The sequence below is a fragment of the Antennarius striatus genome, chromosome 18, assembly GCF_040054535.1.
Source record: "Antennarius striatus isolate MH-2024 chromosome 18, ASM4005453v1, whole genome shotgun sequence".
NCBI lineage: Eukaryota > Metazoa > Chordata > Actinopteri > Lophiiformes > Antennariidae > Antennarius > Antennarius striatus.
This window is the reverse complement of record NC_090793.1, coordinates 12,044,461-12,105,408: the sequence shown is the minus strand read 5'-3', so window position 1 is coordinate 12,105,408 and position 60,948 is coordinate 12,044,461. Positions and strand designations below refer to the sequence as shown.

General features: G+C 38.3%; 2 protein-coding genes across 3 annotated transcripts; one reads left to right on the top strand and one right to left on the bottom strand.

The window, feature by feature from the left end:
- Positions 1 to 545: 545 nt before the first annotated feature.
- pth1r (parathyroid hormone 1 receptor) lies at positions 546 to 48,155 on the top strand. Of its 2 annotated transcripts, XM_068341633.1 has the most exons (13): positions 546 to 1,700; positions 23,538 to 23,640; positions 30,084 to 30,194; positions 30,398 to 30,519; positions 34,044 to 34,138; positions 36,049 to 36,235; positions 38,979 to 39,132; positions 39,542 to 39,602; positions 43,800 to 43,866; positions 44,010 to 44,104; positions 44,523 to 44,664; positions 44,875 to 44,916; positions 44,989 to 48,155. In XM_068341633.1, the coding sequence occupies exons 1-13, from the start codon at positions 1,632 to 1,634 to the stop codon at positions 45,349 to 45,351; spliced, it is 1,611 nt and encodes a 536-aa protein (XP_068197734.1). In that variant the 5' UTR covers positions 546 to 1,631; the 3' UTR covers positions 45,352 to 48,155. The 2 variants fall into 2 exon arrangements, with proteins under 2 accessions (XP_068197734.1, XP_068197733.1); XM_068341632.1 differs by having other exon boundaries at positions 44,875 to 48,155.
- A 352-nt stretch (positions 48,156 to 48,507) lies between these two features.
- tmie (transmembrane inner ear) lies at positions 48,508 to 59,313 on the bottom strand. Its single transcript, XM_068341647.1, has 4 exons — positions 59,179 to 59,313; positions 56,072 to 56,189; positions 55,743 to 55,892; positions 48,508 to 48,788 (listed from the first exon to the last, which is right to left on the bottom strand). The coding sequence occupies exons 1-4, from the start codon at positions 59,287 to 59,289 to the stop codon at positions 48,508 to 48,510; spliced, it is 660 nt and encodes a 219-aa protein (XP_068197748.1). The 5' UTR covers positions 59,290 to 59,313.
- Between the last annotated feature and the right edge of the window lie 1,635 nt (positions 59,314 to 60,948).

Here is a 60,948-nt window from a genome sequence, read left to right as displayed (position 1 = left end):
CATCACATGACCCCTTACAACTCTCATTGGGTGGGTGGGTGGGGGGATGTTATAAGTAAAAAGATTTCTTTCGACTGCTGTGAAAAACAGAGGCCATGCATTTAACACAGCAAGAGAAAAAAAAAAATCATACGGTTTCTAAAAGAAAGTTCTTCAAAACTGGTGTAAAAGAGCAGATGGTGTCTGAGATAAAAACAGACTTCTTCTGCATTATGTCTAGGTAATCCAATCCTACTAGATGCAACTTTTTGAGAGACTGCAGGGAGAAAAAGCGGTTTTGGCAAAGGTCTGGAGATCTGTTGAATGTAGAGTTTGTTTGAGGGGTGAGAAAATATGTCATTTCGGAGTCGTGGTTTATTCCAACGTAAGAGAGTGCGCACCAATGAGAGGCTGTTACGCTCCACCCTACCTGCCTCCTTTCCGCAGCACACACACCCCCCCCCCCCCTTACACACACACACACACACACACACACCCTTTCCATCCACATACTCATTACTGAACACGACCTGCCGTGCGCCACATCTGGAGGCACTTCACAACACGAGAAACTTCAACTTTTGCATTTTCTCCGCGCAGAAACACTGGGGCGTGTGCGCACGGTCCGTCCGTCAGCGCCAGCAGGCTCTCTCCTGGTAGTAAGTAGGTTCTTGGAGTCAATTTGGCGTCTCTCTCTTTTTCCTCTGGGCTTTTTCTTTTACATCACCGCTGGTAAACAGAGACCGATTGCGAGTTCCATACATTAGTTAGTGGTGTAGAACTGCCACGCTAGTTTTTTCTTTTTCTTTTTTTTTTAATGCTCAGCGTTGAGCGTTTTATTTCTATTTCCATGCCATGTTTCCATTTTGCGTTAAAAGCCGTAATGCTAAATCTCATAAATCTAAAAGAAACGCGGCAGGGCAATCATTGAGTTGATTCACGCCAATCAGGTTGACAAATATATGAAAAGCTTTGTTTCACTCTGACATAAGGTCATTTTATTTATTATATACTGAGGACCGCACGCTTCCACGCCGTTGGTGGATGGCGACACTGATGGTGATGAGTCGGGGGGGGGGGGTGTCCAATTGTGAAATTCAACAGCGACTGGTGATGGAGTGATACATTGCGGTTTTATTTTGTCCCAGCACTGATTTAAAGTTTGGAAGAAAAGATTGGAATAGACCAGAAGGCGAACAGCTCCATACTGAAGTGTTTAAGTTAGTCTGAGGGGAAATTTAAAAGACCTAAAAATACAGCCTAGGTTTCTCCTCTACAAAGAATCATTTGAACTTCCCACCGCAGAGCGAGAGCGACATAAATAGTTCTGACATGTGGATGTAATTTCAGAGGAGGAAAAAAAAAAAAGACAGATGCGGAGAAATAAAACGAGTGGGCTGAGCCAGAGCATGTAGTAGATTATAGGAAATTAAATCTAGGACAGAACCAGGCGATTATGGAGTTATGATTTCAGAAGCCGCCATAAGCACCGACAGGCCAGATGGAATAAAAAGACACATCTCGCTCCACTTTGAGCAAAGTTAAGTAGCTTAAATAATTTCATCTGAGCATCATCGACGTCTGTTAGAGCCCCCCCACCCCCCACCACCCTCCCCAAGGACTCTTGGAGGTAGAGCTGCCTCAGGTCAGGGATGGGATCCGCTCTGCTGCTCCGCAATATGGACTTCCTTCTCATCGTACTACTCAGCGGTTTATGCTTGGTAAGTCACCTCTCACACAAATTCATTTATGTACATGATCAGATGTTATTGCAACGCTTACGTAACGCATTTAGTCTGTTCACAAGAGTGACATGTGGCCCAGCGGTGCCTCTCCTGTCCAAAGATCAGTGACAGTCAAGCGCATGAGCGGCTTTTTGCTTCTGCAAGTCTTCGCACAGGGAAAAAGTTGAAAACACAAATGAATTTGGGGCTTGAGTTTGTCATCTGAAAATCAAGCCCCATAACATACTCTCAACTTTTGATTTCTGCCAAATGTGCTCTTTGAATCACTTGTAATATACAGTAATGACTAAGGCTGTGAGTGTTATAGGCTAAAGTCAGATGTCCTTCAGAATAAAAGACAAGAAAGCGTCAAATTCATGGCTTCCACACCACCTCTCTGAAGCATGTTGGAGATTTTAAGCTGTCATACAAGGACAGATTGAACTGACTAGAGAGATGGGATATTAAAACAAGGGTTGTGATAACTGATTAAACTCTTGTGGTCTTACAGCATCATCAAATCATCAAAATACAGTAACAGCATGGGTGGAAATCAGCCTGTTCATTTTGTTTCACAGCTTTAGAAATCACTCAGCTGCATGAAAAAGAAAACAATTCCTGCAGACAGAAGTTAATATTTAATTCATAACAGCACCTGGGTGGATTCTACGTCTTAACATCACAGCTGTAAGGATTTAGTTTTTGTATGTAATTTAGAGTTTTGCTCTCAAATATTGTCATGATTGTATTCAGTATTAGTCTGCTGCACACACACACGCACACACACACACACGCACACACACACACACACACACACACACACACACACACACACACACACGCACTTTGTGCGAGCAAACCAACACACCAAGTTGGTTCTGTGTGTTTTGGCTGAGGCTGTTGTGCATTCAACAGGCAGTCCGCCCAGGCTCTGAGGTATAGTGCATTTTCCCAGTGATGTGGTTCATCACTGTACCGCAGTGGACCTCGAGGCTCATTGGTTTAGATGGCAGAGGAAAACAATTATAAAATAGCAGTGTATTTATAGCTGATTCAACATTCAGTCGTTAAAAGGCTCTGTCTGTGAATAATGTTTACTCATATTTAAGTTTGGTGTTTGCTTAGTCTTCCTCTCCACAAAAAGGTAATTTGTTTCCAAACTGTGACCAAACGGTGGGCAGATTTCACTGAAAACCAAAGCTAAGAGTGGAAAGTCGGTGTCTAATTCTGAAAGGAGCAAAATTAAACTTTTTAATTGAGTCATACTGTGTAGCTTTTTACCAGCTCAGCTTATGACAGATGATATCCTGGTATCATAAATATAAAAATTCATCAGAGTAACTCGATGGGTCGTTTGTTATCTCACATTGTTATCTAACTGAAATTCTCTTTTACCAGAACAGGCAAGGCATCTCTCCATTGTGTTTTGCAGTCATACTTTACTGACAGCTTACACACGGAACGACCTCACGGAGTCTTCTTTCACAGTGACTAGCTGCATCACTTACTCACTTATTAAGTGGAAGCAGTACTTTTAGGATCCTCAGTGGCCATTTAATTTCTACCATATGACTGTTTTTCTCTGTGATGACTAGCATGTGGTCTCATTGGAACGACTAGTAATATAATCTTTCTATCATAATTTAGCGTGGACCTAAGATATGACTGCAAGCACTATCATGTTTTGTGGCGTAAGAGGCAACATTTTTGTAAAGACTTTGTTTGAGGGTAAAGTGATCATGCAGAGAGGGGCTTTGAATCTTTGAATGAAACTGAAGTGGTCGGAGGCAACCTGAGATTTGAAAAAAAGTTTCTTAGTGTATTCTTGCTGAATAGTAAAATGCCAAAGGTTCACAGTAAACAGCACATCATCCTAACGTTGGCAATACCTTACAACTTTATGTGGTGAAAAGGGTTCACTCAGGTGATTCCATATGTTGTAAAGCTGACATGTTGGTGGAACTTTTCTTTTCAAATTGACATGTCTGAAGTAGATAAGAAATCCATTGGAGGGTGGGCCGTTTGGCACAACAGCAAAGATGAACGAAAAGACTGCACTTCACCAATAGATGTTAAAGTGTGGTGAACGTAGAGACTAATATCATGCAGAAAACCCAGTTACAGACTGGGCAGTTTGCTGGAATCATAATGATTTGTTGCTTTAGTGAGTGTCTGGCCTCGTGGACTATGTCTGTGGCGTGGGGCAGCTTAGCTTTAGCTCGTCCATCAGTGCTTTCGATAGAGGTTAGTTATTTCTTGATTAACTTAGTTTAGCCAGAAAAGCAGTCTATTTGACAGTCCATTTTGTCATTATTTTTATAGTTTTGGAGCAGTTGCCCAATTTTTTTTTACTGGCATGACTTTTATATTTTTACAGAAAAAATATATTATTTTAGGGAAATTACATGTTTTAAAACACTAGGTATGCATTAAGGCTATATTGACATTTTTGGTATAGGCTTAGGTTACTGAAAATACTGAGGTGCAGAGATAGTCACCCCATTTAGAGAAACCATTGTGTTGGAAATATATTTGTCAGATGATTCATGAAAAACTGCTTGAATTCTTAGAAATGATGTTCATTATTATAGTGTAGAAACAATTATTAAGTGTTTTAAAACAAAAGTTAAATCAGAGAAACACACTGTGCTTGACTTTCAAAGTAGCTATATCTCTGACAAACCGCCGTCAGTGGAATGTAACACAGATTGGATGTGAGATAATCTCATTTTACACTAGAACTCCCAAGGCAGTCATTTTGACTGCGTTCAAAATTTTCAATGTCATAACTTGGTTTTAAAAAACGTATGAACCAATAAATATGTGTATATTTTATTCTGACGTTGTTTGATTATTAAAATTTCAAAACACAAAAAGATCTGAGTATTACTACCTGGAATTACCATAGGCAGTCATTTTGACTGCTTGAACATTATTTGTATATAATTTGGATTATCATTAAAATATTCAAGAATTAATTGGTGGAATAGGTAAAAACACATCAGGACACTAAATGAAAAATATAATGATTCAGTTTTTTATTTATTTAAATGACACAGCATAGCTTTTCTGCCATTATACATCCAAATTCGAACTTTGAAATAAAAACAAATGTATCCTGCTTCAAAATAGGTTGGTGTCATCATTAGACCTTAACAATGAAAATTATTAACTATTATGAACAATCCAAAATGCTGTGTTGGCTACCAGCCAGCTGGAGACACTGATGTTACGATGCCAAGATAATTTGCGTATGGCTCCACTCACAGTCAACACAGGTAACCTGTACCTTCTCTATGCAACTCCCACTACCTTATGACATTTGACACAAAGCGGCGAGCGGCGCTCGCTATTTCCGTTAGGCTATTTCCGCTAGCGAGCGGTGCTAGTGAAAATAGCGCCGCTATTTCCGCATGCCGACGGAATTTAGCCGAAGCATGCTGACGGAAATAGCCGAAGTGACCTGAACGCTCCCGATCATTAAATATGCACTCGGGTCATCACCTCCTTTCGTCCAAAGAAAAACAAAATATTGTTTTTTTACAAGCTGAACCCGCAAATTGGTGTATGACAAGGTGAGGACGATCGATCAAAAGAATCCAGTGTTTTATAGTAGAGTTTGTGTTAAAGTCTACTATGGTGGATGCTGAGAGGGGGGAGGAGTGGTGACAGACCGATCAGAAGGTCAATGAAAGATATTATCAATACTTGTTTGTAGTCTTAGACTTTTGTTCCCTATGACCGGCAGGAATAACCAGCGATGCATGTAAATGTGTATTCACCTCGCTTGATATTTTTCATGCCTTTTTAAATTGAAATGAAAAATCATGTTATTGAATTAAATAAAATAAAATAAACTATGGCATACCAATGGTGTTGGTGGTGGTCAAAGTTAAAAGGTCTTCTAGTCTAAGTAAAACTTACAAGTAACCATTGAGTAATATTTTGTATGACTGTATCTTCACAAAATTTTCAGTTGTTGAATCTCACATTTATACCTGCATAAAGTAGGACAGAAATAAAGATAGTTCAGCTTGAACTATTGACTTTAGTGTATTTTTTTAGGTAAACTGAACACAAGATTTTGCCCTCAGAATGCAGGAAAACAACCCCATTTTCTAAAAAATTCTCCGGGAGTTCCCCGGACCCCCCCACGCCCCCCCCCCCCCACAATGAGCATTGGTCGTCCGCCCGTGCGCCACTGTCTTGGACACAGAGTGTGGCTTTTTGTGGCTTGCTCAATTCTTTTACACTGAGCCACAGTGTCTTAGTCACACTAGCTCCTAGTGCAAGCCCAGCTTATACTGAATATTTCCTCCCCATTTCATCAAGCACATCTACTCCAAACCTTGGTTCTGTTGTGGTACTGTACATAACAGTCTCCAGTTTAGCCTTGTGGCCACTTTTGATATTGACAGCTGTGTGGATTGTGATTAGGATGGAGACATTTCTCCTTGGTTAGCATTGATAGACTTGTTAGGGTTGGACTGTCACATTTCAGCACCTCTTTGTTGTGCAGGGCCCTTTGCTCCTCTACAGATGGAGGAAGCTCTTGTCTACTCTTATTTACTGAACCAACTAGGCTGTTTTTCTGGCCCTTTAGTGCCTTGGAAAGTTCAGGAGAAGTAAAGAAGCTATCAGTTGTGATATTCCCCCCCCTCAACCCAAGTTACCTGTGTTGAATAGGGGAAATGTCAGTGTTTGAGAGCCATAAGCAAAACAACTTGACGTTGTAACAACAGTGTCTCCAGTTGGCTGGCAGCCATCACAGCATTACTTAATTTTTATTGTTAAGGTCTAATGATACCAACCTATTTTGAAGCAGGATACAATTAGGGACAGCCAATTAATTTCACTAATTATAGTGAACTGCTGATTTATTTGGGATATAGGCTTTGATACTGAAATACATTTTTACATGCTGTTGTAACTGATCTTGAGTGTGACACGATGATATATATCCAGTTTGTGAGGTTATGTGTGTCAGAAGGAGAACAAAGAGCATCTTCTTAATTTATTGTATATACTGGCCAATTAGGGGCAAAGAAATTTCAGTCAGTTTCATTGCCTTTTAATTTCACTTATTCTTCTGTTCCATGCAGACTTCTGATTTCCTCAGGAAGAGATGATACAATTAACCCTTCTCTGACCCTGCTATAATAGACCAAAAACATTGAAACTGATCTAATGATTTTAATTATAGTGCAATAGTAACTTTGTCCTCATTATCGCACATATCTTTTTCAGTGTTTGATTATTTTTCACACACATGCGTGCACACACATGTGTATGCATGCACACACCCACCCACACACACCCCCCCACACACCCCACACACACACACACACACACACACACACACACACACACACACACACACACACACACACACACACACACACACACACACACGAACACACACACACACACACACACATACACACACACACGCCTATGATGATCTTGTTTTTTGTTTTTGTTTCTTCATCATGACTTTAGTTTCTATTATAAACACTAATAAAGCAAGATTGGTTTTAACAGTACTAGAAGTGTTTGTGCTCATAAACATAAGCTATTGCTGCTCTAAACCATCACTGACCATATGAGGCAACTTCAAACAATCCAGAAAACATTGGCCTGTCTTTTCAATGTCAGAAAATAAATTTAAAAGCTGTTGGTAAAGAACATTCACATGTCACACACAGAATGTTTAAGCTGTGCTTCATGCCATTTACTCAGGGAGTTTTGACAGGACCTTGATGCTGATTCCCTGCTTTATCAGGCCTTGTTAGGACACATGCTGTAGTGCAAACAAAGCCCTGCCATGAGCAATTTGCTCACCTCAGTGTTCATATCATGTAACCTGACAGCCTTACTTATTTCTCTTTTTAGCTTCCTGATACTAAAGCCTTGATTTGGCTTGCAATTTTAAAATTCTTGTGTCTAATGTGCAGTAAGAACTAATTAGTGGGACTTAAGTATAAATACCAAACATACTCCGTGAAAAGTAAAGATGTCTATTTCAAACACAAAGGATTGACTATAGTTAATATAGTAAATTACTATACAGTATAATAAATCACAAATGTGCAATTAAGAAGAAAAGTAGTTATTTTTTCTTTCAAGGATTTATACTACGGACAAAGAACAATACTGACAACAATGAAGAATACAAAATGTAATGTTTTGTTACACACAAAATACATTGACATATAATATAATATTTGTAAACTCAATATAAATATATATATATATATTATATATATATTATATATATATATAATATAAATGTTAATAAATAAACAAGATGTGATTGATTGTTACCATAGACAAAAATACAGAATCACACAAAGTAATGGACAAATGTTGCGTCTTTTGCAACATGCCTTGGGAAAATCTGTGAAGACTAATTTGTGCCATATGCCAGAATTTATTTATACTCTTGTAAACTGTTGCTTTCTGTCCAAATCTGCTTTAGTTCATGTCACACTAGTTTTACTCTTGCATTTTGTTTGAATGACAATACATTTCAAACGTCCTCAAAAGAGTACTTCTGAATTAGCTTCATTATAACTACAAATATTTCTTCAGCATGAACATAATTTGGAATGGAAAACTAAAAGAAAAACCGAAGTAAAGTAGAGAAGAGTCAGTTCTACGTAGTGGAAATGCGGCTACATGTTTAGAGTGAGGAAAACATCATGTAATGCCTAAAATACCTGGTTTGGTTAATGCAAAAATGACTGGAAACTTTCCTGATGTGTTTCTAAACTATCTGCTTTTGTCGCAGCTGGAAACTGTTCTTGAAGATGGTTAGAAAGTGTCCAAATATGTGGACAGTCGCTGCAAGGACTGATCTTGTTGGTGGGTTAGTAGACATCATGCTGACCACTCCTTCTCAATTTAAGTCAATCTGTTCATTCATATATGATCTGTGATGTGACATGTATTTCAAAAAATGTTAATGTCACATAATACTAATACTACTAACGATAATACTGTTATTACTTTAGCCAGTATTAGTGGTTTGAATGAAAAGGGCTGGCATTTTATTGTGGCGACAGGGTTACTGAACTGTAAAATTTATTTTGTGATGAAGGGCTCAGTTTTTGACATCATTTGTGTGAGTGTGTGTTTGTGTGTGGTATGTGAAGGATTGTCTTTGTTATATGGTGACCTTTGCAGCTTTTACTGGAGACAAGAAGCAGTAGGAGGTTGAAATAGCAATTTATATTTCAAGATGACCGCATTTTAGTAACAGTCCTCTGGTAGTGCATCTTTATGCTTGGCTTAACCCAAGTCATCTGCCCTTGCTGCATCATGTAGGCTTTTACACTATTGACACAGGTTAATGTCTTATCAGGTTCCATGTTGGTTTACCTATCAGTGGCCACTACTCATGTCCCTGTTCAAGATCCCTGTCCTTACAGGCTGATGAGCATCCAACTGTTTGTAGTCGGTTTGATTAGGTATATATCCACATGAGATTGCATACATGTTAAATCAAGGCCTTATATATTGCTTTATTCTTGCGGCTATGATCTTTCCATATCAGCACAATTTATATCCTCCCACCAGTGGCATATATGGGGGAGGGGGGGGGGGGACATCACCAAAGGGAGAAGTGCTGTCTTTCAATTAAATTAACTGTGAAATAAAAACACTCATGACATGACATTATTTCTGACAAGAAAATAAGTTAATGTTTTGTTTAATCTTACTGACAGCTATAAAATATTTACTTTTATCCTGTGGCCACATATCATACTGCCTCTGATGGACTCGGTATAATTTCATAGTAATTAACATAGTATTATTATTGTCTATTATTGTGATGATATGAGATGCTCTCATTATCATTTAATGACTGTATGTGTCATTCAATTGATTGATGTCTTATTTACAGGATAAATGACAGTGATTTATATACTTATACTAATTGTTCAGCATATGTGACTACACCACCAACAACAAAATTGATCCGTCCATCTTCTTGTAGATGAGATGCGGTCATGGTTGTTGCTAGAGCTCATTCCAGCCTGCAACGAGTCAGGGTACACCTCGGATGTGTCGCCAGCTCACCGCGGGGTCACATAAAGGATGAACTACCACTTACACACACAGTCACACCAAGGGACAATTTGGAGTAATCAATCCACCTAAGCTGCATGTTTTAGAGGTGGGAGGAAGCTGGAGAACATGGAGAGAACCTACGCAGACACGGGTAACAAATACCACACAAAAAGGAATCAAACCTGGAAGCCTGGCTATTGTATCAGCTACAGTACTTTCATTGTCATTTATTCATTATGATGCTTTAGACAGAATGAGGGATTTGGCTTTAATTTAACTGCATAATCCATTTTGAACTGGTGTCAGTGTTGACAGTAGGTTCATATGTGTATACTTTTGTATTGGATCAGATGTTTGTTTGACATCACTCCTCTAGGCTGCAAATTTTATTTGATTCACTGTGTGACATATAGAATGAGATTAAATATCCCAAAGGAAGAATTAGTAATACCAATTAAATGTAGAATGTAATGGTGGAGACTGAAAGATCTTAAAATTTGACCCTCATTAACCCCTGAGAACCCACACCCATTTATCCTTAAAGGAAAATCATGTGGTTTATTCACCATACTTGGTGCTTTTACTTTTGGTCCCCAGGTTAATGAATATTGTTAGATTGAACAATAGACCCAGAAAGCTTTTCAAAGTTGTGGATGTACGTAATGATTTTAAGTATTGGAAACCTGCATCTCTGTGAAGATCAACAAACATAGCTCTCACTTCTAGAGTAACATATCCAGTCATCTAGTGACAGACACAAATAACATATTTACACTCATCTTTGAAATGTGTTGTGTAATTGTGTCTAAATGGAAATTGGAGTGTGTATTCCAGTGCATAGGTGAAGTTCATTCAGCCAGACGAAAGAATTTATACGTTCTTTTTTTTTCTTTCTTTTTTTTTTTTTTTGCAGCGTGCACCATGGATCTATGCAGGGCATGTATGTGTAGCTGCTGTACTTGGCTTTTTGCTGTAGACTGTGAGTAGCTTTCTGTCGTCACTGGTTAGTTAACATGTTTGCCTGAATTTCTCTGGGATCAGAATGGAACTCGGCTCAAAGAGTCAACTTGTAGCAGGAAAATACCCTTCACACGCAGATCCCTATGCTCTGTATTTACTGAAACAGCAGAGTTTTAGTGGCTTCCCGAAAGAACTCCCCGATTCTGATTTCTTTAACTCTCCCCCAGATGTATGTACTTGTATGCTCCATAGTTAGCTCTCATTTGTATTGACTCACCCATTTCTCCGCTGTTAGAAGGCCTGTGAATCAGACTCATAATGCGCGTTAATAGGAGAGTCTTCAGTTTCACCAGCATGGTAAGGTTATACCATGGCTGTGTTTGACTCAGGAAAGGGCTTGTTTTCTTGACTCCCCATGACCTCTTCATTTTTTCTTCACTTTTCCACTCAAAGAATATTTGTGTATATGCAACCCAATGCCACTTTTACACCTCAGTAAAAAAGAGACACACTTCTAAATGATATGAATCTATCATATGAATGGGTGGCAGCAAAAAAAAAAATACAGCAAAAAGCAAAATTGCTTTTTCCCTTTTTTATGTCAATACATTTTAATCATGGTGACTTAATGATGCATTTAAATTTTCTCATCTGTAGTTTATGATTCTGTGATTCATGTATTTTGCAAGTTGGAAGTTGCATGAAAATTTGGCTTGTAGATTTTCCATAAATTTGATGATAAATGTAACAAATGAGCTGGTCCTTCTTAGAGAAAGTCCAAATGCAATGCTTCGCTGGACAACATCTGGAAGTGTCACTCATCTACCATGCTTCAAACCATTTATTTTTCTCTTTGTCGGCACGAATGGAATGACTTTATTTTGTAGACAGATAAGTCCAGCGGGATGCCCCAGACTTCCTGTATGTGATGATGGTTATCACAAAGATATTGCAATTGTAGGAATGTGTCAAACATTTGACACATTTCAGAACGATAAGCTGTCTCTCTTCTAACATCTGTTGTGAAGCTTGTCTGTGTTTTTCTTCATCTTTTATACTTCATTGTGGAGAATGGCTCACAATAATACCAACCTCTCAAATGCTCAACTCAAACACTTGCATTCAGCAATAGATGGACACACTGGTTCATTCAGTTCCAGCTAAATGCCATCAGATTGGAGTTTTCATGAATTTTGGTAGCTTCTTAACTACAGTATATCTTCGTCTTCTTCTCCTTTTGGCTTTTCCCTTCAGGGGTCGCCACAGCGAATCAGTTGCCTCCATCTATCCCTATCTTCTGCATCCTCTTCTCTCACACCAACTTCCTTCAATAATAATACTACTACTACTACTAATAATAATAATAAATTTATTATTATTATTAATATGATTACTGAGGGTTTGCTTTTTTAAGTAGACACCCTAGCTATTGTATTGCATGCGGTTTCCTGCTGAAGTCACTGAAATGAAAAATGAAATGGAAAAATTATGACAAAACAGTTTTTTCAAATCATTCAAAATGTCAGCAGAGCACTGATTGACTTCACATGCTTTGTTGAGTTTTCCTTCAGTAACGTGCTGTATCAATATTGCTGTGAAACTTTCTTGCACATAATGTACTTGGAATTCCAGAGTACTTCAGTTGAGTTGACATGTGAAAATTCCCAGCTATGTGGATACCTTTACCAATGACCAACAGTTCATCCTAGCCCTACCCCCACTGCTGTTGAAGGGATTGAGTTTCAAGTATACAGAAGCTCCCAGATTTATTTTTCCAACTTGAGTGACAAAAGACTCCATGACACTTAACATGTGAGCCAATGAGAGCACAAATCCTGAATATCATACCAGTCGTCACATACCCCCAGTTATGTATATTTTTGTCCAGTTTTGGAGGGATCTTGCTTAACTGACATTTACCAGTGTTATTTTAATTGTGTATCAAGTGTCAAATTCCAGGTGTTGTTGCAGATTTTTATTTTTGCTTGTATTCCTTCTTCAAATTCAGGTATTTTGGTCACAGGACAAAGTTCATTGTTGTTGTTTTTTTGACAGACTTGTGACATTTGTGTATCTTTACATGTTCAAGGAATATGAATAAATAAACAAATAAGATATTAGTTTATTAATTAGCAAATTTTGAGCATGACATTATGGTTCATTATTTGATTTGGGTCCATTTTGTTCAAGGCTTATTTTGATTTTTGTTGTACTGAGCTACAAAGGTTTAAAGCTTGACAAGTAACTAAAAGCATGTTAGTAACTTTGTTCATTGCAACAAATCTTCGGACATGTGTACATGTGTGGAAAAAGTGCACTATCGTGTATGGTTTTCCAAATTTAACCAACTCTCTCATGACTCAGAAAATAGAACACCTGTTGTTAGTAGCTGATTTCTACAATTCATTTCAGTTGGATTGTAAAAGGACTTTGCTGTTTTTGTAATGCACACATTGGCTTAAATAAGTGGGATATTTCAATACTCATCTCTGCTTGTGGATAACAATTCAAAGCTATAACAACATTCACTGGAATTTTGCATCAAATGATTCTAGACGAATTGTGGGTAATGTAACTCCCATGTTTTCAAAAAAGAGGTTTGAACAGAATACAAATGACAATATGTTCAGGTATGCTGTAATAAACTCTTTCTATGTCATTATGTCATATGACATTAAAATTAATGGAAAATATAGTATTGTCAGTACATGTGTGGCTTCACCAAACGTTGCAGGTTAATCATGATTCTTATGAGAAGCACATGGAATTTTCTTCAAACAACTATAGGCTGTGATGATGTGATAAACTCCATCCAATTTCCATCCAATTTCCAACCCGCTTAATCCGCTAACGCAGGTCGCGGGGTAGCCAGTGCCTATCCTGGCAGTCTCAGGGCGTGAGGCGGGGGACACTCCGGGCACGACGCCAGTGTACCGCGGAGCCACATACAAACAAACAAACAACCATTCACGCACACACACACTCCTATGGTCAATTTGGGACCGGCCAATCAACCTGAAGCGCATGCTTTTGGAGGTGGGAGGAAGCCGGAGAACCCGGAGAGAACCCACGCAGACACGGGGAGAGCATGCGAACTCCGCACAGAGCGGGACTCGAACCCGGGTCCGCCGTGTTGTGAGGCAGCAGCGCTAACCGCTGCGCCACCGTGCCGCCGATGTGATAAACTGCTGCTTTTTATTTTTTTGCTGAATGTATTCACTATTATAACGAACATTATAGAGTACAGTGTTTAATTAGCAAGTTCTCCTTTAAGGATTAAAACATTCTGGTGATGCTGCTTATTTTACCTTCAAACTATTTTATAAATGAGATACGAAAGAAGTACATTTTTAAGGACTTACTGAAAATCTTCTGTTGAGGAAAAGCCCAAAACCTTTGTACTGTTTCATTCTATAATTGGTCATATGTTAGTTCTTTTTACTAACCAAGTTCAAAATGATCACTTAAACTGATCCCATTTGTTTGCATGATATTGGCTCATGCCTGCATGCTGTTTGCCTTGAAATATATATCTGCCTTTTAGCCATAAGTTCGAGTCATTTTAGGTTAAATAAACACATGGTTCAAAAGCTTCAGTACCAGCGACCTTGTAACAAATAGAAAGTGGAAAGCTTGCATCAACAGACCGGTTGCAGGCCTTTTGCTTGGACTACACCCTGGATGCCGTAGTCCATGTTTTAGTCTATGTCATTTTGTATTTCCCTCATTCGTTAAACAACACATACATCTTTGCCCTTAAAATTAATGAATTACTGTTTGTCTTGGATATGTGTGTGTGTGTGTGTGTGTGTGTGTGTGTGTGTGTGTGTGTGTGTGTGTGTGTGTGTGTGTGTGTGTGTGTGTGTGTGTGTGTGTGTGTGTGTGTGTGTGTGTGTGTGTGTGATTTGAACTTTTTAAGAGGAAGCAATCCTTTGTGCAGAATTTGACAATTAATATGAAGACCATATTGGACACATTCACTAAAACAGCCTGTTTTAAATTATACCAAAGTTTTTATGAATAGCTTGTGTTTCGAGTTAACTTGTATCATGTGAATGTAATTTATGTAAACCCTTCGACCCTAAGTGCTTCAGGGAAGATCCTACATATGCAAATTTATATTTGCATTGAAGGTCTTTTAATGTGGGCCTTATTGTGTCTAATCAGCCTCCACAGTGAGAAATAATAACCAACATTGCACTAAAATACATTGCCATGATCGGTTTAAAGCTAATTTGGCCACATCTCAGAATAACTATTAGTTCGTTATTTATTTAATTAGGGAACTGTTGTATTATTTTGGGTGAAGGTGAGTGTTAGGGTTTAATATTTTGATTATAAATTCTGTTGGTGCTAGACTGGCTCCCATTAGGAGCTTGTCAATCAAGGTGACCACTTACAAAAGCTTTGCTCTCAGCATCCCCTCCAATAATCAAATTAAAGGGGGTGATGTTCACAGGCAATGAGAAACACCTTGGGAGACCAAGAATTGTTTAATTTATCTATAATTTAGAGGTTTTATTGGGAAAATCACACAAGAGTCTTGTGCAAAGACTGATTGTTCTAAGCAGTGTCCTGTTTTGCTCAGCGGTGGAAAAGGGTTGATTGGAATGAGTATGTCTACTTCTGTCACCTTTTTTGCACTTAGTGAAGCATTCACTTAAATGTTTGACATCCACATCACTGATTGTTCTGCTCTACTCTGCTCAGCTTGGTAATGGAATGCATTGTGCTTGTAGGAGAATTGATTGTCATTATTTTGTGTGGCTAAAAGGACAAGTTCTTTGCTTTTGACTTCCACCTGCTGCACACGAATCACATGTTTGCCTTGTGTTGTCTCTAAAACAGGTACACCAGCATAGTTTTCCAGGTCACTGGCATTTAAAATTATGTGGCAAAAAACACATAACTTCCTCAAGCTGAAGTTAATGCTATTTAGTTTTATTATGCTATTCTATGTGCTTAAAATCTCAATTATGTAATCATGTATTCATCTTAGAAAATGTCCAAAACCTACTTCTTTTCCCCAAAGTGATTCCCTTTCTTCAGTACATCCATAACAAAGGAGAATTCCTGTCACTGTTCCTCTTTGGAAAGCTGACATAAATGCACCTAAATATTTTAGCATAAATGATTGAATTATGAATTATCTGTCAGTCAATGAATTACTTGAGGGGAGCTATATGAATGAAGTAATTGTTACAATACATAAAAAATGAGCTAAATACAGTTCTGGAATTTCTGTCAAGCAATATTTTCAGATGTTAAGTGTTAATGTTTGGGTTTGACTAATTCCATGAGTTAGATGCATTAATAATCGATATCTTTGAATTGGCGATATGCTCTGTAAATTACAGCAATGGCATGACTAACACGACAGAATTGATAGTAATAGTAACAGTAATTTACTGTAATTTAATGTATAACACTTTAATAGAAATTGGTCCAAAATAAATAGGCATTATATTGATCTATTAGTCTTTATGAATGAAAATGAGGGCACAATATTACAACCGTTGCTGACTCTCAGGCTTTGACTCAGTCGCCGGAGCGAAGAAAAAAAAAGTGCCTCGAGCAAACAGACTGCTCTGCATGCCAAGTGTGTGTGCTGTTGCCTCGATGGTCATTGACACTCACATCCATTAAGATGAATGATATTGTGCCTGTGAGGAAATTTCAGCTTTGTGATGTTAAGCATAGCAGAATACAATTTTGAAACTTCCTCATGATAATGATAGTGATGTCAAATCATTGAGTACTGTGTTAATATCTAGCAAATTATGTGCTTCAGCTATTAATTATATGGGAAAGTGTGGTGAAACTGAAAATGCCTCCATCAGTCAGTAGGAGCAGAACCTTTGGATGTGTTCCACCTGATCCATGACTTGACCTGTCATGCCTCACCATCATTCATTTATGAATCCTTTGGTGTAAAAATGAATTACCTCTGGACATTTTAAGGCTTATCTCTTTATTTTTCTTGCAGCAGTGTGTATTTTGGTGACAGTCTAATTTAAAAATGAATGAGTTCATTACAACATACCTGCCGTGAATACTAATAAATATTATAGTGCCCTATTTTCTGATTTTTTTTTTGTCAAGTGTTTGCAGGTATATAATACAGTTAACCCACAAAAATGAGACTTCAGTCTTTATTGCAGCTCTTTGGAAAAACTACATAATCCATTTGTCATGGATTAGGTCTGTCTCTACATGTAGTGTGAATGAATAATCTATTTAGTTTGGAGGATGTTGATACTGTCACTAGTATTCAAGCACTGGTATATTACAGCATTTTATCCTCAACCTCTCATTTAGAGGATTATTGCAGATGTTGCAATCTGAAGAAAGCTCTTATAGATTATAAATACACTTTACTATCTATATTTTTAGCCTATAAATCTCATAGTTCGTGCTTTGTAAATGACTATTGTAACCCACTTTTGTGCTTGAACTGCCATACATGTCAGGAGCTTTCACTTCAGGACATGCATTAAATTATCACAAAATGTCGAATGCATTTGAGTGCCACAGAGTCATTAGTAAACTGCAATTTTTTAAGGAACATATAGTTGCATTTGAATTGCTTTGTTGGATGACTGGCTCACGCTATGTGTATCAATTAAATTACATAAAGCAAAAATGGTCCTTGTTAATTTTAGAGAACAACATAATCACAGCATTCCTCTGCATGAGATGTGAGCTGTCTCTTCAGAGCACACACAATGTTTCCATCAAGGACAAAAGTGCTGTTCTTCAGGCTTACGACCAGAGCAGGGTATAATTAGGAACTAAATGCTGCTTTAAGTCAGAATGTGGTTTGTGAACATTTCCAAAGGACAACCAGTCTTGTGGTTTGAGGTTTTTATCATCAAATGCAAATTGCAACGTTGAAGAGGAGTGGCATTGACTCATTTATAATATCCAGGAACCTCATCCACTGAAACGTTCACACTGTGCAATATGTCAAAAGTAACATATTCATGTTTTTTTTCCAGATAGTGGACGGGCCAACAAAAACAAGATTTGGTTTTATTCAGAGATATAATTTTTCTAGACCCCTTTCCATTTTGTGGAGGAAAAAAAAACATACTGGAATGTCCAAAAACTCTTGGGATCAGATTTTGAAAACATGCCAACAAAAAGGAAGTGAATGTTAGCCTATGGTGTAAAGAATGGCAAATGACCAAAACAAGTACATAAAACAAACATTCAGCTGTATTCCCATAATAGAGGTGCTTTACAGAGACCAGAGTAAATATTATCTGTGTATTATTTATCATCCATGTGATGAAGTGTGATCTACAGAGGAAAGTCTCACTTTCTACGACCATTTCTATGAAAAAAAAACTTCTTCTTTTTTCTGTAAAGACAATACTAACACAATCCCGATGCATCTCAATTTTATTAGGATATTTGAGAACAATAGTGTTTTCAGACGGGAATAGTGCTGCATATGTAACATAATCAAATGTAAAATTATATATCTGATAAGTCAATTATTTTCTTGAAATACAAAAACATATTTTATTGTATTGAGACAAATGAAATCTCCCTACCTACTGTATATATTTGAATAAGCTCACTTGAAAAAGTCTCACACTGTTACGCTTTCACACTGTCACCAACTCCACCCACTACCTGTCAATCAATCACGGCGCATCTGCCAGAAGGAATCACTTGAACAATATGGCGTAAGGCATCTGCTACGTTAGGAGAAGAAATAATTATACATGGACTTCCCAGTTAACATCATTTTAGAGTGTCATAACTGTTCCAGCAATTTTCATGTTTTTGAGCAGAGTCCAAACAGCAGGAAAGAGACAGAAAACAGCAACAAATTCTGAGTGAAACTAAGACTGAAAGAGAGGAAAGGATAGCGTCACAACAAAAAGAAGTACTACTTTGGCCAGAGCCAATGAATGTCAAGCACAAAAGGAAAATTGCCAAGAAAAAGAAAAAAGGATATACCAAAAGTACATACATATACATTCAGTGGGTTAAAGCCTATTAACCTGTAAGCATTTTACCATTTTTATTTATCTATTTTGCTCCATAGAACAAGGTATCTATTTATTCTTTTCTTATGTTTGGTATGAAGTCTGACATTATTGTTTTATCGTGGAATTTCCACGGGTTCCCGCTAGTACAAATTTACTTTTATTACTGCTGCATGAGGACTGCTTGTTTCACTGGGTTCATGCGTCAGGAATTTTGTGTTTGGCCTTATTTGTATACATGCGTTTTGTTTCAATGGAGGTGGAGAATCTGTCTAAATCCCACTGTTGTAATGGTTGTTAGCCAACGATTACTCAATTGTGAGACTCTTTTGTCTTCTAGTGCCACACTCTCACTTTAAATTGGACATGTCATTTATCACACTGCATAAACAGGTTTCAGTTGGAAGTAAACATGTCCTTTCAGTGACCACGTCTTTGTTTATGCTGCAGATTTTCCCCTCACTTAAAAACTTCTATCTCCAACTTTATTGTGGGTTTTTTTTTCATGATAAAACTTCCAATCAGTTAATTAAATTATTGGTATTTCTTGACTAAAGATGATTGTGCATGTCAAAAATGACCAATCAGGAGCAACACTGCTTCTATCGTTATGGAGATGCATTGTCTCTGTTTGCAAATAAACTGCTATCGTCTGCTATTGTCTGCTAAAAAGTCTATCATCTCGTAGTATGATGTGTAACGGCTGTAATTCTCTATTTCTTTGCGCTCCTCAGTCATTAGCTATCACGCAGTCAGTGTTACTACTACTGAGATCAGTGGGATTTCCTGGAACATATAATTCACTGTTGGAACGTTACAGATAGTTACACGCCATTGAACTCATTGGTCTTTTTGTGGTTCATTCTTTTTGGATATTCAGACTTTTTGTTTCGGACTTTCTAATGAAAATGTGCCTCCCAGGATCCAGCATTTGACTCTCTTATTCACTGCAGGGCATTTCAGGAAATGACTTTGGTCAACCACAACTTTCCTGAAAAAAAAAGAAAAAAAAAGAAAAAGTACACGTCTGTCCACGATCAAGACTCTTGGTAATGTCCCAGAAACCCAATGTCTCCACGCAATGTATGCATGGCATCTATCCACATGAATCATTTTTGATGTGAGTTCCTATTTATTTTTTACCCTTTTGCAACAAAATATTCCGAAATCAACAAAGCAACACTGCAGATATTCATCAGTGGTTGCAGAAAACGTAAAATGTTATAACCAAATATAACCATTAAGTTACAACAATAATTTAGCAATGAACTGCTGTAATTAGAAAAGGCTACGGGGTAAAGAATGGCAAATGACCAAAACAAGTACGTAAAGCAAATATTTAACTGTATTCCTATAATAAGGTTCTTTAAAGAAAAAAGTGTTAATATTATCTGTGTATTATTTATCATCCATTTGATTACGTAAGTGTAGTGTGGAGTGGATTCATCATCTAAAAAATCTTTTTCTCAGTGACAAATCATGTAAAATAGAGATGATATAAAATTGAAAATACAGACAAAAGAATTCATAAAATGACCTTGTTTGGAAAATAAAGTTTGATTTTTTTTCTTGTTTTCCTTTGATTGTATAAGTGTACTTTAAGGAATTTACAAAAAGACTACTGTGAATTGAATGAAACACAGTAAATGAGAAGAATGTCCATGTTTATCCCTGTGAGACTTGTGTTTATTTCGGAGGTTGCAAAGTAGAGGTGTTGATTTTAGAAATAATCATAGGACACACTTATTACCTAGGACTGTCTTCTTAAAATGGTAAGTGATAATCCTATGGAAAGGGGATTGAAGGAGACATTTTTCTCATGGTTGAGGGACAAAATAAACCCTGGTTAAACCAGACATGTATGAGTTCTCCATTCATGTCAAAGAATATAGATGACATTCTTTTCTACCTTCACGGTAATGACAACACTGATACTAATGATAGAATAGTTACCATTCAGATCCACTGTGTCTTGTTTCCAGTTTCAGCAGTTTTAGAAACACCAGCCAGTTATTGAGATGAAAATAGTGAAAATGTTTTAGGAGTATTCAGTGGAATAGTCTATATTGGCAGAGTAAGTAGAGTAAACAGGTAGTATCTATCCTTGTTAGCCTGTGGTTAAATGTTGTTCCATCTGTGGTTGTTTGCTGTGCAAAGCTATAAACATCTTCATTCTGTAGCTGTATTCAGCTCTCAAACTGGACATCCTTATTTCATGACTGAAAGGAATGACAACATTGAGGGGGGTTATAACTATGTAGTATATATATATGGTCTATTATTTGCAGCAAATCAGCTTATATACAGTTGATGTTCATGATACTGAAAGGATGCAATTTGCATTAGAAACAATGTTCTTGCATACTTTTATTCTCATATAAAATATTGAACTTCTTATTTCAAATTAGCTAAAAGTCTCAGAGATGGTTGAAAAGAAACTAAATATACAAAAACATTGCTTTGTGAAAAGGCGTTTGTTCTTGTGTCTTTTGCTACTGCATTTCATTTACTGCAAGCACAAATGTCAGGCTTTTTTACTTACTTGTCTTTTTACATCCCGCTTCAAAGCGGTGACGTATTGTAATTGTCAGCGTTTGTGTGTTCATCCATTAGTCCGTCTATCCGTCCGTTAATCCACCAAATATCTTTGCAACCGTTGCAGATAGAAAGATGAAACAGAAAGCACATTACTCGGGCGGCAAAGGGGATGAAAATGAGTTGATGACAATGAACTTCAGAAAACTAGGTCAAGGTCAAATTTTAACTTTTGTACATTATAAGTCTGTTGTGGTGAAGAAGGAGCTGAGTCGCAAGACGAAGCTCTCGATTTACTAGTCAATCTACGTTCCTACTTTCACCTATGGTCATGAGCTTTGGGTCATGACCAAAAAGACAAGATCCCAGATACAAGCGGGTGAAATGAGTTTCCTCCGTAGAGGGGTTGGGCGCACCCGTGACCCGGCCCCGGATAAGCGGTTAAGGATGGATGGATGGATATTTAGAATTTCTTTTACCTTGTGTTGTAATTTATGTATTGTATCACAATCCAAATCTCTTACAGGGAACAATTAAGATTACTACTTTTCCTTAAGTTAAGTTTAATAATTTGCTGCTTCCCAAATGACTTGTTTTTGTTTGGACAGTATGTCCACAGTCTGGTTCATTTACCTCCATAATTTTAATTTGTGTGTGAAACTGATAAATATGACTGCATTCATAGATTGAGCTGCTCTGAGAACATCTGTCTTTAATTTGATCTGTTTGCTCTGCACCACTGAAGCAAATAAAAACAAGAATTTTTTAGCTGTACCTCCAGCTAAGGCACATTATGTGTGGCATACATAGTAGTTTGTGTTTCATTGTGTGGATATGTTCCGTTTTGCTCAGAGGACCATAAAGCCCAGTGCTTTAGGGGTAACACTGGACTTGAATTCCTGTGTTTTCATTTCCACTTTTCATGTTATGCTCTCTTAGAAGTAAGAGAACATGACATATTCAACTTTTTGGCCTAGACAAACTAAGATTATTGCTTTTCCTACCACTCTCTGTTTGTGCTATTGTATTTGTCACTCTTTCTTTAATGCATGTTTAATAATTTGCCGCTTAGTTTGTCAAGGCCAAAAAGTGTCGTTGTCAGTACAATAACACAAACATAGAGTGGTAGGAAAAGTAGTAACCTTAGTTTGTCAAAGCCCAAAGGTGATTTGGCAGGGCTCAAAAGTGATCCACGAACAATGGAAAGCCAGTCATTGTGACTTATTAGAATGAAAAATGTTCCCTTGACTTGAAAACTCACAGCTGATGTACCACACTACTGTAAAACAAAAAAACTAAGAAAATATAAAGTATAAAAAATGTGTTGGTAACAAAACGTTGTTTTTGATCATTATATACCTATGCCTGGATTGATTAGTGACCGCGTACAACCAGAGGAACGAGGAACGTCTGGTACTAGAAGTGAAACTCCTAGTAGAGAGAGGCAGAGGTAGAGGTTTTTCCTTTTTTTTTTTACTTCATGGCTGTCAAGACAGTTTAGCTGTCCTACGTTTCTCTTGAACAGTCGCATTTTGACTTGTTTCCAAAATACAAACGAATCTGACCCTTAAAATATAGAACACTCTGTCTACATTCCATATCACCCACTGCTTTCGTTATTTTGAAGGATTATTCCACAGGAGTCTAAATTTAGACCGTGATTTCAGGTTTTTGACCAGTGGTTGCAGGTTGTGAAGCAGCTGCAGCCTGTAGATAGCCAAGGTAGTTTTTTCAAGATTAAGTTTATGGTCAGCAGAGTGGCAAATAAATAAAAATTAAATACCTGCCTTAAATCATTCTTTCAAGGGTTGTGGCAGTAAAAATATTGATAAATTAAGAATGAATCACCTAATGTCTAGTTCCAGACTGAGGAAGAAATATTATACACATAAATATATATCTATATATGTATGTATATATACATACACATACACGTGTGTGTGTGTGTTTGTGTGCATGCGTGCGTGCTTGTGTGTGTGTGTCTGTGTGTGTTTATGTGTGTGTATGTATATGTATAAACAGGTTGTTGTTTTTTCCCAGTGTCATTCCTAGCTGAAAATCTGATTACTCAGTAGCATACTTAAAGACTTCACCAGTTTTGGTTCATTGTCAACCTGTCTCAGAATTCCATTTTTGACCAGATTAAAAAATGACACATTGCTAAAAAATGTTTACAGATGGAGCTCCACGTGTATGACATATATAAGATACCTTTAAGTTACCCTTTAGTGTTTCCTTATATTATCTCATTATTGTACCTTTGCAGGTTTGTGCAGATGATGTGCTCACAAAAGAGGAGCAAATTGGCCTTCTGTTTAGAGCCAAGCGGAAGTGTGAGGGGAACATCAAGTCAAAGCACAGGATTCCTGGTAAGCAGACAAACACTGTTAGGAGAGCTGTTAGAAATAGTGATGATTTGAGATGAAGCTTGCTTTTTATTTTTTAATATGCACAATATGAAACTCGTATGAAACTGAAAGCCTACGGATCTCAATTTCTGCACTACAATATCATAAGAATGATAATAATAATATCATAATTAGTGTATCATAGTAAAATAAAAACACTCCAGTATTTCCAAATGGTGACAATGGTGACAGTGTCAGCACTGCCCTGTTGATGCTTTCTGTTTTCCTCGAGTAACAACTGCCAACAACACTAGGCACAAGTTTGACTAGCTTAACTTTAATCTTGGTTAATCGTGTTAGGAGTTAGTATTTGATGGTTAACTGAAGACTAAGTATAGCTGAGGCTCAGCAGTGTCATTATTTTATAGCTAAATGGTCGTAAAAAAGTGGGATTCACTTTCAGTGGGTCGCAAATGCCATAGCAAACCTTGCACTACATTTTTTAAATTGTTAGTGTGGATCAAGCTGGTGCCATGACTGTTGCTGAAGGCAATTATGGTCCTGGAAAAAGAAATCACAGATTCCTATCCTTATCTTTCTGCTGAGCATTTGTGCTCCAAGGACATCTGAAAGCATTCAAGGGGTAGTCATCATAGTTGGTTGTCATCATACCACGGTTTAAGAATAGAATGACAGAGCCATTGTGGTGCTTTTATTTTTCAGGTATATCACCCCATTAAATATCTGTGTTGGACAGAAAGCAGAAAAAAATATCCAAAAAAGTATTCATTTATTTTAGTCCAAAATGCTTTGATTTATCAACAAATCAACAATAGCAGGGTTTTTTCTTTGAACATATCACTTTTTTAAAACAATCTTTGTTAAAGGCCCACTGCGTTCGACGAAGCTGTAACGGTTTGGTCCTGGTGAATAAAGCATCGGGGTTCCCCACATGACAACGGGAGGTCCGTCACGATCAAAGAATATAAACCACTATGTTTGATGTGTGTGTGTGTGTATATATATATATATATATATATATATATATATATATATATATATATATATATATATATATATATATATATATATATATATATATATATATACATACACACACAAATACATATTTATAATGTATATGTATACGTGTACTGTGTATATATATACACAAACACACACACACACAATGGTTTATATATACAGTATATCAGATAAAGTATCTGATATCAGTTTCTGTTACTTTCTTTTTAAATAATATTTTCATTGATTGCTGACAACAATCGATCTGGCTAATCATCTGGTGATTGTGCTTAGCATAATGCAGCATTTATATAGCCCAGTTTGTGTGTATTTGATGATGTGCGTCATCGAATCAGGTGCAATGAATTCTCAGTTGGAGTATAAACTGGCACATATTGAAACGAGTTCAATATAAAGTTTTGTTGCGCTCCTAATTGAGAATGAGGCTGCAGTGCAAGATGGAAAGAAAAATACATTCTTAAAAGTCAGTCAGTCAGTCATTTTCATATTACCATCGCTACATCTGCCACAGCGGGTCACGGGGAGCTGGAGCCTATCCCAGTGGCATAGGGCGTGAGGCGGGGGACACTCCGGGCACGGCGACAGTGCACCGCGGAGCCACACACAAAGACATACAACTGCTCACACACACACTCACTCCTACGGGCAATTTGGGACCGGCCAATCAACCTGAAGCGCATGCTTTTGGAGGTGGGAGGAAGCCAGAGAACCCAGAGAGAACCCACGCAGACACGAGGAGAACATGCAAACTCCGCACAGAGCGGGACTCGAACCCAGGTCCGCCGTGCTGTGAGGCAGCAGCGCTAACCACTGCGCCACCGTCCCAACGACATTCTTAAAAGTTTATAATAATAATAATAATAATAATAATAATAATAATAATAATAATAATAATAATAATAATAATAATAATAATAATAATAATAATAATAATATATTAGATTTATATAGCGCTTTTCTGAGCACTCAAAGTCGCTTTTACATTGGATCCATTATTCATTCACTCCTTATTCATACTTGGTGATGGTAAGCTACATACAGTATGTAGCCACAGCTGTCCTGGGGGCAGACTGACGGAGGCGTGGCTGCCAATCTGCGTCTACGGCCCCTCCACCACTGGAACAATCACACACATTCACACACCAGCGAATGCCTCACTGGAGGTAAGGAGGGTAAAGTGTCTTGCCCAAGGACACAACGACGGGAATCGAACCGCTGCCTTCCAAAATTGTTTAGAATAACAATTTTGGACATAAATGTGGATCATATGCTCGTAATAGTACGTTATACAGTCTATAAATTAAATTTACATGAGGTTCAAAGACGTCACAAAAACAAAATATGGTTTTGAGTTGAAATGTTGTGTAGCTTTCCTATTCATCTTGACAAAGTATGAAATATATATGTAAAGTTGATATACTTTATAGTTTATAGTGGGAAAAAAAAGAGACTTTAATAGTCAGGATCTTAAGCTCTACATTACAGGAAGCGGTCCTTTTCTGCCATACTTCATATTTCCTGTCACTAATCTTGTACCTATATGTAGGCAGCAATTAGCCACACTGTGAGACCACCTTGTCATATTTAGTTACTTTAATTATTGAGAGTAAGAACCTAACCAGGGGATTTTGCACACTGTTAGGATAAAAAAAAAAGTTGAGGTACAGTTTTACCTCATTTTGTCAGGCATGTTCAAATGAAATACATTTTAAAGGGCGGTTGCCTGATGGTTGAGTGCGAGCTTTTCCTCATGACATTAAACTTTTCTGTTATGTTTGCTCTGTTGCTTCAGGAGACCAGAAGGGAAGGTGAAACTTATCCTTGAGTATATTTGTGAATTTAAAAATGTTTTAAATGTCCTATTTTCAAGCTGACCCCCAGCATCTACAGTAATGTCGCCCACTGTGGTTTCATTTTCCCTCTGAATGTCAAGGAGAATTTTGGATTTGGCAGCCAAACCAATTGTATTACTTTCTCTTAAACCCCAGTGCACTGTGGTCACATTGAATTACTCGACCCTGCAAACATAACCCCACTTGCAAATGAAACACATAATTTAAATGTTTACTTTCAGACTAAGAACAAAACAGCACCCACTGATTCTGTTATATTTTCCAACTTTTCATGGTTGTAATGAATGTGCACAATTACAAATCTGATTTTAGAAAATATGACAGAGTTGCCACTATTGAAAGCTGCACGTTGTGTAACATGTCAAAGATCAAGTTTTTTTCTCAGAACCCATAAATGCTAATGTAGGGCAGACAGTAAAAAATTCAGCTTGTCTCAGATGAGAGTCTGTGTGGCTCATCTGACCACCATCCAGTTTAGTTTTTTTCAGTCGCTATACTTCAAATACGTTTTCTAAACTCTTAACTCAGACTCACACCTACAAAGCACAATTGACCAAATGGTTAATTTTCTTCTCAAAAACACATTTTTTTAAATGAACACTAACATTTCAAAATAGAATACATCTTTTTCTGTCCAGACACTTTACCATAACACTGGATATTCGACTCAAAATGAAATTATTATGTCAAACAATGATTCTTGTTTTCACTTCATTAGGTACATGCAGTCAATCAAAGTCCACCAGGTTTCAAAATACTGGGTATTGTTGACATTATAAAAGTTGCATAGACTTTTATGTTTCCGTTTTACTGGTATTTGCATGCAAAATGTACACCAAATTTCTCGGCTCGGAACTGTATGTCCACATGTAATATTCACATTAAAAAGTATTCCAGTAAAGAGCAAATCAGTTTTTTTTCCTTTACAGTTTATTACAGGATGTACAGTAAAAATGCTGTTTACAATATGATAGAACAGAAAAAACCTACAGTGAACAAAATATCTATGAAACACACAAGAGCATTCTGAACAACAACAACAAAAAAAAACCAGCAAAAAGCCCAGGAAAAAAAAAAGGGGGGGGGGGCTTGTGTAGAAAAATACAAAATTAGTGTCTCTAATCTCTACGATCTCTGATATCATCCAAGGTGATGCACCTGGGATAGAACCTCTTGGTGTGCTGGATACACCCTTGGAATGATCAGCTGTGTGTCAATGGGGGGGCAGTGACTCAGCGGTAGAGCCGGTCGTCCAATGTTCCAAGATTGGATTCTGCCAAGGCCTGAAGGTCACATCATCGCAAAGAGTGGCTACGGATATTGATTCCGTAACCACTCATCCATAATATCTATGTGCATGCTTACCGTGGAATGAGTCTTAAGATTTGGACAAAATTCACTCTTTTCTTTTTTACATGTTCTGATTTTTTAATACATTTTTATTGTATTAAAAGGTGACCTTGAGTCTGCAGGTGGAGGTAAACTAAAAAATTGCAGCTAGCATGCAGTTTTATGATTTTTGCTTTACATCTTTCTTTTTCTTGCCTGTGCCTTGCCTGACCACCCCAGAGTCTTTTTCTGGCAATGGAAACTAATGGTTTCCTCAAAGTCAAAGATGTGGAGTGACGGCTATTTTAGAACACTGGTGTGAAATGTGGGCTTTGTTCTGAGTCATGAACTGATTTGAGCCATTGCTCATTTTTGTTGTATTTCAGCATTTTAGCTATTTGTTTCTGGTTCTCGTTTGTGCTTTAAATACACAAAAGTTTCCATTTTGTGACTGAGACAAGGTTTTCATTTAGGGAAACACTGAGGTTTGCCCAGAGAGTACAGTGGAGGGATGTGGGTTCAATGCGCCAGACCTTGCAGTGTGAAAATAGCTCAGCCCTCGAGCTTGTGGTCTGTAGAATGTAGAATGTAGAATAACATCAGGAATAATTATAAAAAGACTGTGTGTATCATGAGAAATGTAATATGTGTTTTGACATCTGCATGTCAGAACAAAAAGAAGGGGTGGGGAGCTTATTAAAAACCACAATGACATCACAAATCCCAACATCTCCTCAGATTCTGGTTTATATTTAAATTGTGGTTAACAAATGCTGAGAAAAATATATATGTGTGTGTGTGTGTGTGTGTGCGTGCGTGCGTGCATGTGTGTGTGCGCGCGCCTGCATGCCCGCATGCGTGTGTGTGTTTTGGTGTTTAAGCTAGTTAGTAGATGGTCATATTACAATAAAATCTATGGGAAAATTCAACAGAATTTCTGATTTTATTCCCAGGATGTGTGGTCAATATGATTTTCAGAACTAAACTCTGTTCTTCGCTTGCCACAGAGCAGCAGGTATTAGTTCTACTCTAGTCTGCTCTTTAATTTTACGCCCTGAGTGATGGGCAAATAACAAGCATGTCATCATCATTCAGATGTTTTATTCTAAGTTTGATTACAGGAAGGAGAAAATAATGGATCGACAGCCAAAAAAAAAGGATCGTTTTAGTTTTATCCATAGGTGCTTATTAGTGGTCAAACTGTGACTTATGGTTTCAATAATACAGCATAAATGCCAAGCTGTAAGCGAGAATTTTTCCAGGAACCTGAGGGCAATGGGACTGCTCAATGCTTTATGCTGCTATATATATTTCAAAATTCCTTTTGAACTTGGATGGCATTAATTAAACTGTGTATGTGTTATCTGATGAGCTAATAAATTAATTTGCATCAGATTTAATGATTGTTAAAATATTGCTGCATTTGTATTCTGTTATTTTCATAACACTGAAACAAAAATTAATTTAAACATGATTTTTGGAGATGAAGTTTTTTACATTATCATTAGGATGTAAACAGTGATTGCACACTATAATATCACACTCTGGTTCCCTAAACCTTTATGTGTACTTAATTCAGTCAGACAGACAGCTTTATATCTTGACTTTCTGTTTTTATGTCCCCAGTTATACACAAATGACTGAGAAATACATTTTTTCCATACGTCCATATGTTGTTGATTTTTACTACGCTGGGGAAACCAGAAAACACTGGTTGTTTTTGGGACACTGGCACTATCAATAATGTCACCTTAAGTGTGTAAATATCTTCTGTTTCCTGCACCATAATAGTCTAGGCTCAGTACTAGGCTGCAGTATAGCATAAAACGTTGTAAAGGGGAGCCATATTTAAATCAATTCCATTAAAAATAAAAACCATATTATTAATTTGGAAATCTGCTGCAGCTAACAAACACACTGGTTTCAATGGACAACTTACTTTCAGCTCAAAGTTCCATGACTGCAAGTCTGCAATACATGGGGAGTTTTTTCTGAGGGTAATTCATGTTTTCCTTAAACAAAACAAAAGAGGGGCTCAGAGTTATATTTGCCGCAGATTACAAGGTTGCTCCGTGGGGCTCATTTGCATCCTTGGTAGGGTTTGTGCATCTAGGCTACTTTTTAAAGGACAACTGAATCCTTGAACACATACTGCTGTAAATGCCTACAGCCAGATAATGCTGGAACAGCGCTCTGTGGCTCTATTTCTGAAGGTTAACTCTGCTTTTGTTGCTGCAGATGGTTTCTGCTCTCCAGAATGGGATGGTATTGTTTGCTGGCCTGAAGGGCCTCCAGGAAAACTCGTTTCCACTTCTTGTCCTGAGTATATATATGACTTCTACCATAAAGGTAAGACTGACCCTGGATAAAGTAAGCATTTGGAACTCTGACGGTCGTTTTCAGTAAATGAAAGGGCACTGTAGATTTGTAACTTGTGTGTTCCATCTGTTTTGTCTTCTTCAAATTGCAAAAAATATGTAGGATTAATTAGGAAACATGCTGAGGATGACTGGAGATATCATTAAATGGATGTCATTCTGTGTGGTGTCTAGGACTAGCATACCGTCGATGTGACAAGAATGGAACGTGGGAGCAAGTCACGACCAACAGGACGTGGGCCAATTATAACGAATGTACAAAATTCCTCTACCATTACAACCATAGTCATGAAAAGGTGAGACCTGTCTTAACTTCATTTACATGCTCATTGACACATTTACAGTGACTTTCTGCACAATATTAATAACGGAATGATTTTTACGGCGTAAACTGTCTTGCTTTATACTAAAGCCACAATTTCTCACTTTCACCCTGTAAGTACTATTTTCTTTTTAGAAACACTTTGAACTGGCTCTTTCAGGAAAGTGCTATGTGAATTAACTTAATCATGCTTAATGAAATGTCAGTGGGAGACAGTGATGTGCGGTGAGGTTCATGGCTGGTGAGGTACTGCAGTCAAATTTACAAATGATATAGGCTAAACAATGTGGCGTATTTGCCTCATATCCAAGAGGCTTCTTTGGTTCTGAATAAGCCTCTTAGATGAGAGGCGAAACGTCTTTAAGAAACTTTCCAGTGGATTAGTTTAAACAGTTTTGGATGGGTCATCCAGATTTGAGAAATTTTAAGGCTGGCTATAATACCTTCCATTTTTGGAGCAGAATATATATATATATATATATATATATATATATATATATATATATATATATATATATATATATATATATATATATATATATATATATATATATATATATATATATATTGTTTACAGGCACCTGAAACAAACACACAACCCACTAGGGGCCTGTAGGCATACAAATTAGTATAGGAGGTGTTAGAGTGACGGGTTGTGACTTTGGTGTGCGCCCCAAATGAGCAGCTTGTAGGGGGGACGGCACCTTGCTCAAGGGCGCCTCGGCAGTGACCATAAGGTGAGCTGATACATTCAATGTCAGCTCACTCTCTAAGGATGGCTGGTGGAAGGAGGAATCAAGCCGCCAATGTCTGATCATAAGGCGTCTGCTCTACCACTGGGCCACTGCCGCCCCCAATCATAGACATACAGTAGGTTATATACATAGGTTTCCTCAAAGCATTTTAAGAAGTTTATGTCATGTTGCATTATCAGTTCCTGTCTTAAGTCAGCAAGCGATTTTTCCAACAAGACATGATTAAAGTCCCCCAAGACCAGTGCGTAAACGTACAGCAGTGGAGCAGATGATGTCACACTCTAAGGTTGGATTAGTGGATGGAGGGACGCGTACAACTACCGTCAGAACATGAGTGAACTCACATGGCAGATAATACGGAAAGGAGCCCATCAGCTAACAGTTCAATGTCCCAGGTCACAGATGCTCACTGTGGTGGTGAAGCGAGTAGGATGACACCAGTTGTTTTTCAGGAGAACGGCAAGGCCCCCACCTTTCTCATTACCACTCCCAGTACCTTAATGGTCTAGAAGCCCTCAATTGAAACGTAGGCATCCAGAATGTCCTTGCGTAACCAGGTTTCACTCAAGCAAATCAGACTGTATTCATGATATTCTGTATGACTTTGAACAAGTCCAGTTAGCTCTTCCATTTTATTAGCAAGCGATCTCACATTACCCATGACAACTGTAGGGAGACACGGCTTATATTTCTTCCTCTCCAAACACATCCATTGTCTCCTCCTTGTCTCTCTCCTCTGCTGATTTCTTTTTCCCTTGCAACCTGTGAGTAGACATTGGAGTCGCTGGTCAGCCTTAGTTCCATCAGCTGTTCCCTGGTGAATGCCAATGCATCGCAATGTCATCTGCAAACATTATGTTCCATGGGGATTCCAGTGTAACTTCATCTGTCAGCCTATTCATCACCACTGCAAACAGGAAGGGGCTCAGAGCTGTTCTCTGATGCAGTCCCACCTCCACCTTGAACTCCTCTGTCACACCTGCAGCACACCTCACCACTGTCTTACAGTCCTCATACATGTCCTGCACCGCTCTAACATACTTCTCTGCCACTCCAGACTTCCTCACACAATACCACAATTCCTCTCTGGGTACCCTGTCATAATCTTTATCTAGATCCACAAATACATAATGTAGCTCCTTCTGAACTTCTCTATACTTCTCTAGCAACATCCTCAAGGCAAATAATACATCTGGGGTACTCTTCGTAGGCATGAAACTGTATTGTTGCTCGCAAATACACACTTCTGTCCTGAGTCTAACCTCTTCTACTCACAACTTCATTGTATGACTCATCAAATTTATTCCTCTACAGCTCCCAGAACTATATGCATATAACCCTTGTTCTTAAAAAATATGCAGGAGCACACTCTTTCTCCATTCCTCAGGTATCTTCTCACCCACCACAATTCTGTTGAATAACTTGATTAAAAACTCTACAGCCACCGCTCCTAGATGTTTACATACCTCCACATGAATGTCATCCGGACTTTCCGTTCTTCATCCTCCTTTGTGCCAGATTTGACACTGGCTTGTGCCTCCAATGATTTAACACATGTCAATTTTATTTCTCAAGACCCAGTTTTTTTATATGCTTTATTTTGTGTGCATGACTATACAGTAATCTCTCGTTATTCGCAGTTAATGCATTCCAGGAACTACCTGAAAAAAATAAATTTCACGATATACAGACAAACTGTTTATTTTATTATTTACAGTAACGTTTATAAACCCTCCTGATACTGATATTGAACCACCTTCTATCTGAATTACCTTTTCCCACACTCTTATAGACTGTGTGCTGCGTTCTGAGACTCACGTACTCGCATACGATATCACGCGACTATCTACTAAAAATCAGCGATGTAGTGAAGCTGCGCGTGTTGATGCACGAATGCACGAGGGATTACCGTATAGCTCTTTAGGAAAACATAATATTCGTACGGTAATATATGCATGGTTTTGATTGATTTGAAAAGTTTGCAAAGTCTGCCATAGTTTAATTTCCACCACTTACTTTACATGAAGCAACACAAGTTCAAACTCTACCTTACACATTTTCTCTCCTGCGGATAGAGGATGTGGGTTTAACCTTAGCATGCATTCCCTCAATTTCACTATGACTTTATATATTTACTGTACTGAATTCCCAAGGGAGCTGTTTAAATGACAAATACACATAAATGAATGAACATCCCAGACATCCCTGCTGCCGCACCACAGACAGTCACCACATTTTAAACAACAGTTTCTTTGGCAAAGAATTGTGATGATAACAGTGGTAGAGGATCTGATTACAACAACTGTGCTACTTGCCCTTGTTGCATATTGACACACACAGTGTGGTTACTGTCTCGTCTTACAGTGTCTTCTGGCTGCCAGCTCACTGCTGGAAGATCAGACTACCCCCACCAGCCTTTCTCAGCTTCACCACTCGTGTCAGATCCCTGTTGCTTGTCAGTAATGTTTCAGCCATATCTGACGCTGTTTGACAATGATAAACGAAAAAACATGAAGCATATGATCTGAATCATTAATGTAAAAAAGCTTGATAATATCTGACTATCTGTGATTACCCAGGATGGTTAGAATTATCTATTCAAGCTAATATGAACAATGAGCTTTTTTTTTTTTTTTTGATGATCACCGCTTTATTAAAGTGTTATTTAAGTTTTAACAGATAAGGTATACTGTAATTTAACTTCTCCGCATTTTATCTATCTTTCTGTATCTTTTTTCAACAGGAAGTCTTTCACCGACTGTATCTCATCTACACAGTGGGGTACTCCATTTCTCTGGGATCACTGATTGTGGCTGTCCTCATCCTGGGATATTTCCGGTGTGTTGATGCCAGCCATAGAATTTTTCCAATTGACCAAGATGTTCCCTAGTGAGGCATTTAGATACAGGGTCAAATAAATAAATAAATAAAGTCTATACAATTTATGGAGAAGCCCAAAACAGGGAGTCTAAATGTTTAATGATGTGATAGCAATTTATTTTTTCAGGAAAAAGCATGCTTCTAAGGAGTATTAGGTTATGGTGGCCCGTAGTGGCGGCACACCCAGGGTGCAGAGGCTGAGGACCAACTCTCCATTCTAACCTTGCAATTTTGTTATACCATGTGTGATGACAAAGTGCTTAATCTTAATCCTAAATTTAATCAGTCACAAGAAAAAGTATGTGGAGCAGAGAGATGTGCATGATTACTAAATGGGACAAAAGATATTCTATCATCAAATCATACAAATTTGAAAACTAATTTAAAAGCAAGAACCTATTTCCCCTACTTGGGATGAATAAATTATTATTATTGTTGTTGTTATTATTATTATTATTATTATTATTATTATTATTATTATTACTACTACTATAATTATCCACAGTTCTATATACAGTGTATGTAAAGGACAACAAAGGCACGCAGGACGCAAACTCTGTCAAACATCATGACTTTTATCATGATTTGGCTGCCTACAGTCTGCCTCTGGGCTATTTTCAGGTTGATTGTAGTTCAAACACCCAATGCTTGGAAGTGGATGTCGTAATTACACCTTGCTTACAAAAATAACAATTCTTTATCCACAAACATGTGCCCCCCTCCCACACACACACATATCACATAAAGGTAATTCTTAAATAATGTCAAGAATCAAAAGTCATAAATTGGTTTTGCTTGTTCTACTAGAGGAATACACAAAATATAAAGATTTGCTGTGGATACTATCTTACAATTTGCAACCCTATCTTACTCCAATTACCTTATTAGTAAATCACTCAACTAAGTGATTTACTAATACAAAGTTTAATTTGCTTTTGTCCCACACTAGATTGTGTTTTCCCATGTGACTTTGCAAAATGGTGTACTATTTTGTTGAGCATAGGTAATATCAGAAATCAATGTAAATGTACTGTTTACCAGTGTTCCCACCGGTGGGATTTACCATACAGGCACACAGTCAGAAAGTTTCAGGAATGCTCCCAACTGGCACCAGGAAATCTATGGGCTAAATGAGTTGAATAAGTTATCCCAAGGGCCCATCTGACATTCTGGTCTGTGCTATGGAGCGCTCCACTCATGTCTCCCCTTTCAACATGCCAGCTTGTAGACAGGAGTGCTCATAAATGTTTTCCAGAGAGAGGAAAAGCTAAATCTCACAGTAGAACTGCATCAATATTTTTTACTTATCTTTAATATCCCTTATCAACTGTTATCCACTTTTCAAATATTTTGGTTATTAATGAGGCTTCATAAAAGGATGTACTTTGATAGCACATTGGCTAATTTCAGCTTCAAGGCATTTTGGATGTCACTGTACTCTAATGAATATTTCATAAATATTAGTACTGATGTTTTTTTGATGGAGTTTTTCCTGAAGTACCTTTTTACAATCAACCTGACTGAATGATGCTGGAGACCAAATGGACAGTCAAATGAATTCACAAGACATTTTGATAGATTAACTTGTGCTTGCCTTAAAGAAGATCTGCATGTTTTTGTCCAACACATGATTGCAATTTAGTTTTTACTACACGTTGAGCCAAACAATTTAATATTTAAGTATTTCAACCCCATAACTCTAAGGACAGTGTAATAGTGTGGAATTCAGCTGGCTCTAATTAGCATGAGTAGTGCTTGTATGTTGTGTGGAAAAGCTTTTAAAAGGGCGTGCCATCTCACAATCACAAAAACACACATTATTCAACAGTTCTACTATTTGATCTTACCACTTTTGTCTCCTCCCATAGGCGATTACATTGCACCAGAAACTACATACACATGCATCTATTTGTGTCCTACATGCTAAGAGCTGTAAGCATTTTTGTGAAGGATGTGGTACTCTATTCTGGATCGGCATTGGAGAATATGGAAAGAGTGACAGTGGAAGATCTCAAGTCCATCACTGAAGCACCACCAGCCACTAAAACACAGTTTGTAAGTAAAAATCTTTTGATTGGGTGAACTTTAAGCATTTTTTCTTTGAAAATGTACAAAGAGAAGTGTAACACCTCACTGAAAATGTTAAAAAGGTAATTTATCTCTACACCAACACATAACAATGTATGTGTAATTTTATATTTAACAATGGTTCATGTGTAAAATGTTACCAAGCTGCTAATGCTGTTTTTTCTAACAATATGAGGAATTGACCTTGCTTGATTGCATAGCATGCAATCAAGCATGCTATGCTCGTAATTGAGTACTAAGCATCTTGCCTCTAAAGAGGAAGTGTACTCTTGCCTGCTTTTACAGTGCTTGAACAAATTGTACATGTTGTCACCATGGCAACTTGTTTCTTGGCCAATATTGGGCTTTTCGTTTCAGAGCCAGGTTTAAAAAATGTGTGAAGACTTCGGGCTTTTCATATACAGTGTATGTCCTAATACAAAAACAAAAAAATGTATAAAGTATGAGTGTAATATAGTTTCATCATGTCACCAGATAGAGTTTTGCAAATCCATGTTTTATGTGTTAGTGTATAACAACTGGCCTTTTGGCTTTTTCACAACACAGCGATTACAAACATAGAAAATCACAAGAATCCAACAAGCAGTAACTTTATAACTTAATTCAAGTCTGGAAAGGTAATGCTCATAGATAAAGTACTATCATCAAAGGCCCCCATCTGCTTTCATCACATAGAATTCTAATGAAAAAAAAATGTCCAAAGGCAAAGTCCCTACTTTTGCACAACAATACTTGTTGGAATATAAAATTTGCAAAGATATACAGTGTATATGAAAATATCAAGTCTTTCAATCAGTAAAAAGAGCACTGAGTGCTAGCAGTATGTCAACATAGCAGCAGCAGTTGTAGCTCAATAACAGTGGACAGTCTAAATAACCAAAATAAAATAAATGCTTTACAAAATCAATGTGGCCTCCTTGGACATACAGATGTGTCAAAATACACAGGACATAATAGTAAATGAATTATTACAAACCACTGCCCAAACAAATATAATTCATATATATGCTGTACATGTTTATTTCAACGTCTTATCCTAGGAACAGTTTTATTAGTTACTTGTTACTCATATTGAACCAGGTTGTGGTCAGTTAATTAATTCACTCATTCTTAATTCATTTCAATTAGTACGTGATGTGAAATCACCACTAACATTGTCCAAACATCACTTTTCTCAAAGACCATGCTCATTTTTTTATTGCTGATCACAGGTATCATCTTAAAAATCATCACACTGCCGTCATGTGAAAAGTCTGAGGAGAGGGATGACACATAGATGTCATTTCACCTGTTAAAAAATGAAAAGTGCTGATACAAATTATTCAACATCAACCTTAAATTTCTATTAGATTGTCTTTCATGTGAAGTCCCAAAAACTCCAATCATTGTGAAAGTTTCTAATCTGTATATAATGAATTAAAAGTGTTGAATCACTTAATCCCAAGCAAAATGAAAAATTATGGTGCTAAGCAACGAGTAAAGCAAGGATTTCCACAAGTTTAGATGAAGAGTAAGGACTTCATCAACAAGAAATAACAGGCTGTGAATAACACATGCACAGGTGACAATTCAAATGTGAGAATTTTTGGTGGAAATAATGAAGTTTGATTTTCACATATGCTAGTGTTTTAAAGTAGACCATTAGGAGAGAGAATACATTTTTTAATCCATTCACAAACTCTCAAAGATTACAAATGGAAAGATACTGTTTGTAGGTTGCATCATACTCTGCCATATGCAAAACCATATTGTGATTAGGGATCATTACACCTTCCATCACTACTTTAAATGTGAAAGAAATTATAAGAGCATAATGTTTGATAGGTAATATTTTAGTACCTCAGTTTTCCCTATAGGCATGCTAACATTTGCTAATTAGTAACAAAAAAGTACTGCTGCAATTGAATTAACTTCATAATCTATGCCCATGTCAGGCAAATTGGAATGTACAATGGCACCAGAAGACAAATCCAGCCACCTAAAATGTTCAAAAGCAAGATATAACTTAAAAGAAACACTAAATTTAATGAGATCTGGAACCACAAATGTATTCCTACATCGTTCAAGCTATTTTTCTGAATAACACAAAGCCTTAACCTGCTGGTCACTTTCCACTTTGGATCATGAATGCCTGTCCTTAAAAATGTTGACAGGCTGACCTTTATGCAGATATTCATCATATTTAAATTAAATGCTTCTCTTTAAAGGTTAGTTTTGACACCTCTCATCATACTTGTTCCAGATGACAGATATTTTGAAGTGTTATGCTTAAGCCATTGTTACGGTAACTGTTTTGATAACGCCTATCCCAACCAGATAAATCTTTCCAAATGTTGTAATACACTGGAATCAGGAGTATGTGGTAACTTTCCTGGAGTTGTACTCTGGTAGTTTTATGCAAACCTCCAAAGAGTGGCTTGCCATAATTGCAGGGAAGAGCCAAGTGAGTGACAGAATGTGCTATAGCAAAATAGGACTATGGCAGAGCCTACAGTGTCATGAGAACATCTTCAGTGTTTTTGTTTTGCTTGGTTCCTGTAAAGTCAAGGCATGTACTGTACGTTATTAGTTCAAATACCACTTATAACTGGAATCAAAGTGCAATTACCACTTTATGTTTTTACAAACCTTATATTGGAGGATGACACATCAATAAGATTCCAAATACATTGAATTATGTAATGTTTTGTTCTTGTTTGTCTGTTTACAGATTGGCTGCAAGGTGGTAGTGACTTTGTTTATGTACTTTTTGGCAACAAACTACTACTGGATTCTTGTCGAGGGTCTGTACCTCCACAGCCTCATCTTTATGACTTTCTTCTCAGACAGGAAGTACCTATGGGGATTTACTCTGATTGGATGGGGTGAGTTATGCATGTAAATCTTGTTTCCTTTCAGACAGTTCTAATTAGTAAAATTAATAACAAACAGATTTAATTTTAATATATGTTTTGATGGTTGGAGTGTTAGGAAGATGCACTGGGGTGATGTAAAATCCATTGCTGCTATTTAATAATTTAAAGAGCAAGGATAATGTCAAATGACCTGTTTCTTTATAAAAGCACAGCATGAATAAGGGCTTTACAGTCCCTGCATTGTACACACTGTGCGTTTAAGTTACGTAAGCACAGCGCATACAATGTGGATGCTGTGTTACCCACACTACCCATTAAAGAAAATTATGAATTTCTAATTAAGTCATGTAATAAATCATCAGTGTTTTGTCATAGTAATAGTTATTTCATTCATTCTATAATTATTTGTGTTATTCAGGAGTACCTGCCATGTTTGTGACAGTTTGGGCAACTGTGAGAGCCATATTTGCAGACACAGAGTAAGTGAGCAAAAATTACAAACATTCCTTGGTAAGCTGTGATAAAGGAAAATAACTAGAACCAATGCAGTCACAGACTGCAACATCCCGCGACACCCCTGAATTCAAAATTTTACCCTGACCTACTTCCATAGGCCTTCTCCGAGAGCTGCCAACTTATCGTGTTGGGGGAGTTTGACTGCCCGAATGATCCCAGGAGCTATGTTGCCAGGGGCTTTATGCTCCTGCTGGGGTCTCCCTTGGCAAACAGGTCCTGGGTGACGGGCCAGACGAAGAGCAGTACAAAAATCCCTATGATGAAAGAAAAATCAAGGACCGTGACGTTGCCCGGTATGGCGCAACCGGGGCCCTACCCTGGAGCCAGGCCCGGGGTTGGGGCTCGTGTGCGATCGCCTGGCTGCCGGGCCTCTGCCCACAGGGCCCGGCCTCCCCGAAATGAACACAAGTGGTGTTCTGTTATTGGACTTCTATGCTAGTCACAGTTTGTCCATAACAAACACCTTGTTCCACCACAGGGATGTCCATAAGTGTACATGGCACCAGGACACCCTAGGCCAGAGGTTGATGATCGACTTTGTTGTTGTATTATCAGACCTCCGTTGCGTATGTTGTACACTTGGGTGAGGGGCAGAGCTGTCCACCGATCACAACCTGGTTGTGAGCTGGATCTGCTGGCAGAGTAGGGGGCCTGACAGACTCAGCAGGCCCAAACATGTTTTGAGAGTCTGCTGGGAACGTCTGGCAAAAACCTCTGTCAGTGATGTCTTCAACTCCCACCTCCGGGAGAGCTTCTCCCAGATCCTGCAGGAGGCTGGGAACATTGAGTCAGAGTGGACCATGTTCTCCGCCTCTATTGTCAAAGTGGTTGCTCGGAGCTGTGGTCGCAAGGTCTCTGGTGGTAACCCCCGAACCCGGTGGTGGACACCGGAAGTAAGGGATGTCGTCAAGCTGAAGAAGGAGTCCTATCAAATCTTGTTGAATTGTAGGACTCCAGAGGCAGCTGACAGGTATAGGCAGGCCAGGCATACTGCAACTCCAGTAGTCGCGGAGACAAAACTTGGGTCTGGGAAGAGTTCGGGGAGGCTATGGAGAAAGACTATCGGTCAGCCTCGAAGAAATTCTGGCAAACCATTTGGCGCCTCAGGAGGGGAGAGCGGTGCACAGCCAACAAAGTTTACAGTAGAGGCAGAGAGCTGCTGACCTCGACTGAGGATATTATCGGGCGGTGGAAAGAATACTTCGAGGATCTCCTCAATCCCGCTGCCATGTCTTACACAGAGGAAGCAGAGGCTGAGGTCCCAGAAGTGGACTCGTCCATCACCCAAGCTGAAGTCACCGAGATGGTTGCCAAACTCCTCGGTGGCAAAGCACCGGGGGGTGGATGAGATTCGCCCTGAGTACCTCAAGTCTCTGGATGTGCAGGGACTGTCATGGTTGACACGTCTCTGTAACATCGCATGGCAGTTGGGGACAGTACCTCTGGATTGGTACTGGCCTCTCGATTGGCCTCTGGATTGGGGCGGTGGTCCCTCTTTTCAAAAAAGGGGACTGGAGGGTGTGTTCCAACTATAGGGGGATCACACTCCTCAGCCTCCCGGGGAAAGTCTATTACAGGGTACTGGAGAGGAGGATTAGACCTATAGTCGAACTGCGGATTCAGGAGGAACATTGCGGTTTTCGTCCCAGTCGTGGAACACTGGACCAGTTCTATACTCTCCATCGAGTGCTCACGGGTTCATGGGAGTTTGCCCAACCAGTCTACATGTGTTTTGTGGATCTGGAGAAGGCATTTGATCATGTCCCTCGTGATATCTTATGGAGTGTGCTTTGGGAGTGTGGGGTCCGGGGCCGTTTGTTTAGGGCTGTCCAGTCCCTGTATGACCGAAGCCGGAACTTGGTTCGCATTGCCGGCAGTAAGTCAGACCTGTTCCAGGTGCATGTTGGACTCCATCAGGGCTGTCCTCTATCACCGGTTGTGTACATAATCTTTATGGACAGAATTTCTAGGCGCAGCCAGGATTCGGAGGGAGTCCGGTTTGGGGACCAAAGGATTTCATCTCTGCTTTTTGCAGACGATGTTGTCCTGTTGGCCTCTTCAAACCTGGACCTTCGGCGTGCACTGGGTCAGTTTGCAGACGAGTGTGACGCGAGTGGGATGAGGATCAGCACCTCTACTATAAATCCGAGGCCATGGTTCTTGACCGGAAAAGGGTGGTGTACCCTCTTCAGGTTGGTGGAGAATCCTTGCCTCGAGTGGAGGAGTTTAAGTATCTTGGGGTCTTGTTCACGAATGAGGGAAGGATGGAACGGGAGATTGACAGATGGATCAATGCAACTTCTGCATTGATGCAGTCGCTGTATAGGTCTGTCATGATGAAGCTGAGTTGCAAGATGGAGCTCTCGATTTACCGGTCAATCTATGTTCCTACTCTCACCTATGGTCATGAGCGGCTGAACTGAGTTTCCTCCATAGAGTGGCTGGGCGCACCCTTAGAGATAGGATGAGGAGCTCAGTCACCAGGGAGAAGCTCAGAGTGGAGCCTCTACTCCTCTGCCTCGAGCAGAGCCAGCTGAGGTGGCTGAGGCATCTGTCCGGATGCCTCCTGGACGCCTCCCTGGGAGGTGTTCCGGGCATGTCCTACCGGGAGGAGACCTCAAGGAAGACCTAGGACATGCTGGAGGTTGATCAAAGCACTAGCTTTGATCTATGGTCTTACACTGGTCTTCTCCCTCAGCTTTCTATCTTATCCGGTTCCTGAGTGTACAAAAGTTGAAATTTGACCTTGACCTACTTTTCTCAAGGTCAAGGTCATCATCTCATTTCCATGCCCTTTGCCACCCGAGTAATGTGCTTTTTGTTTTGTCTTTCTATCTTCAATGGTTGCAGATTGTGGACATAGTAACGGACGGACGAGCGAACAACCACACGAATGCTTACAATCATAATACATCAGCACTTTGAATCGGGATGTAACAAAGAAAGCCGGCGCAGAGTCAATAATTTTGTGAATTTTTTAGCTGGAGTTAAATTTTTCTAATTAGATGTGTAATATAACCAGAACCATGACTAAATGCCTGGCTAGAAAATGAATGGATGGAAATATAGTAAAATTAGATGAAGATGAAAAAAAGAATAACTCACTAGTAATCATAAGAGAAACACTGGCAAGGACAACAGTAGGAAACATCACAAAATTACACATGAGATTAAGGGAACACACATTAAATTCATGAGGAAGTGTTTATGGATGCTGGTAGAGGCAGTTACCATGTCAGGACAACACATTGGGAGCTGGGAGTTGAAACGAGAGGGTTAGAGATAAGTTAACACAGAAAGACAGGATATGCCAGATCAAACGAGAACACATCAGTCTCCTTGGTGTAGTAGGGTTGTGTCAGTAAGGTAAAGTCTAAAAATACCTTCACAACTACTGATGAATACAATAATTTCGGTAATAGACTATAAGTGGTCTTCCCTTACCTCAAGGGACATCATTGTGGGGAGAAACGGTCCATATTAACCCTGCACTTATTGAAGGGCACCATGGTCAGAATTCGAACCCTGGAATTGATAGCTAAGTGCTACTTTGGTACAGTATCCAGTAGCTGTTCCATAGAAGAGAGTGACATATTCGCAAATATCAGGTCAGCAGAAGAATAACAGAATATTTTGGTCTCTCTTCTACTTTCTGCTTCCCTTTAGCAGTCAGATGCAATGATAGGTATTTAGTCAAAAATCAAATTATCTGTGGACAAAATTGTTAGTCCTTACTTTCTGCAAATTAATGCATCTTGTCACCAAATGCTATTGAAACAAAAAAGAATAGAAATAATTAACTCATTGTTTATTGTGGCAGCAGTTGACGAAATGTGACAATTTAGGCCAAGGATGTTTACAGTAATATTAGCTAAAAAGGCAAAGATATGTTGATGCACACTCAGAAATTCAGAAATGTAAAACCCATGAACATGAAGGGGACTTTATGTGAAGCTTGAGACAAGTGGACCCATTCATGAATATTAAAAGCAGGAAAAGCATAAAATTATTTAGTTTGACGAATTAAAATAATTTCTCAATGGTGATCACGAAGAAGCACAGCAGTTCCGCAAAAGGATCATGGATCACGACATGCATAAGCAGGTCTATAAGCTGTTTATTTCATGCTCGTCTGTTTTGTTGTTGACATTCTCTTGCAGGTGTTGGGACTTAAGTGCAGGCAATTTGAAATGGATATATCAAGTGCCCATTTTAGCAGCTGTAGTGGTGAGTGTGCCAGCTGCTCGTACCTTTTCCGTGCTGTTTGGCCAATGACAGTGTTTCAGTGCACCTGTGGCACTGCAGCCGTAAAATAATACACTCTGTGTGTGCAATTATTTTTCATTTTATTGCTATGTTTCCTTTTTTAGGTTAATTTTATACTGTTTCTGAACATAATCAGAGTCTTGGCAACTAAGCTGCGAGAAACAAATGCTGGAAGGTGTGACACAAGACAGCAGTACAGGTACTAAGTTCCACAGTTGTTCAAAAGGATACTGTCAACCTAACAAGACCAACTGATCCTGTTGATTCATGTGACATATTTGTAATCTTCTTCACTTCCATTGTGATAATACCATGAATATATTCACTGATTGCATTTGCATCATACAGTAGTTCCAACTCTAAAACACTGATTATAAATGGATACTTGTTTCTTCCATGTAAAACCCTTAGCAATTGAAAATCATTCAAAAAGAGGAAAACATCCTGTCCTGACATTTGATGAGCTGGAACCAGACTTTAAAAAATATATGTTTTTAAATAAATGTCTCACATTTTTTGCTTCTCTGAATGTTTTTTTTCTTTAGTCTGTTGAAGGTTTAATGAAGTAATGCCTAGTATTTCAACTATTTTCTAATTCAATTTTACTGTTATCATAGGAAACTGTTGAAGTCTACGTTGGTGCTGATGCCACTTTTTGGTGTCCACTACATCATATTCAATGCCATGCCATATACAGATGTTTCTGGAATCCCCTGGCTTATCCAAATGCACTATGAAATGCTGTTTAACTCCTTCCAGGTAAAGCTGATTTGAATGAAATAACACAAATGTTGATTTAGAGTACATTTTTGAGACATTTCTTTGTGGTTGGCTCTAAAATAAGATGAGATGATGATTTGACTCATTAAATGTAGTATCACACATGCAATCACCAAGAGATAGAGATTAATCAGCTGCTCAAATAAATAGTGAACAATCTAGGTAAATTCTTTCTGTACTCTTTTTCAGGGTTTCTTAGTGGCGATTATTTACTGTTTTTGTAATGGAGAGGTAAGTTTTTCATTCCACAATTGCATGCAATTTTATATTCTTAATTGGATGAATGACATCTTCTGTACTAAGGTGCAAGCAGAGATCAAGAAGTCATGGAGCAGGAGGACTCTGGCCCTGGATTTTAAAAGAAAAGCTCGGAGCGGCAGCAACACTTACAGCTATGGACCTATGGTGTCACACACCAGTGTCACCAATGTCACTGCCAGAGGACCCCTGTCTATCCATCTCAACACAAGGCTTGGACCAGTGTCTGTGAATGGACACCGGAACCTCCCTGGGTACGTGAAGAACGGTTCCGTCTCTGAGAACTCCATACCTTCATCGGGACAAGAGCTTCATATTCCTGATGAGGAGCAATCAGCTCACATTCGGCCCTGTGAAGATCAGAAACCCTCACCTGTGGTAGAGGAGGAGAGGGAGACTGTCATGTGACCTCCAGGGACACTGCTTATAGGGATGAAAATGGGTGAAAAAAACATGAAACTCTCAGGATGTTCTGAAGGGAAGAGCTGTATTCATCCACACTGCCATGTTTTTTTCTCTTGTGAATTGACCCAGGGCATTGCTGACTGACGAGGCTCAGAGCAGAAGCATCAAATCACTTATGTGAACTGGGCCACCTTTTCCTGGGGGACGATCCTAATTGCTTTCAGCTCTTTCACCAACCACCTGCTGCAGTGAACGTGTATGGGGATAATAACAGAATTCATGTTGTTATTTCTTTTCCACTGCCATAACTGATGTTTTTTGTTCTACTCCTTTTTAGCAAACGTGATGTTCTCAGCTTTAGCACATAAATCAACGTGGGGTTAATTACACAAGTTTCCAGGATCAGCCTTAATCAGCTGACGTAAAACCAGGCAGACAATGTATAGTATTAATGCTCCAATTTTCATGCATTTTTTCCAGTGCGGTATCTCATTTCTTCTGCATTGGTTTCAGTGTCAAAGGGAAGGTACTCAGGTATATGAAGTCGTCTGTTGTTGCACACCTATTTTGATTCCTTTAGAGCAGTGTTTTAGCCTGATCAGCATTGCTCTTCTTAGGTTCTTTTTACTCTTAAGAAAAAATCATTACGTATCTTTCTTACCTACAACAGTTGAAGATTGAAGAATGTTTCATGTTCACAAATTCACCAAAACAATATCATAACATACACACATATACACACAATCACGGATAAACACACAAAGCATTTGGCCAATATAATAATGTGTCCCTGAGGATGCTCAAAGTCTATTGAGGTGAAATACAGTAGAAATCTGGCAAAATGTTATTTGTAGATTGTCACACATTTTCAAAAGTAGCCTCATATGAAACATAGTGCAATCATTTGTTTTGTCTCAAATTAAATGAGTAATCTTAAAAAAAAATTAGATTCACTGGATATCCAGCATTAATATTTGTGGTGAATATGAAAGACACCCCAGCAAAGAATAAAAGAGTCAAGATTGTCCAGTACTGTGCTGCTTTTTGATGTATATACAAGTCATAATGTTTACAAAAACCAGAAATACATTTTAATTGTGAGGTAAATCTGTATATGTATATGTATATGTTATAAAGCTATGTTTCAATGTATATTTTTATATGTGTGTGTCTATGGGATGTTTGCAATGTTTGATAATGTATGTATTCCAAAACAGAACTGGTACATTATTTACAGGTGACAGATGGCATTTAAACTACATTCAATGCATTTTATAAAACAGAATTTATACAATTTTACAAAACTCTAACTTGGCATTTACCTTATGCAACCTGCATGGTTTGTGGGTTGGATTTACACAGTACACTGATCAGTGAAAATTTAGCTTAGTTTACCAAAGAAAAACAGCATGCCACCAGAGAAACAGTTATTTGTCACTATAAGCACTATCCAAAAAATACTTGCTCAGGGCAGATGGTGCCAGAAAATGCCAATGAAAGAGAGTCCTCAAACAGACTGAAGTTACATATGAGCAAGCAATATAAAAAAAAAATCCACAACAGTCAGTAACAAATGGACAGTGACCAGTTTAATTTCTTAATTGTCCTATTGGACCTTTGTGTAACTTAAAAGATAAATTAGTTTCTGTTTGGTTTGAACCAAAACTAAATAATGCCCCAAATCTCCTTAGGGACTCGGTTTTGACAAAGGGTGGTGTGATTACTGCCTCAGATCTCCACTTGTTTTCCTTCAAGTAGATTATCAAAGACAGAAGAAGTGTACTTGTTAACGTACTGTCCAAAATCCCTGAACCAAGGAAGGTTCAGGGATTTTGAAACTATGAAAATATTACAGAAATTATGAGCACTTGTTACATTTGAAATCAGTCATACTGTAAATTGGGTCCATAAATCGTTCACTAGCACACCAACTGGGTAATAAAGCTAAAAATAGTCCTAAAAATAGTCAGTGATGACTTATTCTAGGGTAATATTTTACATAGCTCAAGTTCCATGCTGTTTCTGTAAAACATGAGGTTTTTTTGAGTGGGGTGATGCGGTGAGGGGGTTAACAAATGTTTAACAATTATTAAGATTTGGGGTTGTTTTTGAGGTGTTTTAAGAAGAACTGGAGCATTGTAGGGATGATTTTGGCATTTAATGGTAAAAAACAATTATTATTATTAAGCATTTTTAGTTAATTTTACATCCATGTATATTTAACAATTAGCAGTTGAATTCTTCTTGCACCCAGGTTCTACAACACCAAAGGCATCAGCCATTCTTACCAACAAAGGTTGACTGCAACACTAATTACAATTGGCTACAGTGGTGAAAAACACTAATCCTCAATACTGCAGTTTCAGAATACAATATTTTATTGTCATGTGAATAATTAGCTTTTAACTGGCTTTTCAAAAGTAATTATTACCATTCTAACCATCCTCTGATATGTACAGTATTTTAAGTGTTGTTGATTGAGGTGATTGCTCTTGCTGTTGTAATATCAGGCTTTTCCGAAACCTCATTGCCACTTTGCAGGTAAACGTTGTTATTGGTGTGTAATTCAGGCATTTCTCAATAAAAAAAGAGTTGGTGTCACATCATTAGTTTTTTAAATATAAAAAATATTATATTTGAGCACTTTAATATGCTATAATACAATATTGTTTTCTGATTGTAACATGTAAAATTATTGTGTTATGGAATCAAGAGAATATTACGGCAAATAATCCTAGAGCTTATGTTGTATTTCATTGTCAAGTACCTCTCAAATGAAAATATAAAATGTGTTTAATTGTCTTTTATTTATCTTGTGCTGAAATGGTTTTTTTTCTGGGTCAACATTTGTTTTCATGCTTTAAGACATGAGTTATTACAGGCATTTTCGTCTCATCAGTCAGAAATGATGTGGGCATGTTGTAGCTTCAGTGTGAACTTGGAATAAAATAGAAGGATGGTTTCTTGTCTTTAATGTTCATAAGTAAATTTGGATTTTAATTCTACCTGTTCTTCCAACAAACAAACATCTTATATAAATAGGGGTTTGTTTATTTCCATTATGTTATACAAATTTAGAAAAAAAAAGTGCAACATGCTTGCAGTCAAAAATACTAAATGAAATTGTTGTTTCCAGCATAGGTCTGTGGAAAGCAGAGGTCACTTCTGAGTTTTTCTTGTTCCACCTTTGGCCCCTCCTTTGCCTCCTTTATCTCCCTTGTCTCCAGCTTTTTGTCCTTTCCCTTCTCCAGCTTCTTTCTTGGTTGCTTCTTTCTCACCCTTGTCACCCTTCTTCTTTGTTGGTGTATCCTTTTCATTTCCTTTTCCTTCTTTGGCACCCTTGCCCTCTTTCTTGCCTTCTTTGGTCTTCTTCTCTTCTTTCTCAGCATCCACTTTCCCAGAAACGGTTGTCACCTCCTCGGTTTCTTCAGGTTTTGCAGCTGCATAAAAAAAAAAAAGATGTCAAAATGAGGGAGAATTTTATCACACAGAATGCCTGGTTTTATAGGTTGATCTACTAAAGATAGATAGATACATAGATACATACATACATACATACTTTATTAATCCCAAAGAAAATTGCACATATAGTGGATATGTGCAATTTCTCAGGCACCAGGAGAAAAAGAAACACTGACACCACAAGACATACACTACACTAACAGACACATGCAGCACAGGACATATACTAAACTAAAACTAAAATATAAACAGTATAAAATCAAATAACATACAATAGAAAGTAAACATAGTAGGAGGCTCACATGGTGGGTAAGGTACACCCTTCTTACATTTTAAGGCATGTCACTATCTAATGTCACTACATCACAACTCCTTGGTCCCACTACACTGCAGCACAGGCTGAAATCCCATCTCCTACACTCCATTCAACCGCGTGCTGACCTCGCCACCTCCCCTCGCTCCTCCTGAGAGAGTCATTGTAACCCATGATGGCACGTGGCATGACGGAGGACCTCAGCCTCTCTGTGGAGGTGCTGTGTGACAGTAGTCTGCCGCTGAAGGTGCTTCTCTGCTGGGAGAAGGTGGCGTGCAGGCATATTTATAATAAGTGTAATTTATTCATTCTATTAATTGAATGAGGTGTTTTTCTGGTGATAAATAGTGGAAAAATTAGTCAGGTTTGTGTAGTCTTATTATTTTTATGCGCCACTAGGAATGAGCAGAATACAATACAAGTGATTAAAAATCTCTAACCAAAGTCAGACTGAGGTTTTGAAAAACTCTTTTAAATAAAGTCAACTTGAGATGTAAGAAAAGCTTGAAGACATTTCACCTCTCAATCTACAGGCTTCTTCGGTTCTGGATAGATGTTAAATGGTAGCAGTTATTTAATCTTGTGGGAGTCATCGAGGTCTCTAAGTCATAATGACAGTCATTGAAACCCCGGCTGTAGGATCCATCCCCAGAAAGGTTTGAGTCACTTGGCAGTCATTTGCTCCCTGTACTCAAACAAATGAGATTTGAGTTTCTGGGGAACCCAAACTACATCGTTTATAGAGGACAGGTGATGGAGAAGGCTTGTTGAGGATCCATGTCAAGTTTGACATACAGTAGATTGCTTCTTTAACCCCTCTCTGAGATGTGTACATTGTTATCTTCCAGAAAAGGAGTCATTCGCTGTCCTCAATGTACAATGCAATTTTGAGTTCCAGCCTTAAGATACTCAAATCTCAACATGTCTTCAATCTTTTCCTACAAGTCTGGTTGACTTCATTCACAGAGTTTGGAAAAGTGAAGTTCAATTGCAATATGATTTAAACTTGCCGTTTCTATACCTGTCTTGTGTTTTATTGACTGTCAGCTCTCCTATTGACAGGTTGTCATGCAGCAGCACTGATGACTGCAGTTGTTCCCAGTTGAGGATGTGTGATCACATGCTACAGTATGCACCTCACTGTCATATCATACAGCATTTGGAAAACTTAATATCAACGAATGCCAATACCTTCTCATACTGAACCAAGAAAACCAAGGTAAATGTCCAGTACGCATGAGAGATTCTGAGCTGTGGAAGCATGCAATGAGCAGAGTTTAAGCTAATAAATTACAATTTGCAAATCAACCCTTAAAAATAATGCAACATCTGTACTCAGACACACTGGTACAAACTGTCACAATCTCATGTTGACTCGCAATCATGAGCAATCCCAGCCTTAGTAAACATACGCACCAGTAGCATATCGTGATTTTTGTTTTTGAGCAATTTCTTTTAATTAGATTGAAAGTACAAAATAGTATGTTTTGTCTTGGTAACAGAATCACCCCTCTATTAGGCAGAACAAGGGGAACCAGACAAATGCCACACTGCAGAAACACTGAATAGACAAAGAACCCAAGAAAACAAGTGACAAATACACATATTACTAGCTCCCTAAGGTGGTCAGAGTACATTTAAACTTGCCAACAACAGATTGTTAGAGGTTTTTTAATACATTTTTTGTCTACTTGACACACTGTATGTGACAGTGTGGTGGGCACACGTATGCACACTGAGTGCCTTCCAGTTTTTTCTGTCTTGACTGAAACCAGCTGTCACGGACTATCAGCCAACCATCAGGAAGATTCAGTTGTGTCACAACAGGATTCTGAAACTGTCACACTTTTACCCTGAAGAACTTCTTCATAATTCAAAAATTCTCATCTGTTGTCTGTTTTTCACCTTGCCTCTTTATATATACAACACTAGACTTGACAAAATAATGTGTCACTGGAATGGCTTGAAGTCTAAAATGGTGAAATGTAGATGCTTGTTCAAATCTTAGTCAAATCTTGAGTGTGCTTGATTTTTTGTTTTAAATTAAACTGTGTATCAAAGAGGAAATCATGATGTTAACGTTGCTTTCTAATAGGGGTCCTAACTGTCACTCACTCATAGCTATTAAGGGTTCAGATTAGCTAGAGCTGGTCTAGTTTGTTATTGTAGATTTAACAATGTGGTGTCAACAGAAAATCAAATTTCAGTCTGATGGGTACTGCACAACCTTCAAAATTTCTAAATGTATCATTAAAAATAGTGCTTCTGCTAGCAACATGCAATTTACCTGACATTGCAAACATTATCTCCTGAGGAGAAGAGCAGGGCTAATAATGAGATCATTCTTCTTGGAAGTCTATGACTCATCATTCAGTATGATGCAAATCTCAAATGACATTTTCTTTGCTTCCCCTTCAGCACTGTAGCCATGAGATTTGAGAGTTGTTAAGAGGACAGCTGTAGCAGTGTAGAATCAGTAGGGATGTCTGCATTTTTCAAAGGAAGAAAATGGAATAGATTGATTCGTTTCTGTCACTGGATTTAATTGACTGTGGGAGAGCTTGTGAGAGGGCAAGAGAGAGAGAGGTTTTGTTCCTTTGTGTCATTCTTTCTGTGCATTTGGACAAGATTCTTGGCAAACCCCCCCCCCCAATAATTTCACATTCAAAAGACTTGTTCCAAAGTCTTTGAGCAGCTTTCTAAGAATGTGTGAAATAGAGGAGCTCTTTATGAAATAATATTGAGGGACAACTTTTTTCCCTATTTAATCTTTAATGTACACAAAGCATAGCTGAAGAAAAGGAACCATTTGCGTATTTCTGACATAAACAGCGCAAAATGGTTTATTTTTCTGCTCATGGTTCAGAAGAGCCATCTTCACTATTTAAAATAGCCGCAGTCAGTGCACCTTCCCTTCAGCCCCTCTCAGAGCTACATTGTTGATTAGTCATACGGTCAGGGAAGAGCATTTACTCCAGTGCACATCGGATCAACTCTCTGTGAAGACACTGGAGACTACAGAGATAAGGAATCTCTTCCCACAGTAGGTTTACCAGATGCTCTTATCTGACAATTACTGCACAATAAAAACACACTGGAAGCTGAATGCTGTTTTTCATAATTAGTGGCACAAATGATAATTTATTGTATTTATGCACATGGTTGCATTGTATAGCAAAGGAAAGAATCAGAGAAGTAAAATGTCAGTCCCTATTTGTCATTTTTCATAACCTGAAAAAGCTACAGCAATGCAGCTAAGATGGCATTGCAAAACATAAAACTACACTAAGAATGCAAGAGAGAAAAGGAGCAAGTATAGTTAGAATATGTACCATTTGCACCATACCATATAAATCATGAAACAAAGGTCATACAGTATAATAAATTATAGAGATAGTGCGATTGATTTGCTTTATAGAAAAGTACTTTTGAAAAAGCAAAATGCATCACTAAACATGCTGCATGCATTGACATGCTCACTGCTTACAGTAATAGCAATTTTCAGTCCCATAATGTTTTATATTGTCATTCCACTGTTCATGGTGCAAACCATGTTCATGCATCTATTTTTGTGCATCATGAACATACAAAAGTAGAAATTACAAAAGCTGTCCTAGCAAACAAGAGCAGGACAAATTTGCATTTTTAGACTTAATGAAAATTGCTAAATACACTATTAATTACTGCTGCACAACAATGGAACAGGTAAGAAATAGTTAGAAGTTTTGTGTCTTATTTTTTGGATACATATCTCAAAAGTGATGATTTGATATATATTACCAAGTTGTTGCTTTTTGTGCTTGTATTTTGAATTTGTAGCAATACAATATCATTTACTGTAAGCAAGATAACGCAGAGTGTAGCATACACTGGATGGATGTGAGACACAAGAAAAGGACTTGCAGATAGCAACCAATGTTCATACTGAATCCCTTAATCAAGAAGAAAGAAAAGTTTTGAAGAAAAACAAATCGTCCTGTCTGTGTTGGAGTGAGGGATCTAGGTTATTCCTCTCTGACTCTAATGTCAGAGAGATGGCTGTCATTAGCACTTTGGACTTGTCCAGAGACTGTCTGCACTGCAGAAGCATCTGGGGCAGCTGGAACAGGAGATGAGAAGAGAAGAGAAGAGAAGAGAAGAGAAGAGAAGAGAAGAGAAGAGAAGAGAAGAGAAGAGAAGAGAAGAGAAGAGAAGAGAAGAGAAGAGAAGAGAAGAGAAAACAGGGGAAGACAAGACAAGACAAGAGGAGACAAGAGAAAAAGACAACAGAATATTTAATTTGCAATGCAATAGACATAGCAGAGGAATTTTCAGAAGTGCAGCACACATTGATGAAAAGTAAGTACAAAAAATGTTATGTAAAAAGAGTTTCTCTTAGCTTTAGCATAAAGTACCATTTTAAAAAAAGACAAAAAAAAGGGGGGTCTTATGTCTTGCACATTCGAAGATGCATGCAGTGACTTCAGATTTGCTTCTAACCTTGTCTTCACCATGGTGGCAACAAGCTGCAACACTGGGGGGAGCGCACCTGCTTGTAACACCCTCAAACAAGGTCCAAATATAACACTGCTTATAGCAAAATCAGTTGTATCAAAATAATATATCAAAACGCTGGATTAACACACATACAATAGAATAAAAGTTGTGCTTCAGTCTGAAGCTTTGGCCTTCAGTAGGTGGTCCTGTTATTGAAAGGCTTCCACCAATCAGATGAGAAAGCAAACCTCCCATTGTGGTGCACCTTTTCAAAATACGGTAATCCTTCGCACATTCACACATCAACACGTGCAGCTTCACTACATCACTGATTTTTAGTAGGTAGTCAAGTGATACCATACACACATTCTATTGGGTGATGGCATCCGGAAGTGCGCTACGTTCCGCGAGTATAGGAACGCAGCGCACTTCCATGAGACACAAAGATAGAAGGTGGTTTAATATCAGTATGGAGAAGGCTCAGAAACGTTTAAATTACCGTAAATAATAAAATAATTACTTCGTCGCTATATTGCAGAATTTTGTTTTTGCAGGTGGTTCCTGGAACGTGTTAACCACGAGTAACGAGTAATTACTGTAGTGACTTTTCTCAGTGTTAAGTAGCTGGTGTTAGCTACGTACTTCCAGGTAGCTGTGCATTGTTCCCCAACACAATCCATTAGTATAGGCCTGCACTTAGAAACCAGTGACAAGAATGCAAAGGATGAAGCTAATACAGCTAATGTTAGCCACACTACAACCGCTGGTTCTATTGTAATTATGAGTAAAATGCGCAAATATTAAAAAAACTGAAAAGTTGAATTTCACGTCATGGAAGTGTGTGTGTGTGTGTGTGTGTGTGTGTGTGTGTGTGTGTGTGTGTGTGTGTGTGTGTGTGTGTGTGTGTGTGTGTGTGTGTGTGTGTGTGTGTGTGTGTGTGTGTGTGTGTGTGTGTGTGTGAAACACAAAGCAACAATGGACAAGGATGGAACTGGCAGCGCAATGTATCAGGCCACTCATTCATTTCAGGTTTTCTTGGCTGACAGACTTCCTGTAATTGACAGGAAAATAAATTACAGTAGTCTTTTACCATTAGCATCTGAGATTTTTGTGAAAATGGATTTTAATTTCTTCGCCTGTTCACAGAAATAATTAAGGTAGGTGTTTTCTTTATTTCACAGGTACAGTGTTCTTAGAATTATAACACTGTGATGGTCCCTTGAGTTACTTTGTTTATCTATTTGATACAGAACTTGCATCTGAGTGTGAAGCTGACGTGAAAATTTAAATCCTGCTTTCAGACTTCATTTATAACTCTGCTTTTTGACACTACCATCATGGCCGCTAGGTTGTTTTTTGTTTGTCACTTAATTGTAATTTATAGATAATTCAGCAGTCCTCTTTTGGTTATATTCCTTAGTTTGTTTGAGCAGCATCCTTTGGCCCTTTTGTTAATTTTGAAAACCTTACCTCTGTGACGGGATTTAAAATAATATTTGCTTTATTAAATATTGTTATTTCAACCCTTTGACATCAACTCTTTTTAACGAACTCAGTCATAACAACATGTTTGGTTATCTATAATGTTTGTTCTTTTTTATTTATTCGCCTGTACAGCACTTTGGTTGACTGTGGTTGTGGTAATGTGCTCAACAAATAAAGATTGGATTGGATTGGATTTGCCTTTTATTCACATCTTCCACTCTTTGTCATGGCTGTAGAGCCAGGTCAGGACAATTGCAGTAAAAAATAGGAACATATCTGTAATGAGAATTTTAATGTCTTAAGATATTTTATATTTTATATCTCATTTCTGAAGGACAGACATGGCACTGATGCTGCCAGTTTAACAATGTTTCGTGGCAAAAATACCATGAAACATCGTGAACCCTTGTATAAAACTATCAACGTTATCAGAACCACGTTGTAGTCTCCAACAAGAATTTTCAATGATATCATGTGCAGCTCCAAAACAGTTTAGCACAACCAATGATCAACAAGTAGAGGATTTCCAGAAAGTTGATGTAGGGCATAAAGAAATTTTGTATTTCTGTTACCAATGTACCAAACAAACTTAATATACAACTACAAATTTAATATAGTTATAACGTTGCACTGAGGTATTTATAATACAGGTACTTACATCCTGGGATCTCAGTTAGCTCATTCAGAGGTGGCACTGTCTCCAAAGTATTTGCATATTTTTTGGCGGCCTGTCTTTGAAGGTGCCTTGCCTCGATTTCCTTTTTGGTTCTTGGAATTCGGCATTTGAATATGCAGCACAGAGTGATAACTGGTTTGAAGAGAAAAACAGGGTTATGAGGTTGTTATATATTACATTAAATGGATGGATGGATGGATGGATGGATGGATGGATGGATGGATGGATGGATGGATGGATGGATAGATGGATGGATGAATTAACCAATGGACAGATATACAGGTGATATAGATAGAAAAAGAGCGACTGACCAACTGCTAGAGCAAATACTGCAAAGATGCCAATGACCTGCCACAAGCGGAGCCCCCAAAAAACGACGGTCTCTGAGGTGACTGGGTCCGGCTTCTTCGGAGGTTCTGTGGGTAAAAGCTGTGGAAAAATGAGACAACATTGATTTTGAAGAAATTGCACACTACAAATAAACATCTATCAAACACAACTGTGGTTACGGCAAAAACATTGTCCACTTATCTGTGGTTTGAGCCACAATTCCCCAGTCTACATTTATGGACCTTTGTATCTTTGAACAAGATTTAACCCCACTTTGTTCCCCAGGTGCCATAAGGGCTGTCAACTGCTCCCAAGGGATGGGTCAAATGCAGAGAAGAATCAATGAAGTTTGCTTTTTTTTTCAAACAAAAAAGCTGTTTGCGTTCTACAGTACGCCTTCGGCAAGCCTGAGCTGTGGAAGATATTCCTTTGTGTTCCTGTCCTCAAGAATCCAGCCTCAAGGATTACCAACCAGTAGCACTGACATCAACTGTCATGAAGGTGCCAGAAAGGCTAGTCTTGACCTTTTTGGGGATACTAGTGAACACTCGACCTTCCACAATTCACCTGTCAACTTTTCCTGGGTGTGAATGACACCTCCACCTACCACCCTTTCGTATCTGCAGTGTTGGCAGCATAGTGACAATTACGTGCTACCATTTCTCGGTTAAGAAGTGTTCATTGCCCAATGCCATTAATCTGTATAACAGACCACCAGAACTCAGTTTAACAACACCATAGATGGATGAATGGATGGATGGATGGATGAATTGATGGAAGGAAGGAAGGAAGGAAGGAAGGAAGGAAGGAAGGAAGGAAGGAAGGAAGGAAGGAAGGAAGGAAGGAAGGAAGGAAGGAAGGAAGGAAGGAAGGAAGGAAGGAAGGGAGGGAGGAAGGGAGGAAGGAAAGAAGGGAGGGAGAGAGGGAGGAAGGAAGGAAGGAAGGAAGGCAGGCAGGCAGGAACGAAGGACAGATCATGGATGGATGGGGGGACGGATTGATGAATGGAAGAAAGGAAGGAAGGATGAATGGACAGACAGACGGACGGACGGACGGACGGACGGACAGACAGACAGACAGACAGACAGACAGACAGATAGATAGATAGATAGATAGATATCCAAATATGAATATGGTGGGGGATTTTCATCCAGTTTTTCAACTGAACTGAATCTTTCTTAGATAACCTTTTTTTTAAGTAAAAGTGAAAATCCAGTTAACCATTCCTTAAAATCATTTTCAAGAAAACACATAGTGTACCCGAATAACGTACAGATAACTATAGATATTTCTTAATCTGTAACTATAAAATGTTTCTGTGTTTTCACTGAACTGCAATGATGGCCTTAGATACCTCAATAGACTGCATCCAAACAAATGCTTTTCTATTTTTGAAAAATGTCATCTCAGAGCTGCAGGTTAGCAGGTTAACACTGACAGAGAAACATTGAGTTTGTTTCTCAAATCAATGAAGTAGATCAATAATTTTCAGTCCCTGAAAAAAAGAATTGCACAAAATTCTCCTTTTACTGCGTATTGATTACTTCACTGGATTATACTAGATTGTCTTGGAAACTGTATATGTAATCTATAAATCTACCACAGATGGATCTGAAAATGGACATTATTGTGCCTGCTTGCTTTACTTGATGGTTATCATGTGGTGTAAGAGAAAAGTGCTTTAAAAATAACCTGAGCCAGTAGCCTGGTGAAAACCAAGGAGGTTTTACAGAAAATGAAAATTGTGACAGGATTTATTCGTTTTGGTATGAATAAAAATAACCATGAAGATCATTAAGATGACAGAAGCATGCACCCACCTTATTTTGACAGCCAGCATTTGTGAAAATAAACAAATAAATTGGCAGGTATGAGGATAAACCTAGTATGTGCGGAAATTGATCTCCCACCAACAATGTTTTTTATTCTGTGTCACCTGAGACTCAGCATGAAGAGCAAAGGACGCTGTTTGCTTTGGCTGTTTGTCAAAAGTGAGACCTGGTCTTGGCAAACCACTGTGTTAAAAATGACTGTCGTCTTAAGCTGTATTTGTGACCTCTATGTTATAAGCCTACCAAAGACAATACGAACGGGGCTGCTGAACCTAAACAAAGATGTACAGAAAGATATATCTGAATGAAAGCACACTTCAGTTTGTGCAACTCCCAAAGAAGGATTACCCTTTATGGAGATGCTTGGGGCTGCTCTTAAACAATATCAGTTTTGCCTGAAGAGTGATTATGTTATGATAAGTCCTTACTTCTGAAAGGTCATTTCATGTGGCAGTGTTAGAGGCTGTATGCCTCAGATTTTTGTTTGTTGAAATGAACAACATGGATCTCAAGTTACCTCATTTTAACTATTACACTGCCAAATTTATTACATATCTGTTTCTTGGACTTGGTAGAGTAGTTTGCTTGTTCATCACATATTGAATGGTATGTTTGTGGAGTCTTTCTCAACAAAGTGTTCTGTTTCTTTGAGAAATCCTTTTTGGGCTATTCAGGGATTACCTATAATATGTTTTTAAAACATATATCCATCATTGAATTTAGCACATTACGTATGTTAATTTAGGCATATAGTTTGCTGCTATTTGTAAAAATAATTCACAATTACTTAAGATACGCAGCAAATTAAGAGTTATATTTATGTGGTATTTCGTTACAGTATACTTTCAAGAAAGTAGGTCAACTGCGTTTTTTTTAAAGCCAAGTTATTCCTTTCTTCCTTTATGCCCTTTTTCTTTAATAAAAAAAACTATGTATTTCAGCTGCTCTTTTCTTGTTGGATCATCGTGTTAGTCATATTCTTACAAACCAATTCTCTACAGCTCCAAGGCATAAAAACACCTCGTTGCATCAGGACTCGCCTTTCTCATCCTCTTCGATGGTTGCAGCCATTTAAATACAGGCTTTTTTGTATCCTGTTTCAACATGGTTACTGGTACTCATTCCTCAACAGGCAAGCAACACCTCTGGTGTCCAAACAATATAAGTCACATAATCACACCAGGACCAATTACATATAGTATAGAATGCATTCCTGAGTGACCTGTAGAGGACATGACATTATGTCAGGCTCTTACCTCAGGATCCGGGACTTGGGAGAACACAGATGATAAGCACTGAGACAACAGCACTGCTCCCCAACCCCTCAGCAAGAGCTGAAGTGGAGATACAGGCTGCTCCCCAGTCATTGTCTCCCCTCCTTTCTCCTTTCCTTTGCCTCTTCTTCTTCCTCAGTCTGCCGTTTTTCCTGCACGGGCGTCACACACAGGACAGGACCACAATGGCACTGGGCAATTAATGGTTACTGTGAAGCTGATATTGCCTTCCATTTATGTTTTGCTACTCTGATGCTCTACATGTCGTCCTTCTGCAAGACTGCAGGCACACCAGTGGTCATCACTTCAGGATTCTCCAAACTGCTCTGCTACAATAGAGAGAGCCTGCCCTGCTGTTAGGGCACATCAATTAATTAATAGACCTGGTGTAGTTTACAGCCGGCTCATCCTGCTGGGGACAGGCAGTTAACTCAGAGTGTGTGTGTGTGTGTGTGTGTGTGTGTGTGTGTGTGTGTGTGTGTGTGTGTGTGTGTGTGTGTGTGTGTGTGTGTGTGTGTGTGTGCGTGCGCGTGTGTGTGCGTGTATGTGTGTGGAGGGGAGGGGCAATACAGTAGGACAATGAGGCTGGCTTGTGCAGGACTCTAAAGCTGAAGGGTGTAAATGTCATCATGTTTGCTGACTCAGGTTTCAATGCATTTGCATACAAAGTGTTTGTGTGTTTTTTGTGTATGGTGTGGTTCTTCAAATCAATCAAAATGATCTTTTTCTATGATTGTTCAGTAACTGAAAAAGCACAATCTTAGAACAGAAAGTTTCATTTTCAGATCGTTGATCCTCACCTTCAGTACACCTTAAAAATTTTGTGACTCACCCATTAATCGTTGCAGAAACTGGATTTTATGTCTAGTTCATGTGCTTGGATCAAGGAGCTTGCACACACATTAAGCACACAGTATACCACATTTGAAGATACTTAGTTAATCATGTAATCATTTTATATACATTAAAACTATACTTTAGAGGTTCATTCACTGTTAAGATAGCAGTACAATACAAGTAGTAGTACAATAAATTTTTGATTCTGCATATTCTCATGTGCACACTGAATGCCCTTTCTTTACGTTCTCACATTCTGGGTGATAAAACCTAAGTCTCAAATGTCATAGGTTTTAGAACAAATAGCAGAAACCATCCAGTAGATATTCAAAAACCTGCCAGGGTCATTTTGGCACTGGTTTAGAGACTTTTTCTTCTGACATGAGAGGACTTCTTCTTGGGAAGACGTGATACCCGTTGAATGAATCATCTGCTGAGTTTATGATCATCCTTTCATTCTGTCTGCTCAATAAACCTTAATTTGCGATTAAATCAGACATCTTTGTCTAGTGCCGTTTCTGGAATAAACAAACACGCTCAGGTTTCTGAGAATTGGGGGAGTTTTTGTTTTGTCAATCCTGATACTTCCTTAATGAGAAACGTACGGATAGAATCCGATCAATCAGCAGCCCCAACCTCATGAATCTTTGTGAATACATTTGATGTAAAGCAATCTGACCCTTATCATTTAATGAGATCATTGAGTGAGCAGTTATGATAAATTTACTATCGTTATTAAAATGTGGTTGTTATATATATCTTTCTGCATGTTCTGAATGTCTGCACGTCAGGGGAAAATGAATGTAAGGTGGTTGGAAAGGGCAACACACAAATCATAGAACAGGAAAATAAAAAACACTGTATGGAAGGCAAGAAATGCATTCACTGATTTTGCAACACAAAAATATATTTTGC

Coding starts and splice junctions, on each gene's coding strand:
- pth1r (XM_068341632.1), top strand. CDS start 1,632: ATGGGATCCGCTCTGCTGCTCCGCAATATGGACTTCCTTCTCATCGTA. Junction 30,195..30,397: donor ATATGACTTCTACCATAAAG/GTAAGACTGACC, acceptor TGTGGTGTCTAG/GACTAGCATACCGTCGATGT. Junction 34,139..36,048: donor CTCATCCTGGGATATTTCCG/GTGTGTTGATGC, acceptor CTCCTCCCATAG/GCGATTACATTGCACCAGAA.
- tmie (XM_068341647.1), bottom strand. CDS start 59,289: ATGACTGGGGAGCAGCCTGTATCTCCACTTCAGCTCTTGCTGAGGGGT. Junction 56,190..59,178: donor CCCAAGTCCCGGATCCTGAG/GTAAGAGCCTGA, acceptor ATTTTTCCACAG/CTTTTACCCACAGAACCTCC. Junction 55,893..56,071: donor AGTATTTGCTCTAGCAGTTG/GTCAGTCGCTCT, acceptor TCTTCAAACCAG/TTATCACTCTGTGCTGCATA.